The 70,174-nt window shown below is 41.9% G+C and overlaps 6 protein-coding genes across 6 annotated transcripts; 3 read left to right on the top strand and 3 right to left on the bottom strand.

The window, feature by feature from the left end:
• The first annotated feature begins 4,873 nt into the window (after window positions 1-4,873).
• Window positions 4,874-35,685, top strand: nedd9 (neural precursor cell expressed, developmentally down-regulated 9). Its single transcript, XM_014996745.2, has 7 exons — window positions 4,874-5,169; window positions 20,886-21,260; window positions 29,668-29,766; window positions 31,035-31,172; window positions 32,291-33,442; window positions 33,914-34,003; window positions 34,823-35,685. Exons 1-7 carry the CDS (start codon window positions 5,158-5,160, stop codon window positions 35,330-35,332), a joined length of 2,376 nt encoding a protein of 791 aa, XP_014852231.2. The 5' UTR covers window positions 4,874-5,157; the 3' UTR covers window positions 35,333-35,685.
• A 6,583-nt stretch (window positions 35,686-42,268) lies between these two features.
• On the top strand, window positions 42,269-51,035 carry LOC106923621 (uncharacterized). Its single transcript, XM_014996770.2, has 3 exons — window positions 42,269-42,438; window positions 43,502-43,636; window positions 44,592-51,035. The coding sequence occupies exons 2-3, from the start codon at window positions 43,520-43,522 to the stop codon at window positions 51,033-51,035; spliced, it is 6,561 nt and encodes a 2,186-aa protein (XP_014852256.2). The 5' UTR covers window positions 42,269-42,438; window positions 43,502-43,519.
• Window positions 51,036-51,803: 768 nt separating this feature from the next.
• On the bottom strand, window positions 51,804-55,919 carry apoea (apolipoprotein Ea). The gene is made up of 4 exons (XM_014996825.2): window positions 55,877-55,919; window positions 54,608-54,758; window positions 52,903-53,190; window positions 51,804-52,215 (listed from the first exon to the last, which is right to left on the bottom strand). Exons 1-4 carry the CDS (start codon window positions 55,917-55,919, stop codon window positions 51,942-51,944), a joined length of 756 nt encoding a protein of 251 aa, XP_014852311.2. The 3' UTR covers window positions 51,804-51,941.
• Window positions 55,920-57,523: 1,604 nt separating this feature from the next.
• Window positions 57,524-59,813, bottom strand: LOC148156608 (uncharacterized). Its single transcript, XM_088009833.1, has 3 exons — window positions 59,774-59,813; window positions 59,549-59,696; window positions 57,524-58,682 (listed from the first exon to the last, which is right to left on the bottom strand). Exons 1-3 carry the CDS (start codon window positions 59,811-59,813, stop codon window positions 57,524-57,526), a joined length of 1,347 nt encoding a protein of 448 aa, XP_087865959.1.
• Window positions 59,814-60,970: 1,157 nt separating this feature from the next.
• On the top strand, window positions 60,971-62,936 carry LOC148156609 (uncharacterized). The gene is made up of 3 exons (XM_088009834.1): window positions 60,971-61,010; window positions 61,088-61,235; window positions 62,102-62,936. Exons 1-3 carry the CDS (start codon window positions 60,971-60,973, stop codon window positions 62,934-62,936), a joined length of 1,023 nt encoding a protein of 340 aa, XP_087865960.1.
• Window positions 62,937-64,684: 1,748 nt separating this feature from the next.
• On the bottom strand, window positions 64,685-66,709 carry LOC148156610 (uncharacterized). The gene is made up of 5 exons (XM_088009920.1): window positions 66,670-66,709; window positions 66,445-66,592; window positions 65,583-65,969; window positions 65,029-65,381; window positions 64,685-64,989 (listed from the first exon to the last, which is right to left on the bottom strand). Exons 1-5 carry the CDS (start codon window positions 66,707-66,709, stop codon window positions 64,685-64,687), a joined length of 1,233 nt encoding a protein of 410 aa, XP_087866046.1.
• Between the last annotated feature and the right edge of the window lie 3,465 nt (window positions 66,710-70,174).

Raw genomic sequence — 70,174 nt, forward strand, 5'->3', positions numbered from 1 at the left:
CGATTAATTAGCGCAGGGGTGCCCAAAGTCGGTCCTCGAGGGCCGGCATCCTGCATGTTTTAGTTCTCTCCCTGGCAGGGGCGCCGCCAGGAATCTTGGGCCCCCTGACAAAAAATTTGTTTGGCCCCCCTGTGCAGCTACTGTTACAATTTTTTGAGTCTATCTGACCCATAAAAAGCATCACAATTTTAAAGGCTGCATCTGCCTTGCTTTCTGTGGTTCAATGCTGAAATTAGCACAATATTTACTGCTCATGAATTTAACATCCAACAGTCCACATCCAGTATGCAAGTAGGTTGCTTAAGTTTTTCCTATCAGTTTTAGATACTGAAATGTCTCCCATGAGCAACAGTCAAAGGCAACGTGCAACGACACATAAAGCAATCCAGACTTCTAAAAATGCTATGTAGTTCCATTTTATTCAAGCTGCAGCTCATAACTTTAATAAAAATATGTTTTCTCCATATTTGCTAAAGTTTGTTATGAGACAGATAATCTGTGAAAACAATCAATCTCCTCCATCTCCTTCCTGAATTACTATTACTGGCTAAAGTAATGCACCGTTCTGACCAAAACAACCAATCAGAACCAGCAGGACGCACTTAGCGCTGTCAATCAACCTCATTCACTCACTGCTAAATGTGCTACTGGTGGAGAAACAACTTATCATTACAAGAAACCGTTTATCTGCCGTCATTGGTAGCTATGCTAACTAAACCGAGCATTCACAGTTTGAATCTGCACATGTTGCTGCTATGCTAGCTGCAGCACGGCACAAATCGAGGGGAAGGAAGGATGAGCAGCACCACATGAGATTGTGATTGACAGCAGTAAAACTCTCCTGCCACTGACTGGTTGTTTCTAGAGAACCCTGGGAGGAAGCAGCAGAAATAGATTTTTCACAGATTACCTCTCATACCATACTGTCACAACATAATGACAATTTTAAAAAATATGTGAAAAAAAATATAAATATAAAAGTTACTGCAGCTTTAATTTCACTCAGGAAAGGACGGGTCAGGAGGGACGTGGGTTAGAGCTGCTGCTGACTGACTCATCTGTTGATAAGTGGTAAAAGGTACAAGGTACAAGTTAAATATATGAATATGTTGGTAATTTTTTTCCTTAATTCCTTAAATGCTAGTGAAAAGGAGGCAAACAGTTTGTAGCTAAGCTAATTATGCTAAATAGTTGATAATCTCACACAGTCTACCCACCTCTCTTGGAGAAAAACTAGGTTATTAATTAACACTCTTGCCTTTTTCTTTCTCTTCTTCTCTTTCTTTTTGAAAACCTGATTTTATAACTTTTCTTAGCAGCATAGTAACTGCCACAGTCGTTCGTGTTTCCTACTGACTGCTGCTAACAGCATCACGGTGAAGCTCCAAGCAGGAACGAACCATTTAACGCAAATAGGGGGGTTCAGGGCAAATATGAATGTGTATTTTTTGGTCTGGGAGTGGGAACATTAAATTTTTACTGCTAAAAACAATCTTTGAAAATACAATATTATTAATTTTGTAATTGACAGGGCCCTTATTTTTTATTTTTTTAATTTCTATGAACAAAAGCAGAATTATCATCACTTTTCCGCCCCTGCTCCCTGGTGGTAGTAACAACCTTTTCAGCAGGTCAGTGTTCTCCTTAGGCCTCTAATGAGCCATCATTTCATCCAGGTGTGTTAAACCAGGGAGAGAACTAAAATATGCAGGACCGACTTTGGGCACCCCTGAATTAGGGTGTTAAAAATGAATCACTTTTTTTTTTTTACATCCAAAATTTCTAGCCTGTTTTTAGCGTCTGATCTGATGCAGATAAGCTAACAAGAAGCGAATCTGCTTCAGATTAATGAAGAAGTGGCTTCTCTGGTCCCACTGAGGGTTAATTTCTGCTTCGATCTGACTGGAGACCAGAAAAGACTATTGTTGTGTTCAAGTTGTGCTAAAGGAGATAGGCTACTGGCGAAGCTATTCAGGCCTAACATAGCATCTGAATGCTAAACATGTAGCAGCAGCATAGATGCTAAAGCTAACATCAGCATTCACAGTCTACATTTCTAAAGAAGCTCCATGAATGATCAGGAGTTCCTGAAACTCTGGAAAGCTGAATTTTGCTCCAATCTGATGGTTGAAGAGCCTGAAGGACAGATTAAAACCATAAATGTCTTTGCTGTTCAGCTCCTCTGGCTATTCATTCAGAAATTTAGCAGCAAAAAGGGGATTTTGAACTGAAAATGTTGCTTATTTTGTCTATATGTAGGTTTTGATTAAAATTGTGCTTCATTAATTAAAGATGCTGCAATTAACTAGAATTTAAAACAATAATGAAGTGTAACCACTAACAAAAATAAACATAATTTTTTAATGAATTTGTCTTCAGGAAGCAGAGGGATGCTGTGATAAAATCCATCTTCACAAGAGGAAGTCAAAGTTTTAAAAAATCAGCTTTACAGCTTCTGGTAAATTTCTGTTCATAGCCTGAACTGAACTTCCTGCAAGGGGCAGCTGGACAAACTGGATACCTGCAAACAAGAGCTGCATAAAACCTGAAATGTCTTCAGGGCAGGTTGATCCTGAAGCAGAAGAGCTGTAGCAGTAGAAGAAGAGCTGCAGCAGCAGAAGAGCTGCAGCAGTAGAAGAAGAGCTGCAACAGTAGTAGAACTGCAGCAGTAGAAGAGCTGCAGCAGCAGAAGAGCTGCAGCAGTAGAAGAAGAGCTGCAACAGTAGTAGAACTGCAGTAGTAGAAGAGCTGCAGCAGTAGAAAAGAGCTGCAGTAGTAGAAGAGCTGCAGCAGCAGAAGAGCTGCAGCAGTAGAAAAGAGCTGCAGTAGTAGAAGAGCTGCAGCAGCAGAAGAGCTGCAGCAGTAGAAAAGAGCTGCAACAGTAGTAGAGCTGCAACAGTAGAAAAGAGCTGCAGTAGTAGAAGAGCTGCAGCAGCAGAAGAGCTGCAGCAGTAGAAAAGAGCTGCAGTAGTAGAAGAGCTGCAGCAGCAGAAGAGCTGCAGCAGTAGAAAAGAGCTGCAGTAGTAGAAGAGCTGCAGCAGCAGAAGAGCTGCAGCAGTAGAAAAGAGCTGCAGTAGTAGAAGAGCTGCAGCAGCAGAAGAGCTGCAGCAGTAGAAAAGAGCTGCAGTAGTAGAAGAGCTGCAGCAGCAGAAGAGCTGCAGCAGTAGAAAAGAGCTGCAGTAGTAGAAGAGCTGCAGCAGCAGAAGAGCTGCAGCAGTAGAAAAGAGCTGCAGTAGTAGAAGAGCTGCAGCAGCAGAAGAGCTGCAGCAGTAGAAGAGCTGCAACAGTAGTAGAACTGCAGCAGTAGAAGAGCTGCAGCAGTAGAAGAGCTGCAGCAGTAGAAGAGCTGCAGCAGTGGAAGAGCTGCAGCAGTAGAAGAGCTGCTGCAGCAGAAGAACTGCAGTAGAGCTGCAGCAGTAGAAGAAGAGCTGCAACAGTAGTAGAGCTGCAACAGTAGTAGAGCTGCAGCAGTAGAAGAGCTGCAGCAGTGGAAGAGCTGCAGCAGTAGAAGAGCTGCTGCAGCAGAAGAACTGCAGTAGAGCTGCAGCAGTAGAAGAAGAGCTGCAGCAGTAGAAGAGCTGCAACAGTAGTAGAACTGCAGCAGTAGAAGAGCTGCAGCAGTAGAAGAGCTGCAGCAGTAGAAGCGCTGCAGGCTGGCCCTGTAGCAGATAACAGAAGTGTCAGAAGCCACTATCTGGTGTTGCAGGTTTCTGTGAAATCATTCTGTGTTTCCGTGCAGATGAAATGTGCTGCATAAACTCACTTCCTTCACAGTTTGAAATAAACCTACTGAACTTCCTGATCTGTCGTCAGAAAGATCATGCAGAAGATAACTGCCGGCTCGCTGTTCACAGATAATTAGAGGATGTCACATTATTAATAACATTTTAGTTTTGGATTAAAAGTTTTTCAACAGAAGCTGAAAGTTTGGAAACGTCAGTGACTGAAGAGCTAGACTTTGTATTTAGCCAGTTTTTACTTTGATTGTTGACTCCTGAATAATAAAAACCACTAAAACATTGAGTGACCACATGTTTGTTATTGGCTAATTGTCCACAAGCTTGACCTTATGATGACAATAATAACAGATGTTCATTCCTGTTATATTTAATATGATTTAGTTGAAGCTCTTTCAAGACAAGAAAATAAAAATATAATAAATATTTATTTTAGCTGCAGAATATCTTGAGAAACAAATGTCATCCCGGTGTTAATGTGTGCAATATCTGCTTTGCTATTACATTTCAAAAGTTATGCATTTAAGTTCTTCTGACCAATAAGACATGTTTTAAATATTATAATTTATAAATATATTGTTTTATTCTAACTAAACAGTTACTTTCAACAAAAGTACATTCTGAAAACCATTAAGCAGATATTAAGCATCTCATTATGCCTGCAGTTCTGTGATAAAATGTTTTTATTGATCCGATGTTATAATGTTTTTGTGTTTTTATAGTTGAAAGCAGAATATAACAATAGAAATGAAAAATTTAAAACATTTATCTGTGTGGAGTTAATCTATATGTTTCACTTAATGACATAAATGAACTTTTCAATAATATTCTAATCTATTAAGTATTACTCTGTTCTGGATATGTGTAAAAGACAATCATAATAATTGATTATAATAATCATTGATTATTAATATCAATTAATAAAAAGCAGCAAAAAAATTGAATCTAACTTTTTTTTTTTACATTTTTAAAAGTTCATTTCAATATAAATTATAATTCATCTTTATTTTTTATTAACAGAATATGCCTTTTTTTTTTCAAAATATGGCGATTTATACGGTGGATTTTACTGTGAGCTTTTATTTTGTTACTTTTACTGACTTATTTTAGGGTGACGTCATATTTGTAGCGGACGGAGTAGTGGGTGGGATCAGAATGTCGCGCTGACCAATCAGCGGCCGTGTGAGCAGCGGAGCGCCGCAGCCAGTCGGTGTGGAGCAACAGTCCGGTCGGAGCGGAGCAGAAAGCGGTGCTGCGCCTCTCAGACGGATTTCTGCGTGTTTCTCCGTGGATGTGGCAGCGGATGGATCGGTAACTGAAAGACGAACTTCCTCCGGTCTGCTGTCTTTTACATGAGTCGCTGCTGGTCGTCATAAACCGGATATTTGTGATATTTTTTTGGATTTGGACAAGAAGCAGGATGAAATATAAAGTAAGTACGCGATTGGTTACTTTCTGCCGCCGCTTCTGTCAGAAATATTTCTGCTGAGTTTCTGCTTGAGATTTGATTTTTAAAGTCCCAAACCTTTAAAATACGAACAGATTTTTGAAAACAAAGGAGGAACTTCACAAAGGAAACGATGACAGTTTTTCAAACTGCAGCTGATGTGGTTCAGAGCGCAGGTTTAAATTTGCTGCCAGCAGAGGCGCAAATATGAAAAAACTCCCCCCAGTTGGAGCGTGGAGCCACCAGGGCCCCCATGTTAAAAACTAAAAACAGGAGCAGAGTCCGGGCCTGGACTCAGGTTTTACTTTGGCGTGGCCAGCTGCAGGAACCAACCTATAATCATGTGGGCTGGATGATGAGAGTTAAAGCCTGGAAATATATGTGACGCCATCCAGAACCTCAGTAAACTGCAGCAGAGGCAGAAAAATGTTGTTTTTTTTAAGTTAGTGAACTCAAACTGAGGTTTACTTCTAGGTCTTTGGTGAAAGAAAAACAAAGATCTCTGCAGACAATACAAAACTGAAAAACTACAGTAATGGCAGCTGTTTTCTACTCTGTCAACAGTTTAATAATTATTAATGACTTTCATCAATAGTTGTAATAGTTTTATTATTTGTTTCCAAAATCCAGATTACATTTAGATTAATACTTCTTGAAGCTAACAGTTAATATAACAAGTGTTATATTAATGTGACAGTTCTTCATCTTAACAGATAAATATGTTTTAAACAGTTTTGCCTGTCATAAAAAACATGTTCTGGAAACATTTTTGTAAAAATACTGTCAGACTTATTAAAGTCTCTATTAACTGTAGAAAAGTCTCGGCCTTTCCTTTGTTCTTTAAGGGAAAAGTATTGACCTAGTTTGATATTTGTGATCAAATTACACAAAAAACCTAAATTATGATGAAATTTCCAGCTAAAGATTGAAAATTAAAAGCTAATTTGTTTGAAGATATAAATAACACTTATGTTTTGGCTAAATATTACAAACGGTGAGAATCGCCTGCAGGTGCAGCTGGGGTTAGGGTGAAATCGACATTTAAAATAGCGCAGCTTGTGGTTAGCTTATCATGCTATTCTCACGGTTGTTGGAAATGATCCACAACCTGTTGGTAATTGTTTATTTCTCTCAGCCTAGATGCTGCAGGAAAACAGTTTAAAACAGAACTGTGTAAAAGGCCAGGCAGCTGAGCACAGATCTGTAAAAACCTGACGAGACGATCCTGATTTCAACCCGTAACCAGAAAAGCCGCAAAATATTAGGGGAGAAAAAAACGGACTCATGTAAGAATCACAATTCTTATTTACTAGGATTCAGAGTCTATTTAAAAACTAAGAAAGTCTGCTGGCTGCTGGCCTCCATTTTGTTACAAGGTGGGATGTTCAGACGTTGCCATGGAGACGGTACTGGAACGTACGCCTACGAGGAAATCACCAAAACAAGGAGGAAACGACAAAAATGAAGGAGATAGATTTAACTGGATCTATCTTCGTTGAAGGAAAACATTGGGACTCATTTTAGTTTGTTTTTAAACAAATTCCCGGGGCGACCCGGCTTGACATGACAATATAAGAACTTTGGGAAGCCCGGGTTCGCCGTTCCCTCTGGTACAGAGCTCTGGGAGGCGTGCTGTGATTGGTCGAGGTCTGTGGCCATGTTTTATGGAGAAATGGTGATATTTCTCTTCAGCTAATCTGATTCCAGATTGTATCGGGGTGAAAGGTGTTAATCCAGTGCAGTGAGGAATTCGGTCCAGTTTTTACGATGCTTTACTAAATAACTACAAAGTGCAGACGTGGCCTGGTGGGCGGGTCACAGCGACTGATTTTAAGACCTTTGTGAAGGCAGGTAAGATCAGTTTCACTTGTACGTATCGGCTGATCGCCAGGCTCCCAAATTAAGGAAATCTGGGCCAATTTATCAGTGCATATAATGGTTGGAAAGTGAATGAACGGTTCTTTACAGTTCATTACAGGAGAGCTCAGCTCAACTTCCTGCACCGGATCCTTATTATCTGATCAGAGTTCAACTTTGTTCTGGTTTAAACAAACCTGCGACTGAAGCAGACGGGCCCAGAAGATGGCCGCAGTCGATGCACGTCGGCCATTTTTCTGTTATGAAACGTGGATGATGAAGATGTTGTCCTGATCATCTTCATCATCCACTTTTCTCAATTTGATGCATCTTTGGTGTTTGCATAACTGAAAGTTCTCTGTTTCTGCAGTTCATAGCCTCTAGCATACTGCTGGAGCTGTCAGAGCTGCCAAAAATGGATTTGAAGTTAGAAATTCAAATAATTATACTGCTAATTTCTGGCTTCCACTAGAGAAAAACAAATAATGAAAGTATATTTTTGGAAAAAAGGGATGTGAGCAGCACTTTAAATTAAGACGATTATTAAAAGAAGGCATGAAATTTATTTTCTATTATATAGATATTACTGTAACATAGATAAAACTACATTGGTAGAAACAAGAACAGGAAGTGTGTCAGTCTTTCTGTGAAAAAGCTTTCTATACTTATCGTAGCTTAATAAACGGGTCGCGCCCAGACATGGTTTCAGTCAGAACCGCTGGATGTTTGTGGTTGTATTTACTGCTAAACTAAAATGAAAGCCAAAAAGGAGATAATAGATGAGTTCTTAGTTTTCTACTGAATATTTTCCACTTCAACATTTTGTCAGTGAAAACTGATCCATCTTCTTCTACTTCCTGTGCTGGAGGACCAAATTTGCACCATTTTTGGGTCCCATAAGGCCCGCAGGCCACACTTTGGACAGCCCTGATATTGTTAGTGCAGGTTTCTGAGTTTTTATCCCAGACATTTTAACCAGCCAGAGGCCAGCTGGGCTTCATATCAAACACCAGGAGCTTCAAGGTTTCCTCTCTGGGTTGCTGGATCCAGGACCTTCATCCCAGCCCTGCTGAGTCACGGCCCTGTTGCCTGCACCCTAATCACAGGCCAGCAGGAGGAGGAGGATGGTTTGGGTGTGAGCGTCTCCATGGTGACCGTGGTCATGGTAAACAGGGAGACTGATCAGTGGAAGCCGATGAACACCCTCTGCTGATAATAAACACGCTCTCGTCACACCGCATCGCCAGAGGAGTCCAGCAGGATTATCGGGTTCCAGCTGCTCCCAGATCAGTTAAAGAGGGTCAGAATTTCCTACGTCCATCCAGGCTGATCCACAGAGACACGAACAGACGATCATTCACAATTCAGGAGTTTATGAGAAATAAAACCTTAAAGATAAATATGGGTAAAAAAATCCAGAAAAAGAAATTAAATGAGAGGAGATGGGAGTTCACAACTCTATTCTTTATGTTTAACTCCATCCATCCATCCATCCACCCATCCATCCATCCATCCATCCATCCATCCATCCATCCATCCATCCACCCATCCATCCATCCATCCATCCATCCATCCATCCATCCATCCATCCATCCATCCACCCACCCACCCATCCATCCATCCATCCATCCATCCATCCATCCATCCATCCATCCATCCATCCACCCATCCATCCATCCATCCATCCACCCACCCACCCATCCACCCACCCACCCATCCATCCACCCACCCATCCATCCATCCATCCATCCACCCACCCACCCACCCACCCACCCACCCATCCATCCATCCATCCACCCACCCACCCATCCACCCACCCATCCACCCACCCACCCATCCATCCATCCATCCATCCATCCATCCACCCACCCACCCACCCATCCATCCATCCATCCATCCATCCATCCATCCATCCACCCACCCACCCACCCACCCATCCACCCACCCATCCATCCATCCATCTATGGTATATCTTGGCGTTTGGGACCACAGCTGCCCATGAATTGCTAAAATCTGCGAATAGTTGAAACTCATGAAAACACTTCTGCCTATTTTAACAGTTAAAACACCAAATGTACCTTAATATGCATTAATACGCACAGTGGAAGCCATCTTCCATCTTAGCACTACCGCAGAAGCTAACATCTACAGTCTTCCTTATCTTTGGGTTCAGCGAATCAGTGAAGGATAGCGAAAGGCGCCAGACATCGGAGCATATTCTGCAAATGTGTGTTCATTAGCTCTTTTTCAGAAAATCCAAAAAACCATATTGAGTGAGTATAAAAACATTTTTGCAAAATTGAGAAAACAATTTAGTATATTGCCATTTCCATCAACCTTGAAGCAATACTTCAAAATATGCTTAGAAATGATGAAACAAAGGTCACAACACACTTATCACTGAAAACACCCAAACATCACATGAAACCCAGATTTTGAGTGTTTCTGCTGCTGTGAGGCTCAGATCGAGGTGATTCAGTTTGAACATGGTGACGTTGGGATCTGGTTTCCCTGGAACCTTCTCATTCTCTGCAGATGATGTCAGTGTTGCAGAAATAGCTACACAGTCACAGCCAGGAGGAGCGATTAGGCGAACCCAAACTCAGTGTTTCCCTCTGAGTTTCTTGGGTTCAGACTTCAGGCAGTGGGCCAACATAGTTGGAGGAGAGTTGACATTGTTCTGAGAGCGAGGAGGAGGAGGTGGTGCTGAAAGGGGCTGCAGAAATGAAAGAGGGGGTGGGGGTGGGGGGTCGAGGAGCTCCCTGGGAGAATAAGAGCATTCCAGGCGATGGTTCATGGGAGGCTGGTCCAGAAGATGCACCGATTGTTTCAAGGTGCCCCCTTTACATTGTTAACGAGCCGATTCTTTTCTGCTCCTGTCTGCTTCAGTGTTTACGTGTCGGAGCAGCGGTTCCTGAATGAGACGCTTGTTTTCAGCTCAGAGGAAACCAGAGGTCGACCCGCCAAACCAACAGTTTCACACTAAATGATCAAACCTGTAATGTGGCCAAGAAGCATCTCAGCTCCTGTGTCAGTGACAAAAGCAGCAGAAAAAGGTTTAGCGGTTCTGATCGGTTTAAAAGTGCCTGGAAGGAAGGTTTGGTGTCATGACTGAAACCTGGGCAGAATTGGACTAAAATTAAATTTTTCTGACTACATATGAACAGAATAATGCTGAAAGCGGTTTGCCTGCAGGTTAACCAGTCGTGTTTCCTGCTGCTGTTTGACCCATTTTCCTACAAGCAGCATCTTTCAGCTCATCTACAGAAAAGCAAGGATGATAACGGAGGTGTGTTAGGTCAACAGTCAGGTTCTGTTGAGTTGTAGGCACTGATACCGGACCAAAACGGGTCTAAAACTTTCATAAGAAGTTTTTTTTTTTCTTTTTACCAGAAATGCACCGAAGTATTGACCAGGCGTGGGAATTGGATGATTTTCTCTCAACCAGCTTTGAAGCTTTCAGTTGGAATCAAACCTGCTGAAACCAATTTCACATGGTTTTCCCTGTCTGGCGATCTGAAGAACGCTCTGATTATCCAGATGGCTCTAAAGATAATCGTAGTGGACATTCCTGCTATGTGCTCAGAGCTATCCGGTCCTATCCGCTCTGTTCTAAAATCTGGGATATTCAACATGTGGAATTGCCGATGAATGTGATGGAAACATGGAGCGGATCCCAGAAGACAAAACAGCTGCCAGGGTGAAGCAGAAAGTCCAGAGAATGTTGGAGAGGTCTTTGTATCGTTTTTTTCTCCGTTAATCGTCCACAGACTATCCCCATTGCTTCTGTCTGGTTGGTCATATTTATTTCTCTGAACTCACATTTGGGCTCAAAGTTCTGTGAGATTTCCCGCCTGACATCTAATGTCGGTGAGTAAAATCGGTTTGTAAGTGGTTTGCTGCAACTGTAGAACCAATCTTTTATAATATTTCATCACCGTGTTTCGGGTCTCAGGTTTTGAAAATCAGCCGATAATTTTTAAATCTTGTGTGAAGTGAACCAGGCTTAACTCTGCCAAGGAACCTCCAAGGCATTTCCTTCTAGTTTTATTTTTACGCGTCGATGCGTTATATAGTTATACAGTAAAGTTACGTAGTTTAAATGTTTTCTGTCCAGCTTCAGATATCGACCCAGATCCCTCTGGTTTTCCATGCGTCTCATGTCAAACACCCTGAACTCCCTCTGAGTGATTACAGAGCCGGTTGTTTGTTGTCCTGATAAAAGTGGGAATGTTGAGGGATTCATCCCAGACGGACTTGGCGGTCTCGTCTTTGTGTCTCTGACATCTCTGCATAGCGTGAAATCAGAGGGACACTGCAGTGAATCTCCGGCTCATTGGGGATTCCTGTATGCTAAACCATCCAATGTGGCCCCGCGGAGATACCACTCAACATATTTCACATGTCAGCTAATGCCCCCCCGCGGGGATTACTGTTGGTCTCCAAGGGTTACCATGATGCTGAGGCGCAACCTCGCCTGGCATCGCCATGAAGCTGGGAAATAATCCTGCAGGGAGGCTCTCAGATCATCATCCAAGCTGTAAATCACTTCAGGACAGACGTCTGTCGCAGATTTAATGTCTTCCCGCTGAAGTCCCAGGATGAATCGTTGTTTCCTCAGGACCTAATGACAGCTTAGAGAGACGGAGCGGAGTCCGGTCTGTTTGCAGGAAGAGCTGCAGGGAGAGGAGGGAAGACTACCTTGGAGTTTATGTGGTTGTAAAATCAGCAGAAAAACACAAAATGAGGGGAAGAAGAACCTGCTGAGCCTGGATTGTTTCCTGTGACTGAGGGCGTTGCAGCAGAGCAAACGTCCTGTTTCATCAGAAGTTTAACGGCTCCAGACTGACAGCAGGAACCCAGCAGAGGGACTCTTTATAACACGACACATATGAAAGTCGTTCCCGTTTAAAAACCTGAATTCAGAAACAGCTGAGAATTTCAAAACACTTTACAAAAAGAACAAACAGAAATTCTTCCTTTAGCACGACCATGTAATGAGAAGTAGTAGTGAGATTAGGCACAGGTTATTATTTCTAATATTTTTTCATATTTTTGTCCTTTTATTTGGCAACATACCGCTGTGGGGCCCTGGTATCCGTGGAGGTTAGCGATGACAGCTGGACACTAAAATTGATTTTTTTTTTTTGCTTTAGAAATATTATATATTACTGGAATTTTGTGATAAATTATAAAAAAAGAGAAAAAAATCAGTGGACCTGAAATGTCCACCTGCTTCTGCGTAATAAAAAAGTCTCAATGACAAATTCCTTAAGGTGAACAGAAAACATCCGACTGCGTGTGAAAGCTGATATACGTTCGGGGTGAAAAAGTCCAAACCAACAGAAGAATGACCAGAAAACAAAGCAAAGTGCATTTTCTTCATCCGTCCTCTGAACTCTTTTGTTTGTATTGATTATTGACTCAGATTTTCTCCTGATTTGTTGACTTTCTGGTCTTTGGAGACGATTGTATGGAATTGCGTAAACTGCTGCTCTTTCGGGGCTTTTAACGTCTGAAACTCTAATTTAGAATTTCATGTTTCATTGCTGTTATATTTAGTAAGATATTAGAAAACCCAGCACAGCCTAATTAGCTCATGTGTTGATACTCATGGTAATTTACAGTTAGAGCAGAATCTGGATAAAAGTTGAACAAGAGGAGATATTTTCAGACTAAATTTCATATTTCAGGTTTTCCTGCTGCAGATGAAAACATCTGGAGAGACTGAAGCAGTTTTACAGGTGAAGATTTTAAGCTGAACTGAGCTAAAAGCTGCTGCTGCCTCTTTAAAGGCAGGAGACTGGATGTAAATAAATGATTCAGAGTAAAGTGGGTGAAGATGTGGGACAGAGAGTTTACCCACGTCATGACTTGGCTCCTGAACATACAGATTACAGCTGCGTATGTTGCTCTGTTGCCAGGGAAACTCCCTCCTCTCGTCATGATTACGCTGCAGCGATCAGTTTGTGGCTCAGCTTCACATCCTGCTGCGGACCTGCCGCTCTGACACTGCAGGGCGTGGAGGTTTCCTCTGCAGCCAGCGGGGCCCAGTCATGTTTACTCTGGGGACAAAGGCGGCTTTTTATGCTCACACTGACAGGAGCTTTCTCTGTTCTCCAGTTTAAACGCCTGAAAGGCCAAAAGTGACGTAAAGATCAACATTGAAGTGATTTCCTCTGAGCAGCGAGCTCTTCCTTCTGCAGGAGCTGATATTTAATCTTTACCGCAGAAGGTTTCAAGTTGCCATCCATTTATTACTTGTAAATATCAAACAGAATATCTCTATCGAGTATTTTTGGAGTTTTACTCATGCAGTCTGCTATACCCACTAGTCCTTCAGGGTAATTTAGACCGACCAGTTAAACGATCAGTCATGTTTTTGGAGTGTGGGAGGAAGCTGGAGTACCCAGAGAGAACCCCTGCATGCACAGAGAGAACATGAAGCAGGGAGCAGCGCTACTGTTTGCACCATTTGGCAGAAAGGCATTGATCACACCTGATTCAGACTTGTTCCTATTCTAACCGTGCTTTCATAATGTTTTATTGTGCATTTTAAGCATCGCATTAGAAAAAAGTAGATGGAAGCAGCAAAATTCAAATTAACTTTTTCAATTTTGCAAAAGACATTTTTATGCTCACTTGAGATGGTTTTTAGCTTTTATGAAAAAGAGTTAATGTGCTAAAGCGGAGGTGGAAACACATTTGCTGAATAAGTTCTAACATAGTGAACGCTCTCATTCACTGGAGGCTCGGTGCCTTACCAGAGGCACCAAACTCTGAGAATTTTCTAAGTCCAAACTTCCAGGTGGAGGGCAGGACTCTTTTTCCATGTTAGTTAGCAACCTCTACTTCCTGTTTACTACCATCATACGTAGCATCAACATTAGGGCTGTAGTGATACAATAATCTCACGATACGATACACAATATTCTGCTCACAATATGATATATATTGCAATATTTAGCAAACGAGACAATTCAATACACTTTTGCGATTTTCTGAAAGATTTTAGAGGGACAGAGTGATTTTGGTGACATTTTGTGACTGTTATAGAGTTGGATTGAATTAATTTAACTGAAAACTGATTAAAAGCACCAACTACACAATACCTGGCTCTGGTTGGACATGGACACAGACTTAAAGTCAACAGCTGGACAAAATGAATCAAAGAAGTGGTGAGAAAACATGTTTCTTTTAATTGAAACAGTACAAACCGTAGCTTACATGCATTTGTAAAGTAAATAAAGTGCACCAAGCACCTGCTCTGAATAGTTTGATACCTTTTTAACCTTGACACTTAACATCTGAAGGAATCGCTCTAAGCCTGATGACCTAATCACTCTCCCGGCGAAGCAAGCAGTGAGTGAGACAGGTGACAGTTGGATGCTACGATACTTGGGGATGAATATCGATTTTTTCTAGGAAAGAAAATATCGATATATATCGCAAAATCGATATTATTACACAGCCCTAATCAACATCTGATGAAAATACACTTTACATTTACCAGTAGATGAAAACAAATCTACATTGCCTTTCTTTTTTGTAACATTTTAAAAGTTTGCTCAAAATTTGCATGAAACAGCTCCCGCTTGCATCCATCTACATGCTGCCTGTGGTGCATTTCTAATGCGTTAACTTTAATTGATAAATTTCAAAGATTTTACCTGTTAAAAATTTTGATGCAATTAATCACTTTTCTTTTCATAAAAAAAGACCTGGGTGGAACCTTCATGTTCACGTTTCTGGTACACCCGTAAATCTGACGCACAAGCTACATCCGCAAGTGGGAGACAATTAATTTTATCTCTAATGTTTTAGAATTCCTGAAGAAAATCTTGTTAGATTTTCTAGAGCATCGCGAATAGTGCATTAACATTTATGCTGTATTTATTGCACTAAAAGCTTTTGGAGAAGATTACTTAGTGAAATATCTGGGGCAGTCTTGATGAAAGTCAGTCTGATTCATAAAAATAAGCCAGATAATAACTGAGTCACTGATGATGTTTATCTGTCAATTCACTGTTCTTTTGCAGTCAGAGGCTTTAAAACCGCTAAATGAGCAAAACTTCCGCTGATGTTCTCATTTCTGTGGTTTTAACCCAATGCTGCAGAGCTCTGGGCGTGCCGGCGTTATGAACAACATGGTGAAGAAGCTGATCGGGTGCCAATGAGCTTTCAGATGATATTCTTTAGAATAATGTCTCATTTTTGAATGTAAATAACCGAACCTGATGACAGAGGCTCTGATAAAACCTCATTCTGGTGAGGTTTTATCAGAGCCTGTGTGATCTCAGACCAGGTAGCCAGAAACTTTGCCTTCTGCTCTGCCCTCAGCGACAAAGCATTGCTTGTTTACAGTCGGTTGCGACTCTTTGTGCTGTATTGATTTATGGTTGGTTGCGTAAGGCGTTATTGGCTGTATTGTGTCACGTCCCCTCTAAAGCCTCTGTGGTGTAAAGATGTTAACACATGGCAGCCGGTTACGAAAACGGCCTGAGCTCGGAACAGCTTCCCAAGAGCCTGCCCGACCAGAACCTTCACACGGCCCATTTATCTGAACTGGCTTTCACCCGCAGCAGGCCTCACTCCACGGAGCGGCTCGGAAAAGTCATCAGTTCCTCATTACCGTCATTACTATAATTATGTTCTATATTGAGGCGCAGAAACGAGGCCAGATGAGAGTGTGTGAACCACCGCCGGGACACGTGCTGCAGCGGTGCGGCCTGTTCCGTCCCGCCGACGCCCCCCCACCTTCTCGGTGGAACGGACCGCCGCTTTTAGGAGCAGGTTGTTTGTTTGGGCTCAAAACAGAAGAGCGCTGGTTGCCATGGGAACCTGGGTTGTGTGTTTGGAGAAATCTTCAGCCAAAGCCGCCTTCATCCTGATGAGAGGAAACCACCCAGAACGCTTGCTGAAAGAAAAAGGTGGGGTTCGTTACGCAACGGCCGTCCTTTATTTCTGGAAAGGTTCAAGCAGAGCTGGAGCCAATCAGAACACACCGGTACCGTCTGTGTTGACGCAGACATCGGATCAGAGTCAGGTCCATTTCTTCCTGTACTAAAGGAAGTTTCAGTTGGATTAATTTCCTCAAATCACTCTACATCCTGCCACTGTTTTCTGATTTTACTACAAACTCGACCAATCAGAAAGGACCATACCTCCTAGTTCCAGTTCAGCAAAGTCCACCTGTTTGCTTTTGTGATGGTAGGAGACCAAAGAGGAGTCTAATGGTTGCTCTGGAGACATGGTGACATGGTGAATACAGTTGAAAGTGCTTCATGTGTGCTGTGTTGTAACTCTAGGACTAAATCTGTAATTCCTACAATTTTTTATTGTCATGTGTTGGGTCTCAGGTTCTGAAAATTGTCCGACAAACTTAAAATCTTAAAAAGCAGACAGGTGTGCTGGTTTCCTCTCCAGTCATTTCTACATGGGTAGATTCATTTTCTGTTTGTCCAGCGGCTGCTGAACCTGGGTCTTTCTGCATGGAGTTTACATGCGTGGGTTTTCTTCAGGTGGACTGACGACCTGTCCAGGGTGTACCCCATCCTCTCATTTCCTCATGCCACTCGTTTCTCTAAAACAGAACCAGTGAGCCATTGTTTGTTAGATTTGTCAAATATTTGAAAAACCATAAGATTAACCCTGATCTGGATGCCTCTATATAGTTGACCCATTAGGTGCTCTAGTTTGGTTTGCCTCCAACAGTTTGGGCTTCCTTAGATGGAGATCTAAACACTGTTAGGACCATGCAAACATTGGATTGTTTACTCGGTTCTGATTTGAACATCTGGACTCAAACCCAAACAGGTTTGTTAGCATAGCAGCTCAGATCGATAGATCTTCAGACAGATCTGTTGTTTTTACAGCCAACAACCAGTTCAGACCAGCTAAAGGTCATGTTTACTGCTTCACACCAAGCCTCAGATATCATCTTTGAAATCCACCATTCACCATCTGCAGAGATGCTATAAAAGTGACGGTGATTCATCAAGTGACGTCGTCTGTTCTGTTTACCTCCCTAATAAAAAAAGAACCGCAGTGAGAAGCTGTGAAAATGTGTCAGACCATTTCCTTTGGGATCTCTGCGGTCTCCAGACTCATCACAGCTGATGAGGTCCTACGTTTGGTGGGCGAGTTTTTCTATAAACTCAAAACAAAGCTGGCTGGTCTGAACAACGTCACAGAGTTTCAGAAATTCATCAGAAACGTCTGACACTATGGGGCAAAGATAATGAAGGTGTTCACCAGAGACTGAGACTGGGACTACTTTTGTTCTGCCAGTTTGCCAATGAATACTCTCCTGTAGCCATACGTACTGCATTTTCCTTGCTGTGGTCTGGATGTGTAGTTCTTGAGCTTTACGAGGGCCTTTTATGTGGACTTTGGGGAGGCGGTTACTCATTTTCAGGCCAAAACTAGAACATTTACTGGGATTATTTACCAAGTGGACCTACAAAGAGCTAAAAAGGTTCATTGTAATGGATATTTCAGGTGCTTACTTGAGGTTTCCCCTAAATCTTGCAAATATGACTTTCAGATTCTGTTTATATGCTTATGGTGGACATTAAGACAGTGGACTCTTATCAATGCCTGGGTGTTCACCTGAACAATAAACTGGTCAGGACTCGGCTGACTACCTGCTGAGGGCTGAGGGCTTTGTGAGTGCAGGGGGCGCTGTTGAAGATCTTTCTGCATCCAAAGTCATATAAAGTAGTATTACCGCAGGTCCTTCCCTTCCTCCCCGCAGCTGTTTGACTCTGTAATCATCACTGCTCCCAACAAACTCAATAAGTGTTTACATCCCTGCTGGTATCTGCACAGTTGTAAAGTTCTTGTGAAACACTATTTTTGGTTTACTGAATTAGAATCTGTTATTTGTGGCTTCAGGAGTAACTTAGAATTTGAACGTTTTTTTTTTGTAAGATTTTCTTGAAAAGTATCCAGAGTAAAGACTCCTCTTCAACATGAAGAAAGGCATAGAAAACTTTTGCTTATACTCTTCATTCCTGATGTCAGATTTCCTAAGTGGTAAAATTACTGATCATATCTAAAATATCTTAATGGGATTTGTCCAAAGAACTGTTTCCAGTGCAAGTTTAGAGCCGGTTCTTACTTAAAATTGGTGGAAAACTGGCGCTACCTTTGTAGTAATATTCCACTGAGTTAAGAAGGTGAGGACTTTAGCCAAGAAATTTGGTGAATTTAACCCCAGAAAGAATTAAAATGGTGTCATCTGCATAAAAACAAACAGTTGCAAAAAACCAAAGTGGTGTAAACTGAGTGGTTAGAGATGGTCTTGGCTTTAGCACCCTTTAGGTTCAATATCTACTGCATGATTAAATAAGCACGGTGAGCAGATTGTTGCGGCTGACGAGGCGGGTGATGGGTCAGAGTTTCCTTTACACCTTCCTCCTTCTAGCTTTCATCTCACGAGTACAGCGATTGCAATGGTGGGTTTTTTTTAGCTCTTTTTCCGCTTTGGTTTCAGTCTATGTGCATGGTGTTAGTGAAACTGGCAGCAGGTTACAGAGTTGCAGAAGCATAATGAAGGCTGTTCTTTCGTCTGTGGATTCCTTGATTTAACTTCTGCTGTGAGTGTCCTGCACAGAGAACCTGTAGGTTTGACAGACTGCATCCTGTTGATTTTCAGGAGTCGACCTGCAGCTTTGCATTCAATGGGTGCAGCTTAAACAGAAAAATATTAGTGCCATCACCCGGTTACTAGACAGGAAACATGATGATCTGCTGTGTGACGTTGCACCTCTCAGGTCTGGCATCGGGTGCTTAATCTGTTTGAGAAAAAACTATTAGTAAAGACGGCTTTATGTCTGGTTCATGTCGATTTTTGTCCAGATTTCCTCCTCTTTGGAACCTCTCCGATCTAAAATCAGGGACATTCAACATGTGTGACTGTTTTTGCCTGATATTGCAGCATGTGTGGTGTTCCCCAAGGACACCACACATGGACACTTCTGTATTCTAGGAATCCAGAGTACAGAAGACAAAAGAACTGCTATGGCACACCAGAAAGTCCAGCTAACGTAGATATTTACTGCAAACTATTGCCATTGCCATGTTTGTTTACTCTGAACTCATGTTTGATCTTGTGAGATTTCCCAACTGACACCTGAAGGTTGGTGAGTGAAATCGGTTTGCGTATGGAATGTTGTCTGGGCACCACAAACTGTACGACCAAACATGTTATACCTAAGATTTTATTTTATCATCATGCATCAAGTCTCTTAGGTTTTGAAAATAGGCCAATAACTGTAAAACTCTGCCATGTGTATTCCAAGCAGGATCAGTTTTAAAATCCAAAGAATTGGAGAAAGTCTGGTCTAAAATGTTCTGCTGTTCAAGAGTCGCCAGTCTGAGCAACACAACAGTGCCTGGCACTCTTAGGATGCAGTTAAATCAAATAATCTTGATGTTAAAGCAGTTTTTCTCTAAATTGCACCAGCTATCAGAGGAACCAGTATTTGCTTCCTCGAGGTGACCCCTACGTCTCTGCCCCCACTGGCCAGCGGCCTCCACCCCAGGGTCCAGCTCAGAGTGGTTATGGGGCGGATGATACTGGCTGGGATCAGACAATAGGCAGAGAGACCCTGGCCTGATACGGAGTGGGAGATAACGGCCGTGAGTTTTACATGGGAACTACATGGATTAATTAGACTGGCAGAAAAGAGGAAGGCCAACAAAGGTTCAAGAAAGCCTCAAACCAGCAGCAGCCACAAAGAAAACTTCCTGATTACCACAGTCAAAATGTTCCTTTTCCTGTCTTTCTGACTCAGGAGCTGACTTTAATAAATGAAAATTTACATTTCTGGTCAATCGGGGAGTAAAAAGGGTCCAACAAACTGTCACACTTTGTGTTTTAATTTGGACTTTCAGGAAACAACAAAAGGTCTGCTTATAGTTGAGTTAAATATAAAAGTGTTGGCTGTACATCTCTCTTCATATCTACAGTCGACGTGCCCTTGAGCAAGTCACGTATTTCCTAATTGCTCTTAATGGAGCATGCAGGGTAAAGTCCACGACTGTTGGACAGCTGCAAAGAGCTGAAGGTTCAAAAGAAGTATTCATGCAGTTTCCTCCTTCACTGGTTAAAAAAGGCTCAAGAACTGATGCATTTACTGCGGTAATTAGGCTTAAATGCCTCGCTCAGACCCAGCAGCACCGGCGGCGCCGTGCTCAAGGGCTTTGCCTATCTGCAGGATCTCTGGGTTTCAGTTATTATCCCTGGACCCTCGTCAGACCTTTGGAGAAACCGTTTCCTGAAGCGGTGCGTGGGATAAGAGCAGCCCTCCAAGTTCAGGTTTGGTTTAAAAGCCAAGAAGTCAGTTCGGTGTTTAAAATCTGGAGGTGAACTTTCTCTGAATAATAATGCCTTTATTCCCTATTTCTGGATAATTCTGAACTCTGGAGCTGGTTAACTAGAAACTGGATGCATAAATCAGCCTAACAGTTTTAAAAAATGCCATGAAGCAGATGGTCCGACAGTAAAACAAAAGTTAATTGAGGTTTCATCCAGATTCACTCATGTTAGCCCAGGAACCGTTGTAGAGCTGATGGTCCAAGTGATCGTCACCTTGTATATCCAACCAGAGTCCATCCCTCCTTTGGGAAAAGCTGTGGAAAACCTCTAGTGTCTGTTCTCAGACTTGGACTAGGACTCTTGAAAACCTCAAGCTGGGCTCTGATTGGTTTAACAGCTCCTAAAATGGAAAATGTATTTAGGCAGCCATTTCCCAAAATACTGACCCTTTGGTGCAGAAACCCAAAGCTGTTCCTTCTTGGTGGTGATAACCCTAAAGAACTGCGATCTGTCTGTGCAGAACCTGATGGCCAAAGCGTTGTACGACAACGTGCCGGAGTCTCCCGAGGAGCTGGCTTTCAGGAAGGGGGACATCCTGACCGTCATCGAGCAGAACACAGGCGGACTGGAAGGATGGTGGCTCTGCTCTCTGCATGGCCGCCAGGGGATCGCCCCCGGCAACCGCCTGAAGCTGCTGATCGGCCCGATGTTCGAGGCCCAGCCATCGGCCACCGCCGCCGCCCAGTCGCCACCTCAGAGCCTCCAACAGACGGCGACTTCGGGGGCCCAGGGCCTCTACAAGCAGCCGCAGGGAATCTACCAGGTTCCTGGAGGACAGGACATCTACCAAGTCCCACCGAGAAGCACCCTGGCTGCCGAGAGCACACACAGCAAGGCGAGTCATTTTCATTTCCCTCAGCTAACCATAACCACTGCTCTCTTTATCAGGTAATCTGTCAGTCTGAGTGTTGATTTATTAGGTTCAGGATGAGAGACGATAATTTCCAGGTTTTCATTTTAACGAGAGGCTGGACCCGCTGATTTCTCTGATTAGTGCTTGATAAATGTCTCATTAACAAAAGCAGCTGCTGGAGTGAAGAGTAGAGGGAAACGTTTCCTTCATCATCGTCTCTTAATCTTTATCAACAGTTTTCCAGGTTTCTTTTTGGCTGCTTTTTCATGCATTTGTTGAAGCAGAATTACAGGCTTTCCACTTTACCACAATATTTTCTGAATATTGTCAACAAATCATCATTAACTCATACATGTCCATGTTTTCGTGAAGATGTCTGCGTGTGATTCAAACATTTGACCCACAAGAAAAATAAACTACATGGAATAAATTTTGTCCCGCCACGACAAAACTTAAGATCTGTGATTAAGATATTTGAGGCTAACTTACATTTTTAATGAATTTCAGACATTCTAAGGCCTTAATTTTTTTATAAAGGAATTTGAGACTTTGTAATAATGAGCAGAGTCCCTGGAATAAGTCTGACTCTTTCTGCATGTGCTCCAAAAGGTTGAAGAACTGCATCTAATTTCCCTCAGTGTGCATTTTTCTAGGTATTTCAGGGAGAAGTTAAGAGGCTCTAAACTTTAAAGACATTTAAATCCAAAGATGCAGCGCTTGCATCCATCATGACCATAATTCAGCAGCAGGTCTGTGCTGAAACACGATGAGAAAATGTCCTCGTTTATTGAAGCGTTTAACTGGTTCCAGCACCTCAGACGCGATCGGCCCTCCAGGAGACGGATGGTAATTAGATCCTCTGTCAGTTTTTGGCGTCTTGAGGGTCTCTTTTTGATTCTAAGACGATCTACTGCGGCCGTCATAGAAACGAGCTGGGTGTGTTTCCGAATAAACAGGCTGCCGGCGCCAGCAGCTTAGCGCTCGATTCGCTGCACAGCGGCGGCTTAAAGGACACATCTGTCAGTCACTCCTGCAGGTTTAGCCCAGAGCTGGTATTAAGGTGGAAAATGAACGGCGTCTTTAATGAGTTGCTGCTTTGTGCTGTAATCCTGTTACTGCGCGGATGAGATGAGGTTCTGGACGTGTATCAGGACTACGGATCAGTTTAGGGTGATTGTTCCTGTGATTTAAAGAGATAGTCCTGAGAAAGGCCAACTGTGCTGACCGAAAATCCACAGACCGGTCCAGTTAAAGCCCGTTGCTTACTGGACATTATTTTACTGGATTCAGACTCGACTGTTCAGAAGAGAGGTGTATCATCAGAGGTTTAAATTAGGATCTATTCATAGGAAAATTAGCCAGATTAACGTTAAGATCATGAATGAATTGCTGTCGATTGAACGTTGTGGATTTTAATCGGATTATAATTGAAATAAACTGGAAAAACAAACAAATCACAGAATTGAACTGGATAATAACTGATCTGATCAGAACTGCCTCGTTGGGGGTAATTGTGTCGGACTGGATTTAACTGGATCGTCCTGAGTTTGATTTCAGTCTTTATTCGATTAAAACTAGGTTATAAATGAATTAAATTGATCAGAAAAAGGTGTTATGATATTATTGGACTGAATGAATGAGCATTGATTTGGGTTGGTTTGAATTAAGCTCTATTATATTTGGACAAACTGGAATGAATGGAGTAGAAGTGGTTTGAATGGATTTTAATTTAAATATTTGCTACTGATTAAATTGGATTTTAATTTATTGAATGTGAAAAACAGAGATGAACTGTACTAAAATTCATTTTGACAGAAACGAAACTTATTAAAGTGGAGTGAATTGTTTAAATGTATATTTAGTATTTGATGAAAACTGGGTTTAATCGGTTGAACTGGACAGGAACGTGAGTCCAGTTGGGTTTAATAGTTTGAACTGGACCTACCTGAATTCAAACAAACTGAATAAACCGAACAGGATCAGAAAATAAAAATATTTCAGTCCTGAACTAAATTTTATTGGAGGGACATGAGTAGAAGTGAGGCTGGTTCCCAGCTGCTGAACCAGTCTTCCCAGTAATGACTGTACGTTAAGGCCAGTAGCCACAAGGAAAGGTTCTGCTGGTTTTCATGTCCCAGTTCCTTCCAGCTCATCCAGTTGTTTCCTCTTGATGTGGTTCAGAGGTTCTGATGTGGAAACGGACTCAGAGGTTTGATGTACCTCCATACTGGGACCATACTGGGACCAGAGCGCCGGGGTTCTGGGAGGCCTGCAGCTGATTTCCTCTGTTTCCTCAGGCTCGCCGCCTACAGACGGGCCGGGTTCAGAGTTCAGATCGGCTCTTATCGGCTCTTTCAGACGCTTTTGTCTTTCTTCTCTTCCTGCTCCACTCCTTCCTCCTCCTCTGTGTCCCGGCGCTGACCCAATCTGCTACTGCAGCAACAAAAGATTTAACGACCGGCAGCACAAATTCAGGAAGTTTATGGGCTCCCGGGGCATGTCATCGGGTTTGATAAGACTTCAGGTGACCGGGTTGTTAAACACGATGATCTGAGCTTCAGACCCTCCAGACGTCTGAGATTCCTGTGAAGCTCATAAATCAGCAGAACAATCTGCTCTGTGGCGACGTTTCCCCCAAATGGAAACTTTGAAGCAATAAATGTGATCAAGTATTAGAGAACAGCCGGAGGAATGCAGGGCATGCTGGGCTGAAGGCATTCACAGCCTCTTTCACCATAAACTCAAACCAAAACAGATTCCTTCTCATGCCGAAGGAAACAAAGAAAACCGGATCGGTTCTGGAGACCAAAATATCTGCATGAATCTGTCCTGCAGACGAAGATGGTTTGATTTCTCACGGTTCAGTCTGAGATATTTGGACTAAACCAGCAACGGTTCCCAAACTTCCACATGGTTTTAAAACACATAAAAAAAATCTACTTTTAGACTTTTCTCACTTTTTATTCAGTATTCCATAATTATTACATTTGTTTAGCTTAAATGCTGCCTTATAACTTCTGATTTTAGTTGAACAGAAGTTCTTAGACATTAATAATATTCAACGTGGCCTTTATTGATAAAATCAATAAGTATTCAAAAATTTAAAATTATTCTAAATCTAAATTAGCCAGGGGTATTTAGTGTTACCCTCCTAAAATATATTAAATATGGAGGAAAACTAACCCTGACTCCACCATCTCCTTGGCAGCATCATGCTGTGGGGGAGAAGAGGGAAACGGGCATGTTTCTGTGTCAGAATGGCTCAATTAAAGTCCAGTTGAGTTCCTCCTGTCAGTCTCATTCAGGATGATAATCCCTAATTATGCGCTCAGTATGGTCGTCATGGCGATAAGCCCATCAGGGCCGCATCAGCAGCACAGTATTCATCCAGAGAACATCTTGGAAGATGTTTCTGCTAGCAGCTGTCATAAATTCTCAGTGTGCATGTGACTCAGATAGAGGCAAGAGGTCAAAGGTCACTTAGAGAGTTGGAAGCACAGATAAGAGAGATTTGTAGGTAACACGGTACCAACGTCCTGCAGCCGTAAAGCCGGCATGCGCTTCAGGAGCCTCCGTCAGACTCACCTGGTACTCTGAGGCCAACAGCCTGGAAACATCCATCATTTCTTAGAAACTAACCGCTGGACGTAAGACACATCCAGTAGCATTACAGATTACTGCAGCGACGGATTAAACTGCTGCTTTGATCACAGCAGATGATCTTCATTAGAGCCAAAATCGGCTCTAAGCTGTTTGGCTTTTGGAGACGGCCTGGTGGGATTCCTGCATTAATTAGTTTGGAGCTTTAACAGGCTGGAGTCACGATGGAGCTGTGACTCAGCAGAAAAGCTTCCTGCAGCCTGGATGTAGCAGAGCCGACTGCTGCAGGCAGCTAGCCTCCAGATCGATGCAAACAGGCGGCTGAAGGCCACAGAGGAGGACGGCTGCATGATTCGTGTCTGCAGGCCATTAGCAGGAAGGAAGAGGTTGTGATTGAGAACAAAAGCAATGAAAAGGTGTGAAACACGAATGGAGGCGATATAAATCAACCGCAGGCAGAAAAAAGGCACCTGATCTCACCGACTCGTCCTTTTCTTTCTGTCCATGTTCACAGTTCTCACTGTTTTAGCTGAAACGAACCTCACACTGCGACTGGAGCAGGAGACTTTATCTGCACCAACACATTTAAAACAAACACACAAAACAACCTAAACACTTCATTTTACACTACAGTTAGTGCTGCTAAAATATTTTTTAAAAACTTAAATGATGTTTTTAAGTTTTATCATTGTGGATTTTAATAGATTTGAGAAAAATACAGAATAAATTTAAACTAAGGAGTTTCCTTTAACTGCGTTTTATTTTGTAGGATGTAACAAACTGATATTTGCTGTCTTTTTTAGTCAGGCTATCTGCTCCAGTAGCCAGAGTTCTCTACTGTCGTTTAACAACAGCCTTACTTTAATAATGTCGCCCCTTTGGTTTACGTACTTCAACTCTTTTTAGAGTTTTTTGCAAGTGGAAACATTTTTGAATGTTTAAAATTACGTAGTTTTGCTAATGAGGGAAAAATGTAGCAGCCAGCTGACCAGCAGTGCTTCTCATTCCAAGGATTTCAGAAACAAAAAGTATCAATAGGTGGGAAAAATCGAGATAGAAAACATGGAAAACCTCAGAGTTGTTTAAGTTATTTAGCTGCAAAAAGAAGAAAAAGCCAAAAAGCTTCAGTCAGGTAGTAACTACTGGGAGATAAATCAGATTAAAATTAAATCATAAACGATTCAATCAGAAGCTTACAGCGTCACTTAGTTTACATAAAGGCTGAATATATCAGGGTTTTTTCCTTTATTCCATCTGAAAACCAGATGACTCAATAATTAAAACAGCATAATTTAAGTTTTTGCTGGTAAATAAAAGTTCTTTATGATTTCAGTTTTCTGATTACAGAAGAAAAGATTTCTTCCCTTCTTGTCGACATTATGAGTAATGGAGGATGAACTCACAACATCCTGTTTTCACTTGATCCTTGAATGAAGTCTTTCATACCAGACGGAGCGTTTGAACGCGGCTCAGTGGCTTAAAGCGATAACATGATGTCATCGCTGATGTCACGTAACGTTTAAATGTGTTAAAGCTCAACCTGCCTGAACGACCCAAAGCAAACAAGGCGCTGCTGAAAGAGCCTTGAGTCGCTCACCGCCACACGCAGGCGAGTTCACAAGGCGTCTGTTCAACGCCGCTGGGATCCAGGTGTGTAGCCCCGCCCCTTCCAGGCCCCTCTCACCTGTGTAGGAAAGGGTTTTCTCTGTTTCTGTTGGTGACATCATCACTCTACGGTCCTCAATGTGCCGCCGATGAACCCTGCAGGGGAAACAGAGGGAGGAGACAGGGAGGTTATGGAGCAGACAGGAAACAACATGGCGTACGCGTCGCTGCAGAGCAGAGGCTGAGCCGCCATCTTTTTATTGCTTTCACTCAGACAGAAGCTCAGACGTTACATTAAGCTCTTATTTTGAAGTCTGTTTACGCAGCAGTTCTGTTTCCTCTTCTCATGTCCTCTTTTTGGTTTTCAAAAAACTTTCAGCAAATGGCAAGCATACAACAAATGAGCAAAAGAGATATACAAAATAAAACGTTTATATAAGGAAACAACCAGGGGTGTTAAATAAACTAATACATGCAAAAATTCACATTTATGAATTGCTTTGAGTCGCCTCATGTTGTCTTGGTGAAACATGCTGGGTGTCAACATGGTTGAATTTAGCACTTTAGCATTAGCACCCTCTAAATACCTTGTTGGTGTAGCACATTAGCATTAGCTTCTTCTAAATACCTTATTAGCATAGCACTTTAGCAAATCTCATTCCGGTGCTGCGATTTCTGCACATGCAAGTTTGATTTGGTTTGTGTAGCACTTCAGCGTTATCAGAACTAATGTTTATGATTAGTGCTTTAGGGAGAAGAGTGGCGCCACTGCTGTTTTCTACTGGATACGTTCAGTGGTTCTGACGGTTAGGTGAAGCAGCTTCTCACTCAGTTTTAGTCCAGTTGAGCTGAATAACTGTCTGGTTCTGCTCTATCTCTGATCATCTCGGTTTATTTCAGAGATCCGTCCATGGTTTAGGATTCAGTTCTGACCCCAGATGCTCGCTGCATGACGCACCGACAGGAATCCCAGCTATGAACTCCTGAAATCACCAGGTTGAGATGTGAATTACGGGAAACACACAAACTACCGCTAGGCAGATGAATGAAATTCCTTTCCATAGAAGGAGTTTGGTTTTCCGCTTTCCATTTCTTCCTCTTGTTCCTTTCAGAAATCTTGCCCAACTTTCCCCAGAAGTGTTAATCCTGCTCTGAGGTCATGTTCCATGCTCCCTCCTGACAGCAGAGACATATCAGGGGATTAACCCGAGCCTCTGCCAGGAAGTCAGACGTATGGTTCCTATTTTCCAGCCCTGCTAATGAACCCTGCTCCATCCAGAGCGGTGGTAGCTGATCTTGGGGGCAGAGGAGGAGGACTGTGCTCGGGAAAGACATTCCCAGCATTCCTGGCTTCCCTCTGAAGGTCTGTTGCGCTGCTGTTAACGGCTCTGAGACGACGAGGCCGGGGGAGGGGTTGGGGTGTAGGGGAGCAGATTAGCACCGACAGGAAACGGTGATAAAACATTAACAGGGTCAAAGATTTCCCCATGAAAGTGAAACCAGTCAGTGTTGGGTTTCTCCGGATGAAAGACTTGAAGTTTTATGAAACACTCCGGTTGGAGGTTGATCTTTAAACAGTGATGTAATGATTATCTCAGCAGGAGTCGAGCTGATTCCAGACTCTGCTTCAGCTTTCTTTCTGCTCATAAAGCCGTTCTCCAGGTCAGAAATGTGCAGCTTTCAATAAAATGAAGCTCAAGTTGAAATTGTGCTCATTTTATTCCTCACAGCTGCTCAAAGTTTGGTTTAGCTTGAATCATTTTCCAGTGCAGCCTGTGGCTGAAGGCCAAACAGCTTCTTGAATTACGTTTCTCTAGCTAAAGACCCGACTTCAGCGTTCTAGCTAAAATGACAGAGCTGCAAAAATATCGAATCCCAGTAATAATCAGTCTTCTTTCAGCCTTAAAGGCATTCAGTGTTTTGGCTGTTTTGCAATTTTCTGGAAGTTTGTTCCAGATTTGTGGTGAATAGAAGCTGAATGCTGCTTCTCCATGATGAATACAATCTTTATAAACTGGTGCAAATAAGACGAAACGTGGGACCCAACTTTTAAAGAATCGTCCAACATAGAATATAAATTTTGTCATAACTTAAATAATCCAAATATCTTAAAGGAGTTAAGATATTTAACTCCTTTAAGATCCTGCGGGTAGTAAGGATCTCCAGTAGCAGTCAGTCATCCAGCGACTCTAAAGAAGCCTCTGACAGAAGACTGTTGCTGTATGAGAGTCTCATGACCGTCATAACACGCTAACAGATCAATATCTGGGCAGCGGAGACGATATTCAACAGTAACAAGATCTGGATGACAATATCAGTTGTTAGGTAGCACTGCTAATCCACCTCCTTTGCTTTTGCCACTCTTCTTTAAATCTCTGTCTGGCTGTATGGTCAGAAAGCCGGGCAGAGAGATGTTAGAGTAGGGGATAAGACCCTGCAGCCCTCTGCCTTTGAATGAAGTTATACAATTAAAACTCTGGTTGGGTCAATTTTTGGGCTTATTTAATATTCTCTGGCAGACAAAATTTAAGACCGTATTTAACATATTTAAGGCCGACTGACTTTTTAAAACATGAATGTAAGGTATTTTAAGGCCTTAATTTTAGATCCATGTATTTAAGACTTTTTAACGATGCGCAGACGCCCTGGATCACAGTCCAGTTGGAAAGACACGTGAAACAAGCCGCTCTGCTTTAAAAGCAAGAAAACTGGGAGAAAACCTGAACCAATGTCAACGCTCCTGACACTGCACCAATCAGGCAGAGAGGTGGCAGCATCATGCTGGGGGATGTTTTGCTGCTAGTGGTTGTGGCGAAGTGATTGGACCTCCAACATGCTGCTGGACGGTTGAAACCTGATCTCACACAGGTCCACAGCGGGTTAATGTTTCCCCTTCAGTGTTAATGAACACATTATTAGTCTCAGGTTGTCTGTAATTATCAGCTGCTGGGGTTTTACTGAGCTCAGAGGTTTTCTGTGCAGCTGCAGGCGTCTGTTTATGAGTCAGCTTCCTGGGTCCTGGAACAGGGATGTTATCAGGAAATATCCGCCTCAAATAGAATTACGCAGGGTTACTCAAGGACGAGGAATGACAGGCAGCCAAAACAACCACAGAGCAACATGGTGGCACAGGATCAACATGGCGTTGTTGTTTCTGACATTGTGTGTCTCTGCAATCCAACAGGTCGTGACCCCAGTCAGAGTGGGACAGTCCTACTCCTACAGCCCCGGACAGCACAACCACCAGGACCTGTACGACGTCCCGCCCAGCAGATCACAGGGGGTAGGTGTCTTGTTTCCATGGCAACGTCACCGCCCGCTCTGTTAGCTGTTGCTACCCATCAGAACATCTAACAAACCAGACCCGGTTCTATCATCTGAGCCGCGTTATGCCGGTGTGGGAGTCCTCAGTAGAGGTGGAGGATGAGACCAGAGATGAGACTTCAGGTCTTTAATGAACTCAGACAGATGGAGGTTCGCGTTGGTATCGGCGCCAATCAGACCAGAGGTGCAACCCCACGGGGAGTTTCCATGAGCAGAAAAGTGTGGCAACCCAGCATGTGGGGCAAACTCTCTACCAGGCTGGTTAAATGGAAACCCACAATGTGACCCATCAGTGCAGGTGATGTCTGATGCATCGCCAAGGTTATTCAATAATCGCCAACTAATTTAGTAATCAATTAAAAAAAAAAAAGAGTTTTCTGAAAGAACACAGTCAGAGCAGAAATTAAGCAAAAACTGCATAAAAAAATTTCCTTAAGAAGAAAAATGTACATCAGTTGTACCAGAGCTCCTCTAGTTGCAGTTTTAAGTCTTCTTTAAGTCTTTAAGACATTTTTTCTATCCAGTTATTAATCTGTTAATCTGATGTTCAGCCCAGCAGAAAGAAAGAACTGACATTTTCACATGTTGATGTTAAAAGGGATTTTTTTAGCTGCAGAAGCATCTTTTGCTACAAATGATAAAATGTTGTGTGCATTTTAGGCAGCAAAATGTTTAATTTCTTATTGAATTACTTGTTTATTTGTATTTTTTATGCATTTCTAATATTGTGTAAAATAATTTTAAGTGGTTGAGTGAAAAATCTGCAGAATGAAATTTTTTTTTTATAACTGAAATAATTTAGTTGTTGCCCTAAACAGTCATCAGACACATCATAGGCCTGGTTTTCAGATCCAGCAGCTCCGGTATTTATTTTATGATTATTTATAAGTACTTTGTTCTGATATTTTAGGGGAAATGTCTGGAACAGATTCCAAATTTCCAAACCTTTTATGGAAAATAAATGAAAATCTGATGCATCTAGTCTTCCCAGCAGATCCATGTCATTATTTTGTGCAACGTTAAATAAAACAGTGCAAATAAATCAAATGTAAAATACGCACAGGCACAGCTGAACTGGTTTTAATTTTAAATTTGCCATCAGATTTAGGTTTTTTGTTCCCTCGTGTAGCAAACAAGCAGTCAAAGCTCAGATCTCCGTAACAACAGCAGGCTGTGGTTGAACTTTGACCTCCGTCTGGGTTTTAACGTTGGCTTTCTGTGTTCCAGGTGTACGATATTCCTCCTGGTCAGATGTTCCCGGGTCAGCCGGCTGCAGCCAGGAACCAAGGGATCTACGACGTTCCTCCATCCCAGATGGAGCCTCGGACACAAGGCGTTTATGACATTCCTCCGTCCTCCCAAGGGGTGAGTGCGGGGAAAACCTCGACTCCGTGGCACATCAGCCTGACACCCCGACTTATTCCTGTCAAATAAAACCAAACGCAGGAGGCTGGAAACTGTTTATTGACGCAGCTCCTTGGATTTCTCCTAATTTTCTCCATTAAATGAATAATACGTCAAACGACATATTTATGGCGATCCTGCGGCTCTGGTAAATGGAGGCTTAGCTTGCCAGAAGCCACTGAGTGAGTGGCTTGGTGTTTGAACTGCAGCAGGAGAAACGGCTCTCTTTCCAGAGATTCCTGCAGCGCCGCCCAGACAGCCAGCGCTCTGCTTGGACCAACCTGAAGCTCTCTGAGCTGTTATTTGCGTCGCTCCTAATTACAGTTTGCTCGGTTTGTCTAGCTGTGAGGAGCGCCGCTTTATTTACTCCCATGATGCCTTGAGGCCTTTAGACACATATGCAGCTCTGATACAGCAGCGAATCGAAGGAGGAGGAAACGATCATGTGTTCACATATAAGCTAATCTTTCACTTCCTTTAAATATCCCAACGGCTGCTGTGTGCTCCCACAGACAATAATGATAAAAAGAAAGTGCACTGCTGGTCAGGACATACTAAAACTGGTCTTTACCAGGCATTAAACCTCAAGTGAACAAAACAAACACAATCTGCCATTGTTTTAATAACAAAGAAACACAGTGAGCCTCTCAGAAAGCTTGCCAGTCTGGACCGCACAAAATAAAATAAAAATTAAAAAAGTTAAAAGTAATTAAAAATTAAATAATTTAATTGACTGTTCATAAGAGGAAACTTTAAAACTCGTAATTATGAGTTTTATTCTCATATTTATGACTTTAATATTCATAATTGTGACTATTACGCTCATAATAAAGACGTTAGTACTTGTAACTAAGACTTTTATCCACCTAATTATAATTTTATAACTTAATTATGACAAACTTAGAAATTGGGTCTTCAAAAACAAAAAAAAAACATTTTCCTACCTTTTCAGGGATCCATAAATCAGTTTCTCAGAGAAAAATGTCTGAATAGAATAGAATAAACCCAAACACACGACCCTGTGGTGCTCCACCAGTAATGTGTATTTGTTGATGTCTGACCCTTCGTTTTGTCCTTAGGTCTACTCAGTGCCGCCCTGCAGGACCAACGCTGACCTCCAGGAGGGAAACTACGACTTCCCGCAGCCTCTCAAGCAGAAACAGGAAGGCATCTACGACGTCCCGCCTGCCATCCTCACCAAACCGTCTCACGGCCCCCAGTCTCATTACGATTTCCTGCCCAACGTCGAGCCCCATCACCCAAACACCAACGGCAACGAGGGCATCTACGACGTTCCTCCGTCCGCCCTCCACTCCGGAGCGGACTCTCAGCAGGACGTTTACGACTTCCCCCGGGGCGCACAGCCGCTCCAAAATAAAGGCTCTGCCGACCGGGACACAAGCAAAGGAATCTACGACATTCCTGCTCAGGACGCTCGCACCGTGGCGGATGTGACGGACGGTGTGAACCGCCTATCGTTCTCCAGCACCGGCAGCTCACGGAGCAGCATGTCCACCTCCTCGTCTTCCACGGGCTGCGGCTCAGAGGGACGCCTCTTCCTGGACGTGGACGCCGGGGTGCAGAGGCTGTACCGCCTGCAGCAAGGCGTGGAGCTCTCTCTTGGGGCCTTGCACTCAATGGCGTCTTCCTCCCACTGGAGGACTTTTCCCTACATGGAGCAGCACACCAACGACGTGCGCATGGTGCTGGACAAAGTCCGAGTGTCTCTGGTGGACTTCATTGCGTTCGGTAGAGGAGCTGCGGCGAACGCCACGTCTCTGTCGGACTCTAGTCTGCACAGCAAGCTGAGGCGTCAGCTGGCGCGGCTGGAGGACTCACAGCAGATCCTGGTGCAGACCTACCAAGCTCTGGAGAGCTGCAGCTGGGCTCTGAACGCCCTGGCTTCCTCCAGGCAGCACCACAACAAGAGCGACGACCTGGACCGCTTCGTCATGGTGTCCAGGACCATTTCCGACGACACCAAGCAGCTGGTCTCTACGATAGGCAGCAATGCCGAGCTGCTCTTCAGGCGGACGCACGCCGACGGAACGTTCTCCACCGGCAGCACACCGGAGGAGAACCGGCTCACCTCGCCGCCGTCCGACTCAGACAGCTACAGCGGACAGACCAAAGCCTTCCCTGTCCAACCCAACCAGGACAAGGACAACATGAACCACAGCGAGAAGTGTGTGAAGAGCTGGATGGAGGACTACGACTACGTCCATCTGCAGGTAAAACAGCAACAGGTTGGGGCAGTTTTTCTTAACTCCAGGATTTTGCGATTGTTATGATTTTTGCTGCAATCATAATTGATTTTGCCGTGAATAAATATTTGCAAGAAATTCTGTAAATGTGACTTTTTTTTACTCACGATGTTGATGGTGGATTATAAACTGACATCATGTATGGTGCAGACAGGAATGTAATAAAAGTAAGTAATATTGCCACCTGGGAGTGGCAATGTGGGAGTTAGCATAGCATAAACCCCAACGTTTAGACCATTTCAATAAACTCACCATTATGCACTAGCAAAAGCCAATGCAGGGATTGTTCTCCTTAATGTTTGGTGTAAATCTCAGGCTGATGTCATCATTGTTACTGTCAATTTACTATGTCAGATATATTTCACCATATTATTTATATTTATTTAACGATGGAGCTGTTCATTCTTTAATTTTTGCCTCACCTGTTTCCATCCCAAGGGTAAAGAGGATTTTGAGCGTCAGCAGAAGGAGCTGCTGGAGAAGGAGAACATCATCAAGCAGACTGCAGTCCAGCTGGGCCAGGAGCAGGTGAGTCCGAGGTGGAAACGTCACACAAACCTGGAAAATAAATGGGGACTTATGAAAAATTCACATTTTGCAAGTTTTTATATTTCCATTTGGATTTCTACTGCTTCTAACAAAAAAAACAAACAAAAAAAACAACGCCCCCTTGGTTTTTGGCAATAAGTTAACATTTTCTGGTGTCTGAAAAATGAGCCATTTCAAAAACCGCTGCACAAATCAGCACCCGCTGTCCTGTTACCTAGCAACCTCAGCAGAGTTCTTCCCGTTACCTAGCAACCTCAGCAGAGTTCCGCCCGTTACCTAGCAACCCAAACTGAACTCCAGTCTGTTTGGTCAGCTGGTTTTCCTGCTGTATAAGCTGTACAATGGCTGCTGGAAAAGACAAGTGTTTTGTTGTCGACTTGTCATCCAGAAACAATTGGCTGATTTCTTGTTAGTTGTGCAGGAGGCTCTACTTCTGCTTTTCAAAGATATACAGTTGTATAATTGTGCATATGTTTGCAACTCTTGTCACGTGCAAGTGAAAACGTTGATTATGGAGCGTGGCCAGCAGCAGTTTAATTGGATTTAAAGTGACACAGACCCTAAAACAACTCATCCTGAAAGGCAGAACTCAGCAGACTCATTATCTAAGAATGATTTTGTACCAAAAATGTAATGAACATGTTTTATATAGGACATAGACCTATCCTAAGATGTTCACGTCTATGTATTTAGCTGTTTTAAGCTAAATACATTTAGTTTGGAACAAAATTAAAGGTTGCGACAATAACCTTTAAAGTTATTGTCGTAAATAACTCTGGATTGTTTCATCCTCCTCAGATTAATCAGTTTAAGAAGCTGGAGCAGGAAGTGATCAAACCCGTGGAGAATGACATCACCCAGTGGACGTCCCCCGCTCCCTCCGACTCCTCCTCCGCCCAGGTGTGTGCCCGCGACCGCCAGCTGCTCGGCTTCTACTCCGCCCAGTGTGAGCAGCACTTCTCCACCCTGCTCAGCGCCGTCGACGCCTTCTTTGCCTGTGTCGGCGCCGGCCAGCCTCCCCGCATCTTCGTTGCGCACAGCAAGTTTGTCATCCTCAGCGCGCACAAGCTGGTATTCATTGGGGACACGCTGTCCAGGCAGGCGTCCGCCCCAGAGGTGGCCAACCGTGTGATGAACTCCAGCAACGTGCTGTGTGACCTGCTGAAAACGGTGGTGGCGGCCACCAAGACGGCCGCCCTGAACTACCCCAACACGGCCGCCATCCAGGACATGGTGGACCGGGTGGCCAACCTGTCGCACCACGCCCAGCAGTTCAAGGAGCAGCTGCTGCAGATGGCCGCTCTGTGACTTCCCTCCAGCATTCTTACACCAACCTGCACAACCTACAAATATATATACATATATATTTATATGTATATGTTGCTCCCCATCATGCTCTGTAAATAGTCCGTTGTGTAAATATCGGCTGTTTTCTGTGTAGATAGTTTTATATTATGGTCTGAATATAAACGTAGCTGCAGTCATGGTGAGTCTTTAGGATCTGGTGGACATTTTTCATAACATTCCTGTTGCATACGAAGCACCTTATGTTTGTTTCCATCTTCTTCTGAGGATCTGGTTGTTGTGTTGCTGCATTTCTCTGTTAATCGTGTTTGTCTGTGGAACTCGCCACACAGTAAATGGCTCTTCTAACGCAGAAACGTGTCGTCTTTCCTCGTGTTACTGGAATCTGATTAAACAGATATTCCTTTTTCAGCTCTCTGAAGGTCCCAGCATAGTATTTTCATCAACTTAAGGGCTCAATCAGGGATGTTCAAAGTGTGGTGCGTGGGCCAGTTATGGATCCAAACTGCGATTTGAGAGAGATAGAAATCTGACCCATCAGCAAAGATAGACTTTGTTTACTGACGAGTTAAAAGACTCTGTTCTTCCTAAATATTAAGTTTGAAGATTAAATAAGTACATATTTAGCTTGGAACAACATTAAATACTTAATTTGTAACTTAAATGTGTTGAATATTTAGCAAAATGTTTAATCACATGTTAACTAGTATACAAACTAAATATTTATCTTGCAAATAAAATGTTTAGTTAGCTAAAAATTTAATTTGGAGATTAACTGTTTAGTCGGAAAATTGATATTTAGCTCCAAACAAATTTTTTAGTTCCCAACTAAATATTTAGCTTGTGAATTGCATATTTAGTTTGCAAACTAAATATTTAGTTTGAAACTTTGACATTTATGAATGTATGAACAACATGTTGAAAATATGACTGAAAAATCAACCCCCACTTATTCCTCTTATGACGGATTAAATTATCCAAATTAGTTCTGTTCATTTTTTACTTTGCAACTTTACCAATGGCACCCCATAAGCATTCCTGTTCCTGCCTGGGCTTCCTCTGGTTGCCATGGTAACTCACTCCAAACACATAAATGCTGGTTTAATGGGCGCTCTGCGTCTCCCAGGGCCGTTAACTCTGAAGCTTCTGGTTGCAGTTAGAGCCTCGCTGAGATCTCAGGAAGCTTCTGGCAGAAGAAGCAGCAGGTCTTCACCACAGCTGCAGCAGTTCTCTGCGATAAAACCTGCCTGCTGGAGCTGATCAGCAGCAAACAGGTGGAAACCTGCAGAGAGCTCATCAGAGAGGTGACGGGCGGCTCTTCCAGGACGGCTCCCTGCACAGAGCTCTGCTGTCTCTGCCGTTTCCTCGCCTCGCCACAAACATTTCCTGTCAAGTATTTGCAGGCTCTGAAATTACAGTCTGGCCTCTCCAGAAGCTGCAGATGGAAATGAAATGAGCCAAATCTGAGGGAAATGTGGCTCCGCTGGTACCAGCAGCGCTCCACGTCGGTCCGCTTTCAGAGAGGTTTCTAATGCAGTTTTCCAGCAGTTGGACAGAGAGATGTGGGAAACTCTGAACTGTGAAATCTCTGATTTCCACTCTGCTAAATTCCACTTTACGCTGAATTACTTTTAAGAAGCTTTCAGGCATTAAAACAAAAAGTCTTCATGTGGATCTGATGTTATAAGGAGAGGCTGAGGATGAATGTCTCAGAATCTGATTATTAAATTATGAGATAACTGAGAGGTTAAACCAGGTTCAGTGCAGTTGAGAAGATAGAAACAGATATAAAGCTACAGCCAAATGATCACAATATTTGCCTTTAGCACTTTTTCGTCTAAGCTCCAATAACCGTAACTTGGTCAGGTTAAATGCAGGAATCAGAAGCGCTCTGTCTGACCTGCTGGAGATCAACCATCAAGCTGAAAAGTCAGGCTGAATTGTTGGAAGACGTTTCTGTTGGAGGATATCTGATCCCAGAATGGGAGGAGGAAGTTGATTCCTTTGGACGTGTCACTGCTGGAAACACACAGGGCTGCTGGTCGCTCTCAGCTGTTAGCCAGATAATGAAAAGATAACTTTTATAACTTTAAATCTAAAAACAAGCTGAGCTGGCAGCATAAAAACTGAAGATCCAGAGTTTGAAAACATAACATTCGTCTCATTTGAAAGGTTTTTGCACATGTCAGAGTTTCTGGGGGTTTTAAAACCTATTTAACATCATTATGAGTGAAATTTAAGACCTGTGACACAAAGAAAATCACATATTTTATAAAGCAGTGCTAACCTCTTCCGCACAGAATGCACGTTACATCGTACAGGTTTGCAACAGAAGTGAGCCAGAGGTAAAGATGAACATCATCCATCCAACTGCTGACACTTTACACTTAACCAGGTACAAAAAAAGCTAGCTACGTAGCAAGGGATTATTAGCAGCTAGTTAGCGATAGCCTTAACCACCTCAAGTCACAGAGCAGAATGAAAATGTTTGCTTCACAGAAAAGTTCCTTGAGAAAAATAAACTACATAATATGTTTAGTAGTGCTGCCATGACAAAATGTAAGACCTGTGACTAACTTAAAAAGATACATTTTTTAAAATGTATGTTTAAGGCCAACATACATTTTTAAAAACGAGTTTAGGACGTTTAAAGTTGCAGTTTGTAACTTTGATAAAGAATGTTTTTTCCATGTTTGCTCCATGTTGTGACAGTTTGTTATGAGACAGATAATCTGAGAAAAGATCGACCTCCCTGAGCTGCTACTGCCGCCTGAAGAAATGCACCAAAATCAATCAATCAGAGCCAGGAGGAGGGGCTTAGTGCTGTCAATCAACATCATGTACTCACTGCTAAATGTACTAATGGCAGAGAAACAACTTAGTGTTACATAAAAACTTTTTATCCACCGTCATCAGTGGCTATGCTAACTAGCCGACCATTCATAAGAGGCTATGCTAGCTGCAGTCCCGCCTCCTGGCTCTGATTGGTTGTTTCTAGTCAGCACTGTGAGAGATGAGATTGATTTTTTCACAGATCATCTGTCTCATACCAAACTGTCAGTCTTATAGATTCAACAAACATGCCAAAACTATTAAACTATTTTTTATAAAAGTTCCACATAGCAGCCTTAAGGCTTTAATTGTAGATAATTTAAGAAGTGTGGACCCCTGTCATGATCTGTAACTGTCTGTGTTAAATCTGGTTTGGCTTCAGTGATGAACTTCAGATCAGGGTTTAACTGCAGACTCCAGGAGAGTCTCTGAGCCTGAGAGGAATCCCGTCCTGTTGGAAGCGGTTCTTCACAGCTGCACTGGCTCAGGTTGGACTCTTTCACCCTTTTCAGAGACAATAATTTATGTCAGCAATTTAAAATCCTCCAGCAGAGTGTGAACAGCTCAGACAGTTCACTGGGATGTCGCAGAGTCCCTGATCTGCAGGACGGATCCAGCCTCTAAAATTAATTATAGCAAATGTAAGGATTTTCACCGATTTCTCTTTGTGGTTCAAAAAGTCAGACTGACTTTTGCTATTTAATTTAACGAGATGTTAACTAAAATATGACTGAACAAAAAGACTCAACTTCTTTCATCAGCATTAAATTATTTAATGGACAGACTGAAACAACGCCTGTGTGACAATCTACCCCTGGTTGGACGATTGTATTTTTTAAAGATACTGAATAATTAAAAGAATTTTACTACAATTTAAACTATTATCTTCACAATAGGAAATTAACAATTAAATATCAATAGTAATAATTTACTTTACTTAAAACAAATTCCAGATTTTTAAGACTGTGAAGGAATCAAGAAGACATGAAACACACAGTTATAATTAGTTATTAATGTTTCTGATTCAGTTGATCGACTGTGAAGATCATTAATAGAATGAAAGCCATGAGTAAATTATGAATGAAACTCCACATTTTGGACATAATTTGTGTATGTAATTCACAATATTCTCAATTGGTCACTATTTTCCTCTTGTTTACATGGAAATAAACATAGATACTCATAGACAGTGTGGTTATTTCTCTGTAAAATGTTTGAATAATAGAAATCTGAGCAGTAAATACAAATATCTTCAAGTACATCCCCTACCTGGTTGTTTTTCACCACTTGAGCTGTTTTCTCCCAACACAGTGCTGCCACCTTGTGTTCAAACTGAAACATTAACGCTAATCCTGCAACAAAAAGAAATAAAAGTCATTTAGGAGCTAAATGTGGGATTCAGTTAGCTAATAGGAACAGTCTTTGGTCAAAAGCAGGCCTGCATGGAGCTTGCTTACCTCACTCCAGCTATTTAAAAATATGATATAACAATGTCAAACATTATTAATCCAAATAACTCAATTTAAAAAGATCAACTTGTTTGATACAGATTCAGTCCACACACAGCATTAATTTCTGATAAATGTAATTATTATGCCATACAGCTGATAAAACCCATAATTCAGTTTTCACAAATAGAAAATTAATTCTGAAATATACATTTTCCAATATGCCGCAAAAAGGTAATTGTGAAATGGACCTAGTTGTTTCCCAACCCTGGTCCTCAAGGCACACTGCCCTACATGTTTTAGATGTTGCTTTAAAACACCCATTTAAATGATTGTAGTTCAGAAAAAGCTTGTTAATCAGCCATCAATCGAAATCATGTGTGCTGAAGCAGGAAAGACCTAAAACATGTAGGGCACTGTGCTTTGAGGGCCAGGGTTGGAAAACACTGGCTTACAGAGTGCTCTATCCAAGCATATTCATTAAAAGTTGAGTGGAAGGAAAAAGTGGGATAGAAAGACATGCACAACCACCAGAGGAAACCTCAACCTTACAGGGTTGTGAATAATACATTTCTGCTGTGTTTTCAATGGCTATAAATAGCAAATCAACATAATTAAAATAAAAAAGGTCTGAAAACATTATTCTATAAAGTATTTAATTTATTTCATTATGAAATAAACTACATTTTCAATAATACTCTAATTTATTGAATATCGTACAGTGATAGACATAATTTTCATTTGGCCAACATCTGTTATAAAATATTTTTTCTAATGGTCTCAGGTAATATTCACAATTTATGAATGTCCTCATCTGTGAGCAAAGAACACATTAAAACCAGCATTAACTTTGTAAAAATAATCTAGAAGCATTAAACTTCAATTAAGTTACTGACACAAATTAACTTAAAATAATCATAATAATAAAAATAAATGAATCGAATTAACTTAACATATGTTTTAGCTTATTGAGATGAAGCAGAAACGTTTCAGTCAAAATTTCTCATTTTCGAGGCGACCTTTCGAGCAGTTTGGAATCGTATGTGATTGTCGCGGTAACAGCAATGGCGGCGGCCAGATACAGGAATAAAATGATAAAACCTCAGAATTCTTTTATAAATGTTTATCTATACAGGTCATTTAAAGTTTTGACAACAATATGGAACGGGTTTCTTTGCTAGAAAATTTCTTTATTCCTTGCAAACATTTTCAAACCGGTTTTTAATCTTGCTTTTCTAAAACGGCTTTCAATCGAGTTGTTGCTACTTTTCAAACATTTCTGACACCGAAAATACTCACGGTTGTCTTCATTTCTCTCGCAAAACAAATAAAACCCGTGGTTAGTTTATCTTAAGTGAAATTTTACGATCTAAAGGGAATTTTTACAGGCCAGTTTTCAGCCAGTTTACGTTTCCTTTGAAGAACGACGCATGAGCAGTTCGTTTTCTCGAACAGCACATGCGTGGAATGTTTAAAATCACAAGCGCTCCCCCTACTGGCTGATAAGTATGTTTACATCCATCTACGTCTTTATTCATCCAGTCATCTGCCTCTTAAAATTTAGAAAAGGATCAGAACCATCATTTATAACAATAAAAACATAATGAAACTCTGTTTTTTATATTTTACTGTGAACTTTTTGACTTTTGGTTGCTTTTCGGTGACCTCGATATATGTTTGAATAATTTACATTTATGAAGTCCTCTCCCTATTATACATTATAAACAATATGCTAATACTTAAACTATTTAAATCTGAAAAACCGATTTTCCAAATTAGTAAGAAAAATCAACTTTTTCATTATTACTTCCTCAGCAGACTAATAAACTGCATGGGTTTCCATGGTAACGTGGAGGAAATCCAGCCCAGTTCGCACAGCCACGTGTGAAACTTTCAAACTCTTGACCAAAACTCACAGTTAAATTATTTATGTTAATCATCCCTTCATTCATGGATCGAGTCACATGTTTGTTTGTTTTTGTAGTCAGCTGTTAGTTTTACAATGTAGTCTGACTCAGGAGGGGGAGGGGCCTGTCTGTTCTGCTCTGGTTGCCAGGTCTGCAGATTTTGCACTTTTACAAACACAAACCCTATCTAGTGCTCTTTCAGGATCTTCAAAATTACTTCACCAGGTGAGAGGAGTTAGAGTCATGTGACTTTCTCTGAAAGACTGCTGCAGTGAGTTTAAATAGATGTGATTTAAAAATTAAAATAAAGTTTGAAGTAAAAAAAATAATATTTTACAGAAGCAAAACAGTTCACCTTCATATAAAAAACATTTAATATTATTTAGATAAGGAACATTTCATTGAAATGTATTTTCAAAAAACTAAAAATAATCAGTTGCAGCCATTTATTCTCAGTTTCTGACCAATAAAAATCTGACAGATTGATCAACTGATCAACTTTCTCCAATTTAGTATATGCTAATTCCGTAATAAGCATTATCTGCTGTAGCTTAACCGTTTTGTAATTTAAATACTGACTGAATTGTTTCATATCCATTCCAGTTAACTCTATAGAATTAACTGGAATGGAAGTATATAAATAAACTGTATTGAATTAAGAACAAATAATATAAAAGAAACATGAATTGTACAACAAAAATTTTATAACTTGAAATTCATTTTTTTTATTCTATTTTTTACAGGATATAAAACTGGACACTGGACGCAGCAACAATCTTCCCGTTTTGCGGGTTTTCTTCTCACGACCTGGCAACCCATCTGGAGTTCCTTCCCGCAGGAAACCGCTCTGTGTAGACCCACGAACACGCATGGATGCCGTCCTTATCTGGGGCCGTAAATGAGGAGAATCAGCCGGTGAGAGGTGAGAGGAAGCCTGCAGCCCGGTTCGGTCCGATTCAGCCCAGATCGGTTCGCGCCAGAGCCCGCCATGTTGCAGCTCTGTGGTCAGTCCGCGGGGTTTCACGGCTGCAGGGGCGATTCAATGGAGAGGGCTCTGCAAACTGAGGGGTTACTCCCCCACTGTGACCACTGAGGCTGAAGGTGGTCAACTGATATTTTTAGTATTAATAACTTTCAGATATACACATATAATTTTTTTTTTCAGATTTTATCCTAAAATTATTTGTCTTGGAATCATAACTTTCTCATTCATCTGATTACTTCAAGTAATTATGTACAGAAAAACCCAAATTATTCAGTTCTAGTCAAAGTTGGTTTCTAAGACATTTATTTCTCAAAATACGTTAAAATAATAAAAAAGGGGATCTGTTCAGAAAAAATCCTGGTTTAATTTACATGTATTTAAAAAACAATACATTTTCCTACCCTTCTTAAGAATTAGAGGTAAAATCGTTATTTCCATTATTTAAAGTAGGGGAGCAACTTTTTGTATGTTTCCTGTGTTATTTTGATTATTTATATTTGAGCTCCACATCTTTAACATTGGAAGGCCTCTTTATCATCACCCTAATCTTTAACTCCCTCCACAGATTCTCAACCAGATTTAAGTCTGCACTCTTTGTATTAATTTCAGTTTTTAAAAATGAAATTATCACTCTAAACATAAATTTGCCAGGGGTGTGAATACTTTTTGTGTAAATTCAGATTTCTTTTGCAGAAATTACAAAATGTTAAAAAAAATTTTGCACAGTTGCAAACAGAAACCTGCAAAAATCTGCTCAACTGAGAAATATTTTATACCAACACTAATATTAATAACTTCAGTTTTCAGCTTTATTCATGACCTTTAACCCCTGTCTCAGGGGCTTCAGGCGTCTTCATCATGTTTTTGATTGAGATGCTCATCAAAAACAATTAATTAGAAATATTTTAATTCCCCTTTAAAGGAGCATTTAATGTCAAAATGAAGGAATCACAGACTAAGATGCTCCGTACTGTTTTAACTTTCCTGTGATTATTTTTAGGAATATAATTTGGGAATCATGAAGGAAAGACGAGACGGTTCTGCGGTACCGGAGTTCGATATTGGGAGGAAACCGGAAGCGACGGGCGACCAGAACCTGCAGCCTGACTCCGGTTCTGCTCAGAAAATCCTGGAGGTGAGGAATCGACTGGGTCCATCTGCGTCCCACGAGTTCGGGTCATTTATGTGATTAAAAGTCAACATAGTGTGCAAAGCGGAGGTGGTAGAGTATCACCATTTCAACACATTTTTACTCCCATTAAAGTAAAAAATATCCAAGAAATTACTTGAGTAAAAGGAAAAAAGTATTTGGTGAAAAGGCGACTAAAGTACTGAGAAACTGATCAAAATAAAATCATGTCATCAGATCAACTGAAATGTAAATATTGGTGTTTTAAAAACCAAGATGACAACAATTCATATAAATGACAAACATTTTTCCAAATCAGTTTCTTTCAAAATAAAAGTTGTGAAACTAACAAGAACTGCAGCTGTGTCTGGTGAACTTTTGGTTAAAACATGTTTGTTTTTCATTCAGTGAAGTTACTCACAGTAATAGATTATCCAGAAATTTCACTCAAGTAAGAGTAGAAATAATAAAGTAACTTCAGTAAAAGTAAAAACTACAGGATACTAAAAATACTCCTCTAAGTAAATTTTGTCCAAAAAGTTACTCAAGTAAAAAGTATCCATTCAGGAAATGACTCAAGTTAAGAGTAAAAACATATTAGAAATCTGATCAAGTACCGAGTTACTCATCAAAACAATCATTTAATATTTAGAAATCTTCATCAGACAGAACAAAATATAAAGTCAAGTGGAAATTTGGATTTCTTTCAATATAAAACTGATGAAAGTTTAATAAAAGCTGCAGCTGTGTTTCTGTCTCTGGTGGATTTCTGGTTAAACATGTTTGTTTTTCACTCAGTGGGGAGAAATACTTATAATGAAATTACTCAAGTAAAAGTAAAAACTACAGCGTAGTAAATATACTCCTAAAAGTAATTTTTTTCTAAAATGTTATTCAGGTAGTTTAACTAGTTACGACCCAACTCTGGTGAAAAGTTGAATCATGTTGCTTCTGTTTTCAGAGCGGAGAATCCGTGGATCAGAGGACGGATGCGTCGGATCTGCAGAGCAGCGTCATGAGCCCAGGTCGAGTTTTTCCTCTGGATGAACTTCCTGCTTCACAAGGAGCAACAGGACACACTTCCTGTCCCGAAACTCCAAACTCCACCCATGGAGATCCGGTTTTCCTGGATCATCCTGGAGGAAAAGCTCCTCCCTGCGAACCCGAGACAGATTCCCAGCTTCCGGATCCGAAAAGTCAGCAGGAGAACATCTATGGCTCGGTTCTGCATCAGATGCTGCAGCAGCAGAAACACAAACATGGCAGGAGGTACAAGAAGAAGACGCTGATGAAGATGGCCAGGCTGCTGGTCATAGCCAAAGGCTGGGATCACCGGGAAAACCAGAGTCTGAGTCTGCAGGAAGAGATGGACCTAAAAGAGGAGATTTCCGTGTCCATACAGGGGAAAAAAGTTCCTGGGAATCCAGACACGTCCAGGAATCTTTCTGGAGAAATCAGGTCGGAGTCCAACAGTGAAGAAACAAAAATCCCACCAGAGAGACGCAGGAAAACAGCTACTGAAGCTCCCAAAGCTGCTGGGGAGAAAACGGATGAAACTCCTGGAGGATCGGGATCAGATTTTACTCTGAAGAACAAAGAGGAAAAACCAAAAACCGAAAAGGATCCTGAGCTCAAGCTCAGGAAGAAAGCCGGTCGGAAAAGGATCGGAGAACCAGAGAGTCTGTCCGTCTCACCTGGAGGAAAGCAGAGGAGGAAAAGGGCTCCTGTGGCTCAGATCCAGATCACTCCGACTGCTTCTGAGGCGAACGAAGGTTTGTCAGGGTTTGCCGGGAATACTGCTGCACGGGAAACTGAACCTCAGGAGAGCAAGAGGAAACCCAGGAAGAGCAGAAATCCGTCTGCCGAGCGGCTCCCAACAGGAGGCGGTCCTCTGCCGGAGGAGAACCGAACCAAACCGGAGGAAGAAGCATCATCTCTGGATGTGTTTCCCAAATTACAACTGGAAAAACGAGGAGCTAAAACAAACAAAATGTCCATCTGGGATCAACTTCCGTCTGCTGAAATGTCAAACATCCAGAATGAAACCGGAAAAAATCGCACCAAAACCGTTCCTGCTGAAGAGGAAACGATGCACTGGGATGAGAGGCGAGGAACGTTCAGTCAGAAGCTGGACGAAGATCCGATCCGGAGCTGGAAAAAACCAAAAGGTCAAGGTCAGAAGAAAAAAATACGGCAGCAAACCTTAAACTTCCAGAGTAAGACCCAACCAGTTTGGGAAGCTCCAACAAGCCGGCTGGATTTTTCTCCCACTAACACAATGCCAGCAAATCCTTCCACGGAAAATCAAGAGTTTACCAACTGGGATGAATCATATGAAGCCTGGAAATTTGGGAAAATCAGGAGATCCTGCACTTTGGGAACCAAAACAAGCTCAGCCGCTGACGAATGGTTGAGCCAATACCTGAAAGGTTCCCAAAGGAAAGCTTCCTGTAAGGCCAGCAACATCCCAGAGTTAATGGGAAAAGATGAGCTGGAAAACGGGACAAAATTCAAACAAACCAAGAGAGGTCAGAAAAAATCCACTGGACCGTCCGCCAACGGTGAAACTGCTCCTGGCAATGTGAAACGAAAAGGGAAAAAAGCAAAACAAGAGTCGGCAGTAGAGTTAAACAAAGACAGATTGGGTTTTCCAACTCTTCCTGCTTCCAATTCGGTTTCAAACCGACAGGAAGAGGAGAGGATGAGGAGGAAGAGGACCGTAAGGAGGAAAACGGGACCAAAAAGAAGACAAGCACTAAACATAAAAACTGGAACAAAAATCCTGGAATCTGAAGTAAAACATCCAAATGAAGGAGATCCAGGAAGCCCTGAGGATGGAAAACCATCAAGCGTGAGGCGTGGAAGACAGAAAAATGTTTTTACAACCAAGAAGGAAGACCATGAGACGGAAAAATCCCAGCTGATGTCTTCATTTCAGGATAAAAGCAACACGACAGAAAACGGAGTGACTCCAGAAACAAAAGGAAAAAAGAATCTGCTCCAAATCGAAGGAACTTCTCTGAAAGATGGTTCTCTGGAGGTTAAGTCCAAGACGGCGCCTAGAAAAATGAAAAAGAGCCCAAAAAAAAGGCAGATATTAAAGAAACACTCAATAATAGAACCAAAAATCCTGGAGTCTGATGAAAAACATCCAGATGAAGGAGACCCAGGAAGTCCTGAAGATGGAAAACCATCCTCAGGTGTGAGGCGCGGAAGAACGAAAAACGTTCTTCCAATCAGAATAGAAGATGAAATTTCCAACATCATTGACATACTGGAAGCTGATAAAGAGACTGAGAAGGAGAAATCTCAGTTGATGACTTCTGAACTCACAGAACCAAATCAGATCAGTCTGCTCCGGATCGAAGGAATTTCTGATCCGAAAGATGATTTCCCGGAGACTAAGTCCAAGATGGCACCCAGAAAAATGAAAAGGGGACGAAAAAAGAGGCGGATGTTAAGAAAACGTTCTGCAACTGGACCAAAAGTCCTGGAATCAGAAGAAAAACAGCCACAAAAAGGACATCCAGGAACTCCTGATGGCGGAAAATCATCAATTCAGGATGAAAGAAGCTTAATGGATTCTACCGGTCAAACTGGAGTGACTCCAAATCAGATTAATCCGCTCCAGATCAAAGAAAAGTTTGATCTAAAAGATGATTCTCTGGATATTAAGTCCAAGATGGCACCCAGGAAAATGAAAACAAGACCAAAAAAGAGGCGGACCTTGAGAAAACGTTCTGCAACTGGAACAAAAATGTTGGAATCTGATGGAAAACATCCAGATGAGGGAAATGCTAAGGATGGAAAACCATCAAGCGTGAAGCGCAGAAGAAAGAAAAGTGTTCCTCCAATCAAAATGGAAGATGAAGCTCCCAGTCTGATGGGGATGGAAGAGTCTGGGAAGGAGATGTCCCAGATGATGTCTACATTTCAGGCCAAAAGCAACACGACAGAATCAGGAAGTGAAACCAGAGCGACTCCAGACATTCAAGGAAAGATGAATCTGCTCCAGACTGAAGGAACGTCTGATCTGAACGATGATTTCCAGGAGATGGTGCCAACAAAAAGGAGAAGGGGACCAAAAACGAGCCGGATGTTAAGAAAACGTCCTGTAACTGAACCAAACATTCTGGGATCTGAACATCCAAGGAAAGGAGCAACAGGAACTCCTGAGGATGGAAAACCATCAAATCAGGATAGAAACAGCTCAATGGGGTCAGGAGGTCAAACCAGAGCGACCCCAAAACCAGATCGGATAATTCTGCTGCAGATCGAAGGAACGTCTGGTCTGAAAGATGATTCTCTGAACATTAAGTCAAAGATGGCGCCCAGGAAAATGAAAAAGGGACGAAAAAAGAGGCAGATATTAAGAAAGCGTTCTACATCTAGAGCTAAAATCCTGGATTCTGATGAAAAACCAGAAGAAGATGATCCTGGAGCTAGTGAGGATGGAAAACCATCAATTCATGTTGAAAACAGTCCAGAGGATTCAGGAGGTCACACCGGAGCGACTCCAGAACCAGATCGGATCGAAGGAACATCTGCTCGGAAAGAGGATTTCCTGGGAGTGAAGACTGTAAGAAGGAAATCAGGACCAAAAAGGAAACGAGTGTTAAAGAAAAACCTGAAAGCAGAACTTAAAATTCTGGAATCTGAAGAAAGACATCCAGATCCAGGAAGTCCTGAGGATGGAAAACCATCAAGTGTGAGGAGCAGAAGAAAGACAAATGACTTTACAATCAAGATGGAAGAGGAACCAATTTTCATTGAGATGGGAGCTAATAAAGAGTCAAAGATGGAGAAATCCCAGCTGATGTTTTCATTTCAGGATAAAAGCAACACAACTGAATCAGGAAGTAAAACCAGAGCGACTCCAGAAGTACAAGGAAAGATGAACCTGCTCCAGACTGAAGGAGTACCAACCGATCCCAAAGATGATTCTGGCAAAGTTTTCTCCATGGTACAAGGACAAATACAATCATTTCAGAAAGACTCAGCAAGACCTAAAATCCAGGAATCTGGTGATCATCCATATGAAAGGGATGCAGGAGCTTCTGAAGATGGAAGAATGTCCAAAACGTCCAACACGGGACACGGAAGAAAGACAAATGTCTTTACAATCAAGTTGGAAAATGGAGCTTCTAATAAAGAGCCTGAGGCGGAGAAATCGTTTCAGGAATCTGCTTCATCAACAGCTCCAGGAAAAACAAGGCAGAAGAGACGGCGGAGGAGCAGAACACACTGGTCTGGACATAGAAAAGCAAAGAAACCTCGGGTCTGCTCATTCTGGGATGTTCCGGCTGTCTCCAGTTCCTGTGACCAAACCTTCAACATCCAACAAGAAAATCAGGAGAATCAGATGACAACAAACGCTCCGTCCGGATCTGAGATTTCTCATCACCTCCAGAAGAAGAACAAAAACCTCCAGTGCTCTTTCTGTTTGCGCTCTTTTCGCCACATCTCGGCGCTGACGCTCCATAAACGGCTTCACACGGGCCGGAAACCGTACGGATGCTCCGTCTGCGCCAAGAGCTTCTCCACGCTCCCTGAACTGAAGCTGCATTCAAAGCTCCACAGGGGGCCGCCAGCCTCTCACTGCCCGATCTGCGAAGAAACATTCAGAGACAAAACCAAACTCATCCGTCACCTCAAGGTCCATCTGGCCGAGGTGGAGGGACTCCAGACAGAACCGGGAAGAAGCAGACGATCCCGCTCGGCTTCCAGCCAGGAGGAAACCTTCAGGTGTCCGGTTTGCTCCAGGGAGTTCACCAAGAAATCTGCATTTGAAAACCACAGACGGATTCATGACAGGAAAGCCTTCAGAAATCCAAGAAGGATCCATGGATTCCACGTCTCCGGAGCCGGCGATACAACAGTCGTCACTCCAGTGTTTTTTAAATGTCCGATTTGCCGGCAGATCCATCGCCGCTGGTGCCACTACGTTCTGCATTTACATTCCCACATGATGGGAAAACCTCACCACTGTTACGTCTGTAGGCAGGAGTACAGCCGGGCGGCCGGAAGCAGACGGCACTGCTCAGTCTGCTGCAGAGCCAGCGGAGAAGAGGCGGCTTGTCGAGGTTCCCTGGAGGACATCTGGAAGGAGACAAGAGACTCAGTGAGTCCAAGAAAAATATCGGCAATTCCTGAAGAAGAAGGCAACGGGAAGGCGTTTATTCCTCCACCCCCGTCTGGTGGCTCAAGCCCGTCTGTGATTGAAGACTTTGATGTTGATATTTCTTCTCTGAACTTTGGTTTCTCCAATCCAACGTTCAGTCCTGAGCCTCCCAGACTCAGCCTGCAATCCTGGTGTGGTCGCTTTGGAAACAAACGGCGGCCACATCGGCGAGCTTTCCGCTGCAGCCGCTGCGAGCTGGAGTTCCACTTCCTGGGATCATACATGGATCACCTGCAGGAACACGCACCCAAAACGCCAAATGCTTGTCTCTCCTGCAATAAACCATGGCTGGAGCCTCGATTCAGGCAGCTGGATGGTTTGAAATGCAGCACGTGTGGGAAGCTCTTCTCCACTTCGAGGAATCTGCGGAAGCACAAGCTGCTCCATAAAGCGGCCCACTCCCACATCTGTCTGCCGTGTGGCCGCTCCTTTCCCGGCCACTCCGCCCTGGAGGCTCACCTAGAAGCTCATCGGCGGCGGCTGAGTGTGCCGCGGCCAGCGCGCGTTGAGGAGCCCTTCCTGTTTCCCTACCCCTGCAGGAAATGCTCCGCCAGGTTCTCCAGCACCGATCTGCTGGAGGCCCATCAGGTGTGCCACTCCTTCGCAGGGAGGAAGCCCGAAAGTCCTCCAGAGAGCATCCTGTCCTTCATTCCTAATCCGCAAACAGTTGCCGTCTCTTCGCCTGGACCGAAACGGTGGCTGCTGGTGAGCAACAGGAAGGACCTGTTCAGGTATCCTCATCCAGACCACCTCTACGTCGTTCCCGCCGCCTCCTCAGAGACGCCCGCCGTCGTTTCGGAGACACCCGCCGTCGTTTCGGAGACGCCCGCCGTCGTTTCGGAGACGCCCACCCTCGTTTCGGAGACGCCCGCCGTCGTTTCGGAGACGCCCACCCTCGTTTCGGAGACACCCGCCGTCGTTTCGGAGACGCCCGCCGTCGTTTCGGAGACGCCCACCCTCGTTTCGGAGACGCCCGCCGTCGTTTCGGAGACGCCTGACATCGGTTTGGACCTGGAGTCGGGAGCCAACCCAACCTCAGCGGAGCTTCAGCTCCAGTTTCTGGTGAAATCTTTAATTCCTGAAAAACGTCTGACGACGAGCGACAGCAGCGACTCTGAGGACGAACCGACGGTGCTTCGGCAAAACTGTGCAATCTGTATGCAAACCTTCACTGACGTTGCGACTCTACATGAGCATTACCGCAACCACGCCAGAGGAATGTGATGGACCGGAACCAGAACCAGGAGAAAGGGAATCCTGAACTTTTGGCTGTGCAGCAACAGCCATGTTCGTTTGTTCCTTTAAAATGAAAAAGTTAAAAAACAAACATGTTTTTGTCTCTGTGAAAAAGTTTTTCACCACTACGTTTTCTTTAGCTTTTTACTTTTAAACACTTGTTTAAAAGTAAAAAGACTTTGATGTTGATGTCAATCTGCAGTGTTTGATCTTTAAATATTTTATTTTATAGTTTTAGAACCATTTTTTAATTTTATTTAATTTTAAGCTTCAGATACTTGGTTTTGTGTCACTTTATTTTGTAATTTGTAGTTATTTTTGTTTCTTCTAAATTCCTTTTTTTTCAGTTCATTTTTTACATTGAATAAGAAATGGAGAATATTCTACTTTTATTTCACATTTATTTTGTTTTTTAATGGATTTGTTTTATATTTGCCAGTTATTTTAATTTTATTTTTTACATTGTATTTTTCATGTAATTCTCACATTTTACATTTTTTGTCACTTTTTCAAACAGGTTCTGTTTTGTCATATTTTATAAAAGATAGTTGTGTTCATCCATGTCCAGTGCTTAGTTTATTTTTATAATATAAATATTTTTTTTTTAAACTACTGCTGTTTGTGGAGAAGTTTTGGTGATGGGGAAATATATATTTTTGCATAAATTAACCTTTTTGACATGTGAGTTGCTGACTGAGTTCTGGAAAAATGCAAATAAAATGTAAATCTTTCTCAGTAAAAACAGACTCATGATGGTTTGGAGTTTTTTCTTCTGAGCTTTTATTTGTGAAGATCTCGGCATTTTAACAGTGATTGTGTTGAGGAGACAAACATCTGGTGTGTAACTGGTTTTATTGGTGAATTCTGTCACGTGAACTGGTTTCAGATCCCAGTTTACATGCTTTCTCTCATCATGGTGACAAACGGCTCGAACCAGTTGCGCAGCTCCTCCATCTTGGCGCCCAGAGCGGAGCGCAGGTCCTCGCCGGCGGTCTGGACCTGGTCCCTCACGCTGTCCACCTGCGTCTTCAGCAGCTCGTTCAGGGTGGTGATCTTGGCCTCGGCGTTGTCCCGTACCTGAGCGAAGTACGGGTCCAGTCTGGTCTTCATGCTCTCCACGTTGTCCGAGGCGCGGCTCTGCAGCTCCTCGATGTAGTCGGAAACGTGTCTGCGGTGGAAAACAGACGGTTTTATGTGGATCAACAAACATCTGATTGAAAATGTTCCGCTGGCAGCAGGCGAGTCTGAAGGACGTTCATTTACTCTAAATGTCAAAAATCTCTTAATTCCTCTGTGTTTTTCAAAACCTGGTCAAAATCCTTTTATTTTGTGGTCTTCATTGTTTCATTGTTTTGGTTCTTCAGGCTTTTCAAAGATGCAAATGTGGCAAAAATCTGTTAGTTTAAACCTGCAACTGAAAATAATGTTTTATTTTTACCAAAAAAAGTCTAGCTTGATTAAAGATTTTTAACTTTGAGTTATAAACTATGGAGCTAAATTGGGGCCATAAATTTTGTTCAAAAGAAGAAAACATCAAAACCGAGTACAAGATTTGAAACTGAAAAGTAGTTGGAACATTGTTTTCAGTTTCAAAATGTTTTTCAATTAAATTTTTTAACAAACTTTATGGCCCCAATTTAGCTCCATAATTAACATCCCATTTGATTCTCTATTTCTAGAGAATCCACCCAAGGTAAGGAGAATAAACTCTCTAAAGTTCAGTGAATACATGAAATATGTAAGGATTTTCTGGGTGAAACTATTTGAATTTTTCTTCTCCTGCCTGTAAAAGTTCATTTATGACCTAAAATTTGTGAGGTTTTCGCTGCCGCCGCCTGTCCAGCCCGTCACTCACCTCTGGATCTCCTGGGTGTCCTTCTGGAGGCGTTTCTTCAGCTTCCGGGTGTAGGTGGACACTCGGGACTTGACGTCGTCGGCGTTCTGCTCCATCATGGTCTGGAGCTCCTGCAGGTAGTTCTCCATCTGGCCGCGGGCGTCGGTCATGTGTCCACGCAGTCTGTCCACCAGCAGCTGCAGGTCTTTCCCGAAGCGCTCTGCAGCCTCCTGGGTGTAGGGGGCCAGCTTGGTCTGCAGGTCGTCCCGGTACAAGGCCAGCTCCGACATGCTGTCCTGGATCAGGGTGCTGTTCAGGAGTCATATCATTTACTTCTCAGAAAACAGTAAAACACTTTTGGAATCAGGGATTGTGTATGTTTTGCACAGTGTGAGCAGAAAGAGGCAGATCTGACTCCTAACTCAGCTGACTGAACAGGCCGAACAGAAGACTCTGTGCTCACACAAGGAGTTAGAAACATCACTGAATCTAACAGAGCAACTGGTAAATTACTGCATCAAAATATGGAGGACTGGAACTGGCAAAACAAAAAATTTAATACAAAGAGGTACGACCAGCTCAGAAAAGGTCTAAACATTGTAATATTATGAAATAAATATAATTGCATAACAATAAGAGCCTGGTTCTCAGAGCTTGGATTCTTACCTACTGGTTATTTATCAGGACTGTTAGGCTTCAACCGACCTCAAAATCCAATATGGCTGCCAGAAGCATAAAATGTTCTATTTCCAATAGTTCATTTATTTACACTTCTGTCAATGTTTTTTTATTCTAATTCTTTTCACTAAATTTACTCCATTTTTTGTTGTTTCACTGCATACAATACTATTAGTGGATTTTTGTTGCTAACTGCTGTTAGCGTTGACTGAGCAAACAATAAGCAAATTTCAGAGGTTTTCTAACTTGCAACAGGTTTGGTTGGAATTTGTTATTCTAAAAATCTAAATTATAAACATGTAAACAAAGTGAGTCTTACACACAGTTCAAAATATCAGTTAGCAACCAGAAGTAATAGTAATTGTGCTTTTTGTTGCTGAAATGCAAAAAAAAGTTTATTCAACAAACTAAAGTTTTGGGTCTTGTGGGTATAGAACAAACTGTTACATTACAGTTTTGAGAGTTTTAAAATATTTCTTCTGACTGCATTTAGGTGCTAGTAGCACCTGGTCAGAAACAAAACTGGCCAAAGAAACAAACGCAGAATCTGAAAAGTAAATATAGATTGAAATGAACATGAATTAAATTTAGTTAAAAGACTCATTAAAGTTAGTTTATTTATTGAAAAGTAAAATCAAATAAATATAATACATGACCTAAAGTATTAAATTTTAACCTCTAATAACATTTTTTATACTTGTAGCTTTTTCTTAGATATTCTGAGTATTTTATGTCAGTTTATCAGCTATTTAATCTTTGCCATTTGTTTAGTGGAGTTCTGATTTTTTCCTGTTTTTCCTTCGTAACGTTCCCAAAGTGGGGGCCGGGACCCGGAGTGGGGAGACCGGACACCAAGTGTGTGGTTGCAAAACGATTTTCAGAATCACAGTGATGTGACCCTGAGGAGTATGGAGGGACACGATCAAATAAATCACATTAAATAATGAACTGCACATTTTAAGAATCAAACGTGACCCGGAACCATGTGCAACCTTTACCTCCCTGGGCCTGAACAAAGATCTTCAGTTGGAACAGGCTGATCACTCACTCGAGCTCTCGGCTGATCTGGGAGCTCCTGATGTCCTTCACCACTCCATCAGCCCTCGAATTCAGCTCTGTGATGTAATCATTGAACTTTTCCACCGTCACCTCCCACGTGCCCTGCCAGTCGTCCTGGAGAACGCTTCGTGCACGGGATCCTGGAGTGGACAAAGAAGAAACATAATCTGCCACCTTTTAACGCCTTATTGCCTGAATTTATATCCAATTGTACAAAAAAAATCATTCAGATGGTAAATTACTTAGAGATTATAAATGTGAACATTGCACCTACCATTATTGTAAATTTAAGTATGTTGCTAATTAGCAACACCAGGCTCTTAAGGAACGAAATGCTGTTTGATCTTATTTTATTGATGCTTCTGTTGCTCCAGGAAGCCTTTAAAATTGAGTTAGAATGTATATTTTTGAACAACCTTTGCTTTTGAATTATTACAGTGTTTTAAATAGCAAAGCTGGGCGGATCGATCCAAAATATCGATAATATCGATGCCAAGTTATCAGTATCGGATCGATATTATCATGGTAAAATCAATACTTTAGTTTCAGATTCCCTCTTTAAAGATTGTCTTATTTTTGTTTTGTAGTTTCTCGAACCAACCCAAAGACTTTGTTATGATTTGCTGTAAAAACTTTTGCTGTTTGTTTTTGGGGAAAAAATGCACACAATTTTTTTTACTGTTCTGCTCTTTCTGCCTATTGTTAATATGATTTTAAAGTATTAACTGTGTCTAAAGTCTGTCCTAGATTTTAACAAAGTAATTCATTCATTTCCAGTTATTTGATCAAATATTGAATCTTAATGGGGTTTTTCAATAATCTTAGGTGAAAAATCCACTAAAAATTCAGACTCGGAAGAACTTTTAGTCTGTTTTCACATCGACTGTAAGAAACTCTTACATTTTTAAAGGAGCTGCATGTAGAAACTTGATATTCATGTGATTCATTAACAGCTATAAAACTTTTAGTATAAACAGCACAATTATTTTGAATCTATGTGACTTTATTAATGCAGACATGTTTCTCTTAAAGCCCGAAAATCATAAAAACTTAAAAGGAACAGTTTTCAGAAAATGCATCAAATCTACCAAAAAATAAATAAAAAACTGTGATTTTTCTGTTTGAGATTTTTTAATAGCCTTCAAACGACTATTCTTCTTTTCAGGAAATACTAACCTGACCTGAACCAGATGAAAGTGATGCTTCCCACTTTTTAACCCCAAACATTTTTAATTTCCCAGAGGAAAACTGAACTCACCTGAGATGACTGCAAGAGCGAGGATAACTGCAAACACCCTCATGATGACCAGAAGCTGGAAAATTGAGCGACACAAAAAGAGATTTTGGGAAAAATGTATGACAGATTAAACTTCTGTGAGGTAACACCAGAATCCCTCCTATGTTAACCAAAGTTTGAATCTTCCTGCAGGAATGAAAAGGCTTCGTCTCACCTCAGATGCCTGATTTGATCTGTGACGTCTGTGAGGCCGAACCAATCCTTCTCTGAGTATTTATACAGATTAGGTGGCACCGATGAGATCCAATAAATGTCTGGAAGATTTCTGACCTGCGTCCGAAGTTCCCAGCACGGACTGTGCTGTTGTCACCTTTTATTGCTGTGTTTGTTGTTTTGGCTCCACGTTGCACTCTGAACATGCAGCCGGGTCAGAACCATGAAGGAACTCTTCAAACCTCGCTCAGCACCAGCTGGTTCCTAAACAAAATGAAATTCCTTCTTCTTCACTTATACCGTCTTTAATTTGTGACTGAAGCTTCACATTCTGACAGAAAACTCTGTATTTTACAGCTGATTGACAGCACAGCAGGGAAAAGGTCAAAGGTCATTTCTATATCACATCATGGATTTGACATAACAGCTGCAGACTTCATTTATAAAACTTTTATTAGGTGGCTAATGATTATTGCACTGATACTTTATGATTAACCCTGTTGATGATTAAAAATAAACAGATATGATGAAATGTAATCATGTAGAAACACCAGAAAGACATAAATTGCAATTTTGTATAAAGCAGATCAAAACACACAAAGACAAAATAATTGAATTAACCTTTTTCTGAGATTAGGGAGTTTCTGTTAATGAACCAAAAGCCCACAAGGTCACTGAAATAACTTGAAATGGTAAAAAAAACCCTGAAGATTTACAGATAATTAATCAATAAAAATCAGACAATGGCACTTTGACCTTAAACTAATAAATAATATTTGTAACTATCGTCACTTTCGCATCAAGCTGCTTGGAGTTGGTCTGATAGTTTTTACCTGTAAGTCGGTCAAATGGCTCAACTTATCCCAATGTTTCCATTTTAACTTTATTTGTGGCAACAGGTAGTAAAATACTACACCTGTATGTTCAGTTTATGACCTCGTGTCGTAAGTCATACATACCACAACTGATATATGAAACAAACTTAAAAATATCTTCTATGGTCTAAACGCCATTCATATGAAAGTTATGATAGACCAGATTCACTGTTAAAAGTGGAAACGTTATAAAACAACTATACTTTTATAAAAGTTGAAATAAAAGTCTAACAACGTTACCAATGTGGTTCCTGCCTTCAAATGATGCCTTGCTTCTGACTATTTGGTCACATGATCAATGTTTTTTTTAACCGTTTCCTAGCAACAATGGGTGGCGAATGTTGTCAAGACAACATAACTGACAGCAAACTAAAGTTGCACAAGTCAATCTGATTTTATTTAGTTACAAAGGAAATTGATTAAATTTAGCCCTTAAAAATGCATAATGCAGTATTGGCACTGAGATCGTTTATTTTATTGAAAGAATATCAGACATTATAATAAATTAAACATTTTAACATTTGAATACCAAGCTGATATCAATCTCAGATGTGAAGCTGATCTAATACAATAAATCCATTCAGTCTACCTTTTTCTGACTCTGTGCCCAGTCCTCCCACAGAGACGCCAGGTCGTCCTGCAGGCTGTCTGAAGCCTTATTCAGCTTCTCCCGTCTTCGACTACGTGGAACAATTTTCTTATTCAGGTCATAGGTAGTGTGGGTAAGTTTAGCCTCAAAGCGGACAACCAGGGAGAACAAGGTCACCCTAAAGTTTTGAAGACTGTCATACACCTTCTTCTTCAGGTTGGGATAATGTTGGTGGTCAAGGCGGTATCTGCGGTCATGGAGATGGTGACCAAATAGTTTGTACCAAAGATTATGAAGATAACGATGACGGTGATGGTGGTCATGGGGGCCTTTGCAGTCGTGGGGGCCTTTGCAGTCATGAAGGCCTTTGCAGTCGTGGGGGCCTTTGCAGTCATGAAGGCCTTTGCAGTTGTGGGGGCCTTTGCAGTCATGGGGGCCTTTGCAGTCGTGGGGGCCTTTGCAGTCATGAAGGCCTTTGCAGTTGTGGGGGCCTTTGCAGTCATGGGGGCCTTTGCAGTCATGAAGGCCTTTGCAGTCATGAAGGCCTTTGCAGTTGTGGGGGCCTTTGCAGTCATGAAGGCCTTTGCAGTCGTGGGGGCCTTTGCAGTCATGAAGGCCTTTGCAGTTGTGGGGGCCTTTGCAGTCATGGGGGCCTTTGCAGTCATGAAGGCCTTTGCAGTCATGAAGGCCTTTGCAGTCGTGGGGGCCTTTGCAGTCATGGGGGCCTTTGCAGTCGTGGGGGCCTTTGCAGTCGTGGGGGCCTTTGCAGTCGTGGGGGCCTTTGTGACCATGATTATGGTCACCATGAGGATGATGATGGTGGTGTACAAAGTAATTCTCCACATGGTGGTGCAGGTCTTGGATCTTCTGCACCAAGGCGACCTTCAGGCCTCCAGGGTCCAGGGCTTCAGCGTAGTGGGCGGCACACTTCTTGATGTCCTCCAACCTCCAACGGATTTGATCCGCCAGCTCCTTGGCGTGGGAATGTGTCTCAGCTTCCAGATAGAGCAGAAAATGGTCCAGGTCGTGTTGCAGGTGATCTACCTCATGGCAGAACCTACTGTAGAAGTCCTTGATCCACCAAACCATGTGAGTGTGCACATTATAGAGAAAGGTGGAGATGATTTCGAAGCTCTCTGCGATGAGGGAGCTGCAGAGACAGACACAACCCTGATGAACACCTTGTTTCATGACCCAGTTCAACATTGATTCACTTCTCTTTCATCAGATATCTTGTTTATGTAAATTCACCGTTCTGTTGAAACTGAACCAAATAATTAAGTGAAGTCTTGACTGTGTTGAAGGAAGAAATCTGTTTTATTCAACAAGATGAACCTTGTCCAGAGAGAGGGAGAACGTGTTGCTAATCAGAGCCAAGCAGGCATGTCAAGGTTAGTTAGAAACATGCATATTACTAACTAACCTATGCTAGCATAGGCTAGGGTAGGTCTATGGGCTACACAAAACATGTTCATGATATTTTTTCCACAATATCCTTCTAAGATAATCATTTCTCAGTCTCCTCAATTCTACCAATTTTGAGCGGCTTTAGGGCCTCTGTCACTTTAAATCCATGCTGCTGCCACGCCTGCCAAACGGCCACGCCCATTTACACTCGAATGTGGTAAAACCAGCCAAAGGTGCTTGAGCTCTGCTTGGGTTGCTAGGTAACGGATGGGATTGTTGTGGTTGCTGGGCAACGGGGCAGTCAGTGCCTGCTGATTTGTGATATTACATTCTGAAGGATTTGGAAATGGCTCATTTTCCAGACACCAAAAAAACATGAACTTATTGCCAAAACACCATGTTGGTGTTATTTAAGCGATTGTATTGCTTTTAGAAGCAGTAGAAAGCCAAATGGAAGAACAAAACATGCAAAATGTCCCACTTATAGAAATGCTTCCAGTGTTTAATAAGAGACAATAACAGCAACAAATAAATAGATTCAGTCTCTGTCCTAACCTCAGTGAATATTTATCCAGTTTTACTGTAGAAAGTTTGGAGGTTTCCTCTTACCACAGATACTGTCCTGGATGTGAATGTCTGATGTCCCACACATAGTCCTTTGGGGTCATCGTTGACTTCTGGACATAGTCCCAGTAAGCGTCCTGCACCATCTTTACCTGGCTTTTAGACGGAGGGTCATGCTGTCCACCATTGCAACCTGCAGACACAACACAGCTTAAAGCCTTGTTTTCTTCTTCCTCTGAGATTTTCACCAAAGCCTCAAGATTTTCTGACCTGTGAGGAAGACGAGGACGAGGATGACCAGGATCTTCATGGCCGCCTTGAAAAAGAGCCAGAGTTATCGCTTTCAGGTCCGGGTTGATCCAGAGGACAGACGCTGAGGAGCGGAGTCCGACCTGTCCAGCCAGTCAGCCGGCTGATGGACGCTGAAGGTGTCTTCATCAGTATTTATAGGCAGCATAGCTGAACGGAGGAGATGCTGAGCTCAGAGCTGCCACCGCCTGAAGAGGCGACATCAGGACGTCCGTCTCCATGAACGTCATGTCCACATTTCAGCTGATGTCAACCTGCTGATGGGACCAAGCTGCAGTGTCAGGTTTTTATTTCTGTTTAATCTCAGAACTTTTCTTCTCTTTAATTCATTCACACTTGGACTGTATGATTTTCTCTTTTAGTTAAATAATCTAAAACGGCTTCCAGTCAAATTGGAAACACAGTAAAGATGAAATAATACTATATTTAGGGGAAATAACATGCAATAAGAATTTACATGTCTTAATATACAAAATTGAACAATTAGATTTTAGTATATAATTTCTATATTTTATTATATTATGTTAATTTCTTAGATTTTAATTTATATATTTGTTGAGGATTTGAAAGACGCATTTCACTAATTAATGTGTATGTATACTATCCACTGGGAATCAACCATTGAACTATGCTGCTTTATTCTTAGTCATTAACTTAATTTGTTTATGCCATTAAAAAACGTTCAATTTACCCTCAACAACAGCATACAATTAGCCTTGAATATGTTTTTTTAGGTATTATTGTTCCAGATCACATTATGAAAAACTGTTAGATGTTTTGAAACATTTTAAGCTGCTTTGGAAACTGGCTTCAGGTTAGATGTTAATGTTTGATGTTAGTAAGTATTTGTCAGGAATAAACCACAAAGAGTTGAATGAATGTTCTCAGCTTGGTCCCATCAGCAGGTTGACATCAGCTGAAATGTGGACATGACGTTCATGGAGACGGACGTCCTGATGTCGCCTCTTCAGGCGGTGGCAGCTCTGAGCTCAGCATCTCCTCCGTTCAGCTATGCTGCCTATAAATACTGATGAAGACACCTTCAGCGTCCATCAGCCGGCTGACTGGCTGGACAGGTCGGACTCCGCTCCTCAGCGTCTGTCCTCTGGATCAACCCGGACCTGAAAGCGATAACTCTGGCTCTTTTTCAAGGCGGCCATGAAGATCCTGGTCATCCTCGTCCTCGTCTTCCTCACAGGTCAGAAAATCTTGAGGCTTTGGTGAAAATCTCAGAGGAAGAAGAAAACAAGGCTTTAAGCTGTGTTGTCTCTGCAGGTTGCAATGGTGGACAGCATGACCCTCCGTCTAAAAGCCAGGTAAAGATGGTGCAGGACGCTTACTGGGACTATGTCCAGAAGTCAACGATGACCCCAAAGGACTATGTGTGGGACATCAGACATTCACATCCAGGACAGTATCTGTGGTAAGAGGAAACCTCCAAACTTTCTACAGTAAAACTGGATAAATATTCACTGAGGTTAGGACAGAGACTGAATCTATTTATTTGTTGCTGTTATTGTCTCTTATTAAACACTGGAAGCATTTCTATAAGTGGGACATTTTGCATGTTTTGTTCTTCCATTTGGCTTTCTACTGCTTCTAAAAGCAATACAATCGCTTAAATAACACCAACATGGTGTTTTGGCAATAAGTTCATGTTTTTTTGGTGTCTGGAAAATGAGCCATTTCCAAATCCTTCAGAATGTAATATCACAAATCAGCAGGCACTGACTGCCCCGTTGCCCAGCAACCACAACAATCCCATCCGTTACCTAGCAACCCAAGCAGAGCTCAAGCACCTTTGGCTGGTTTTACCACATTCGAGTGTAAATGGGCGTGGCCGTTTGGCAGGCGTGGCAGCAGCATGGATTTAAAGTGACAGAGGCCCTAAAGCCGCTCAAAATTGGTAGAATTGAGGAGACTGAGAAATGATTATCTTAGAAGGATATTGTGGAAAAAATATCATGAACATGTTTTGTGTAGCCCATAGACCTACCCTAGCCTATGCTAGCATAGGTTAGTTAGTAATATGCATGTTTCTAACTAACCTTGACATGCCTGCTTGGCTCCGATTAGCAACACGTTCTCCCTCTCTCTGGACAAGGTTCATCTTGTTGAATAAAACAGATTTCTTCCTTCAACACAGTCAAGACTTCACTTAATTATTTGGTTCAGTTTCAACAGAACGGTGAATTTACATAAACAAGATATCTGATGAAAGAGAAGTGAATCAATGTTGAACTGGGTCATGAAACAAGGTGTTCATCAGGGTTGTGTCTGTCTCTGCAGCTCCCTCATCGCAGAGAGCTTCGAAATCATCTCCACCTTTCTCTATAATGTGCACACTCACATGGTTTGGTGGATCAAGGACTTCTACAGTAGGTTCTGCCATGAGGTAGATCACCTGCAACACGACCTGGACCATTTTCTGCTCTATCTGGAAGCTGAGACACATTCCCACGCCAAGGAGCTGGCGGATCAAATCCGTTGGAGGTTGGAGGACATCAAGAAGTGTGCCGCCCACTACGCTGAAGCCCTGGACCCTGGAGGCCTGAAGGTCGCCTTGGTGCAGAAGATCCAAGACCTGCACCACCATGTGGAGAATTACTTTGTACACCACCATCATCATCCTCATGGTGACCATAATCATGGTCACAAAGGCCCCCACGACTGCAAAGGCCCCCACGACTGCAAAGGCCCCCACGACTGCAAAGGCCCCCATGACTGCAAAGGCCCCCACGACTGCAAAGGCCTTCATGACTGCAAAGGCCCCCACGACTGCAAAGGCCCCCATGACCACCATCACCGTCGTCGTTATCTTCATAATCTTTGGTACAAACTATTTGGTCACCATCTCCATGACCGCAGATACCGCCTTGACCACCAACATTATCCCAACCTGAAGAAGAAGGTGTATGACAGTCTTCAAAACTTTAGGGTGACCTTGTTCTCCCTGGTTGTCCGCTTTGAGGCTAAACTTACCCACACTACCTATGACCTGAATAAGAAAATTGTTCCACGTAGTCGAAGACGGGAGAAGCTGAATAAGGCTTCAGACAGCCTGCAGGACGACCTGGCGTCTCTGTGGGAGGACTGGGCACAGAGTCAGAAAAAGGTAGACTGAATGGATTTATTGTATTAGATCAGCTTCACATCTGAGATTGATATCAGCTTGGTATTCAAATGTTAAAATGTTTAATTTATTATAATGTCTGATATTCTTTCAATAAAATAAACGATCTCAGTGCCAATACTGCATTATGCATTTTTAAGGGCTAAATTTAATCAATTTCCTTTGTAACAGCTGTTTCTATAGATAATGTACACAAATTTAAAATGACTGTCGAATGTAGGCCAGTACCCTACAAGACAAATCTCTGGGTTATGATGTTCTAATAACACACTTAATAAATCATTTCCAAATACAAACACTGCTGTTAACTGCTGATGATTCCATCCAAATTTCCTTACAGTTTAATAACATGTAAAATTGAAAAAATACTTAAGGTATAGAATGACTTGGTTCAAAATAGCCATTTGAACCAAGATATACTTTGTGTTGGCTACAAATTGTTTGTGCTTTGATTAGCCACCTAGCGAACCTAGCTGTAGTGGCTAATCTAAAAACAACTGTTTATGTCGGCCACTGGATTATATGAAAGGCTAACTATCAAATAAATTTATTCGGTTACATATGAAAATTATTTGGTTGTTTCAGGTACAAAAACGGCTTGGCTAGGGCTGGAGGTTATTGTTAGCTACTGGAAAAGTTAGCTATATCAAGTCGGAATTTTAATTTGCAAATTTAATTTTATTTATTTACATCTGACGAAAATACACCGCTTAAGATTATTGGTGAAAATTAATTTGTTTCTTTAGCCACTAAAACGGCTTTTTAAGGATAGAAGAACTCAATAATGTTAGCTGCTGGAAAGATTAGCCATAGCAAGTCTTCGGTTAAGAAAAGCTGTAGCTTTTGACATTTACTTGATCATAATTGGATATTTACTTGTTGGTTTGTTTTTTAAAAGTTCTCAAGGTTCCCAAAAAGAACTTGAAATTAGCAATTTTATTTAAGGTTAGCCAGCTAAGTCAAATAGCTACTTAGCTATCTGAGTTAGCCAGTAAAATAACTTGGTTACTGTTAGCTATATAAAAAAGTTGTTTATAAATATTATTCAGACATAACAATAAACCTTGACTAAAGTTTTTAGGCATTAACATCTCATTGAGGTTAGTAATAATAAAAATTGATTACCTGTGAAATCATCAGGCAGTGTTGTAAAATACCTGTTTAAAATGTGACACAATTAGCCAGTAATGCAAAGACGAACAAAAAATAAATGATTTTTGTTAATATCAGCAATTGGATCCACAGAGAAGACAGAGATTTCTGGCAGAGCAGTATATTACCTGCGTGATGAACATGTTTTTATCTGCTTTTTATTGCTGCTGTCATACCTGAATGTATCATGGGCAGATGAACGTCCTTACCTAGAATTTCTTTAGCTATTTGAGAATAAAACTGTTTTTTCTTAACTTTATTGTAATACAGGAGGCTCTATTGTAGCTATATTTGGGAGAATGCAAGTATTGCCAAACTTACATATCTCTCAGAACAAAAGGAAGAAGCACAATTTAGTTGCTCTTGAATAACTTTTAAATAAATAGTTTAAGAAAAAAACAAGAGTTTCTGTATTTCAATCTTATATTTTGATCAATAAATACCACAGACATTTTACAGAAAGCAAAACAAATCATACTGACTTGAAAAAATATGTCTCCATCAATATGTTTTAGTTATTAAAAGTAAAAATAAGATGCTTATGTTTATGTTGATAATGGCCCTTGGATGAAGCCACTTGACTCCATTCAGTCGGTCTTTTGCTGACTTAGGAGTAACCAGTCTTGCCATAGACTCTCCAGGTCATCCTTCAGGTGATCTGAGTCTTTAATCAGCTGACCATGGTGTTTTTTTCTTAGGGGAACCATTTTCTTGTTGATCTTTTTGGTAGTTTGGGCGAGTTCCACCTCAAACTTACTGACCAGGGAGAACAAGCTGGCCTTAAAGGCTTCCATGCTTTCTTCTATTTTCTTCTTCGTCTCAGGTCCACAGCCGTGGTCACTGTGACCGGGAGGATGATGGTGGCCAGGAGGTTTGTGACCATGATGGTGACCTTGATGGTGGCCAGGAGGTTTGTGACCTTGATAGTGACCATGATGGTTGCCAGGATGGTGGCCAGGATGGTGACCATGATGGTAGCCAGGAGGTTTGTGACCATGATGGTGGCCAGGATGGTGGCCAGGATGGTGACCAGGATGGTGACCATGATGGTGGCCAGGATGGTGGCCAGGAGGTTTGTGACCATGATGGTGGCCAGGATGGTGACCAGGATGGTGACCATGATGGTGGCCAGGATGGTGGCCAGGAGGTTTGTGACCATGATGGTGGCCAGGATGGTGGCCAGGAGGTTTGTGACCATGATGGTGACCAGGATGGTGACCAGGATGGTGACCATGATGGTGGCCAGGATGGTGACCATGATGGTGGCCAGGATGGTGGCCAGGATGGTGGCCAGGAGGTTTGTGACCATGATGGTGGCCAGGATGGTGGCCAGGATGGTGGCCAGGATGGTGGCCAGGAGGTTTGTGACCATGATGGTGGCCAGGATGGTGGCCAGGATGGTGGCCAGGAGGTTTGTGACCATGATGGTGGCCAGGATGGTGGCCAGGAGGTTTGTGACCATGATGGTGGCCAGGATGGTGACCAGGATGGTGGCCAGGATGTTGGTGATGGTCACAGTGGTGTTCATGACGGTGAGTTTCCAGGAGTTCAAAGCACCTATTCAAATGCTCATTCAGCTCCTTGGTCTTCTCCAGCAGCGCCATCTTCAGGCCTATGGGGTCCAGGGCTTCAATGTAGTGGGCTGCCACCAGCTTGATACTCTCCATCTTCCAGCGGATTTGAGCCACCAGCTCCTTGGCGTGGTAAAATTTGTCATCTTCCAAATGGTGCAGAAAGTGGTGGAGGTGTTGCTGCAGGTGATCTACCTCTTGGCAGAACCTGTGGTAGAGGCGGCTGCTCCACATGACTATCTGAGCGTACACGAGGTGGAAGAATCTCTGGACGGCCTCAACGCTGTGAGAGATGAGGGAGCTGCAGAACCACAGACAGAAATATGATCAACAACTTCACACAGGAAACAGCTTTTCTCTGTAGAAATATATAAATATAACGGTTCTTAATATTATTAATAATAATAACAACATTCCTATTATTATTTCATTTTATTATTATAACAATGTGATTATTATTTTTATAAATAGTAATAATAATTATAATAGTTATTAAACATGTAAAACTACAATTAATGAAATAAATAAATAAAAGAACATAGAATTTTAAAAGAATAAAATAGTTGCTGAGAATTAAATTATAGATTAAAACATTTTTAAATTGATTATTAATGACACATACAAACAATAACCCAAATAACTAAAAATAAAACACTGTGACTACTGAAATATGTTTGTTTTCTTAAGTTTAGATTTCCATAGCTTCAGCAATGATGAATGTTCCCTTTAAATATTTATCCAGTTTTACTGTAGAAAGTTTGGAGGTTTCCTCTTACCACAGATACTGTCCTGGATGTGAATGTCTGATGTCCCACACATAGTCCTTTGGGGTCATCGTTGACTTCTGGACATAGTCCCAGTAAGCGTCCTGCACCATCTTTACCTGGCTTTTAGACGGAGGGTCATGCTGTCCACCATTGCAACCTGCAGAGACAACACAGCTTAAAGCCTTGTTTTCTTCTTCCTCTGAGATTTTCACCAAAGCCTCAAGATTTTCTGACCTGTGAGGAAGACGAGGACGAGGATGACCAGGATCTTCATGGCCGCCTTGAAAAAGAGCCAGAGTTATCGCTTTCAGGTCCGGGTTGATCCAGAGGACAGACGCTGAGGAGCGGAGTCCGACCTGTCCAGCCAGTCAGCCGGCTGATGGACGCTGAAGGTGTCTTCATCAGTATTTATAGGCAGCATAGCTGAACGGAGGAGATGCTGAGCTCAGAGCTGCCACCGCTCCAGGAAAGTCCTGCTTACAGAGCTGATAATAGGAACTAAATGCTGACATTATTCATTAGGACACAGTGATGACACTGATGATTAATTATCAGCAGATACACCAAAGTATCAACATTATTGTTTTACATGTTTGCCTCTCCGAATCTTATTTGTGATTCAGCCCAGTTATTTTATTTGGGTCAGAACCTTGAGCTTCTTCCACTAGAACTGAACATTTTCTATGTTTGAATCAATCTGTCAGCTTTTACTCATCTACATAACAATTAAAAACTAGTGATATAAGTTATACATAACATAACTAAACTGCAGAGTTTCTGTTGAAGGTGATGATTTGCCCAGTGACAGTTTATGGAAATATCTGTTTTATCCCAGAATAACCACAAACTTCAGTGTTTATCTGAGACTTTGTGACATAGAGCAACACAAAGTAGATCATAATGTTTTGAGGTCTCTTCAAAGTCAGTGAAACACAGGCCATTCAAGAGATCTTTCCTCCCAACAACCATCAGCATCTAAACAACTCTGAAGAATTTTAATTAATTTGAGTTACAACAACATTTAATTTCCTTTTGGCATCAACAAATGTTTTAATTATAAATAGAAAAATTCAGAGATATTTAAAAGATGTGCGGTTGAGTCAGGTCTATCGGGCCTCAGATTGGAGCATTAAAGCCTAAAGAGTCTAAAACAAAAGATTTGCAGGTTGTGTCTGTCGTATTTCAGTTCCATGTCATTAAAATGTCCAAATGGTGTTCATGTTCAGAAGGACGCTAATGTTAGCTTACATGCTACTGTTAGTATGTGAGCTACCAATGGCATGTTGACTAACACTTACTGACTCCATTCAGCACGTAAGCATTAAATTTACAGTATGTAATTTTTATTAAAAAAAAACCTTTTTAAACATATTTACAGAAGCATGATTGACAGCGCTAAGACCCTCCTTCTGGCTCTGATTGGTCGGTCAGGAGTGGCGCATTCCTTCAGACGGTAAGAGCAGCTCCAGGAGGAGATCGACCTTTTGACAGATTATCTGTCTCAAACTGTCACAACATGGTGACAGTTTTAACACACATTTTTATAAAAGATACTTACTCCTGCTTTTATGCATAAACTAAAGCTAGCTAAAATGCTAACATTGGCTTAAATGCTACAAATGGCATGTGATTCACAACGTATTGCCTAATTTTGACTTACTCCATTCAGTAGGTTAAGTTGAGCTTTCATATCAATATCAACTAAAATGCTAACATCAGTGAAAATGTTAAAATTAGCATGGAGGCTCTTAGTAGCATGTTGACTACAGTGACGTAGTCCGTCAGCTAAAATGCTAATGTTAGCTAAGTGCTGCCACTAAAACATGGAGTATCAGTAGCATGTTAGTCATGTGGAGCTGACTTTCCAGTCGCAGCGTCCCGATGTTTGCTTTCAGGAGCTTTAAATGTGTAAAGAAAGTTAAAAAACTGAGACTTTTACTTTGATATTTTCTGTAAGCTTTAAAAGGCCAAACTAATCTCATGTAGCAGCGGTTTGGTTAAACCAGGCATGTAAAGGCTAATGCCAGAATCATCTGCTGTGGGAAACATGAAGGCTTTTATTTTGTTGATTTAACCTTCTTCCTTCTCTATCTTGGTGATTTTAAATGTAGAGACAAGGTGTGACCTGAAGGTTCAAAGCAAACTGGACTTCCAGAACCTCAGCAGAACCTCAGAAGTTCATGCAAAAGGAGCCCAGACCAAGAACTGAGGCTTTAAAAGTGGACATAGTTTCCAGAAGCTTTTCCAATTAAAATATAATTTTTATTGATCTGATGTAACATTCTGATCTTCTGACACATGATGTTGGTTTCCATTCAGAATAATCAGGCCTGCAGAGAATAACAGCTTATTTCCCTCTGAGTGTGAAGAATCATCCTAATAGATGAGTTTAGTTTTCTGACATGAGGGACAAACAGGACAGAAAACTAAATACATAAATAAATTCCCAGGCTTCAACGGCACCAAGAGCGACCGATGAACAGATTTATCAGCTTCACTCTCAAAACCTTCAGCAGATAAAAATAGTTTGTTCTGATCCAGACCCGGGTAATCGGCCGGGATCGTTCCTGTCCCCAGAGGGATTGTGGGTCATGGAGATGTAAGTCGGACTTTGATCCGTGACAATCTGTGCTGGAAAGCGCTGCGTGTCCCGACACAACCCAACCGGCTGATAAGTTTCCCTCGGAGGAAAAGAAAACTGCTGATAAACTTGTTTCTGTCTGACGTCCACAGAAGAACCTTGAAGAAACCCAAAGAAATCTGAGTCACAAACGAATGGCCTTAACGTTCATAAAGACAAGTAATGTAACGTCTTTTTAGAGGTTTTCAGGAAACATTGGGGTTAAAATCTGACTGTAGGAGTTATTGTTCATCAATGTTTACACGTTTTCTAATAGGTGAAGTCATTTTTATCCCAAAGGAGCTTTAAGAGGAGTGAAGAAGATCCGGTTTGTTTCTGCAGAAAATCAACAAACACGTCAGGAATAAAACTGATATTGCAGAGCGAAGCATAATGAGATCCATGTTGGCTGGAGTTTATTCTGCTCCGTTAGAAGCTGGAGATGGTTCGCATAAATACTCAGGTAGGCTGTGGTCTCCCACAGCATGATACTGCCACCACCGACCTGAACCAGCTACAAAGGAAGATGGACCCGTGGCTCAGATTAGAGCAGTAAATGTTGCACCTGAAATTCAAACTCATCGAAGTGGACATAAACACATTAATTTGATTAATTTATTAATTACATAGATTTGAACAACTAATAAATATATGTATATATATTTTTTTCTTTTTGTTCTGGCCGGAACCTTTGTATTTGTGCGTTTCCGGTACACCTGTAAATGTGACGCACCATAGCGATGGACGACAAAGCGGTTTCTCTCGGCCCACTAGGTTTAATTTCTGCTTCTAAACGATCTGATTGGACTCTGGGAAAGATTATTGATGAGTTCAACTTGTTCTAGAAGGAGTTAGCCTACCAGCGAAGCTGTGCTAGCCCAAAATAGCATCCAATGCTAAGCATGTTGCTAATGCTAATGTCAGGGTCCACAGTCCACCTTTCTAAAGAGGCTCTGTGACTTTGCTCCAATCTGATGGTTAAAGATCAATAACAGATTAAAAACTATAAATATATTTGTTTGTGACTTCATGTGTTTATTTATTCAATAATTTCGCAGCAGAAAACTTTTTTAGAGTTGGAATGTTGTTTATTTTGTTGATAAAAGATTTTCAATTAAA

The sequence above is a fragment of the Poecilia mexicana genome, unplaced genomic scaffold (genome assembly GCF_051168715.1).
Source record: "Poecilia mexicana isolate PSO_F unplaced genomic scaffold, ASM5116871v1 scaffold_11, whole genome shotgun sequence".
Taxonomy (NCBI): Eukaryota; Metazoa; Chordata; class Actinopteri; order Cyprinodontiformes; family Poeciliidae; genus Poecilia; species Poecilia mexicana.

Coding starts and splice junctions, on each gene's coding strand:
- nedd9 (XM_014996745.2), top strand. Junction 29,767..31,034: donor CGCCCAGCAGATCACAGGGG/GTAGGTGTCTTG, acceptor TCTGTGTTCCAG/GTGTACGATATTCCTCCTGG. Junction 31,173..32,290: donor TTCCTCCGTCCTCCCAAGGG/GTGAGTGCGGGG, acceptor TTTTGTCCTTAG/GTCTACTCAGTGCCGCCCTG.
- LOC106923621 (XM_014996770.2), top strand. CDS start 43,520: ATGAAGGAAAGACGAGACGGTTCTGCGGTACCGGAGTTCGATATTGGG. Junction 43,637..44,591: donor CTGCTCAGAAAATCCTGGAG/GTGAGGAATCGA, acceptor TTCTGTTTTCAG/AGCGGAGAATCCGTGGATCA.
- apoea (XM_014996825.2), bottom strand. CDS start 55,919: ATGAGGGTGTTTGCAGTTATCCTCGCTCTTGCAGTCATCTCAG. Junction 54,759..55,876: donor CGCTCTTGCAGTCATCTCAG/GTGAGTTCAGTT, acceptor TGTCCACTCCAG/GATCCCGTGCACGAAGCGTT. Junction 52,216..52,902: donor GACACCCAGGAGATCCAGAG/GTGAGTGACGGG, acceptor TTTCCACCGCAG/ACACGTTTCCGACTACATCG.
- LOC148156608 (XM_088009833.1), bottom strand. CDS start 59,813: ATGAAGATCCTGGTCATCCTCGTCCTCGTCTTCCTCACAG. Junction 59,697..59,773: donor CGTCCTCGTCTTCCTCACAG/GTCAGAAAATCT, acceptor TTGTGTCTGCAG/GTTGCAATGGTGGACAGCAT. Junction 58,683..59,548: donor CATCCAGGACAGTATCTGTG/GTAAGAGGAAAC, acceptor CTGTCTCTGCAG/CTCCCTCATCGCAGAGAGCT.
- LOC148156609 (XM_088009834.1), top strand. CDS start 60,971: ATGAAGATCCTGGTCATCCTCGTCCTCGTCTTCCTCACAG. Junction 61,011..61,087: donor CGTCCTCGTCTTCCTCACAG/GTCAGAAAATCT, acceptor TTGTCTCTGCAG/GTTGCAATGGTGGACAGCAT. Junction 61,236..62,101: donor CATCCAGGACAGTATCTGTG/GTAAGAGGAAAC, acceptor CTGTCTCTGCAG/CTCCCTCATCGCAGAGAGCT.
- LOC148156610 (XM_088009920.1), bottom strand. CDS start 66,709: ATGAAGATCCTGGTCATCCTCGTCCTCGTCTTCCTCACAG. Junction 65,970..66,444: donor CATCCAGGACAGTATCTGTG/GTAAGAGGAAAC, acceptor GTGGTTCTGCAG/CTCCCTCATCTCTCACAGCG. Junction 65,382..65,582: donor CAACATCCTGGCCACCATCC/TGGTCACCATCC, acceptor TCCTGGCCACCA/TCCTGGCCACCATCCTGGCC.